The sequence below is a fragment of the Gadus morhua genome, chromosome 12 (genome assembly GCF_902167405.1).
Source record: "Gadus morhua chromosome 12, gadMor3.0, whole genome shotgun sequence".
Classification (NCBI taxonomy): Eukaryota; Metazoa; Chordata; class Actinopteri; order Gadiformes; family Gadidae; genus Gadus; species Gadus morhua.
Genome location: NC_044059.1, coordinates 5,623,039 through 5,691,777, shown reverse-complemented (window position 1 = coordinate 5,691,777; position 68,739 = coordinate 5,623,039). Strand labels below are relative to the sequence as shown.

At 44.2% G+C, this 68,739-nt stretch overlaps 8 protein-coding genes across 16 annotated transcripts in view; 5 read left to right on the top strand and 3 right to left on the bottom strand.

The window, feature by feature from the left end:
* Positions 1-10,017, bottom strand: part of tbc1d23 (TBC1 domain family, member 23) — a 14,432-nt gene extending 4,415 nt beyond the window's left edge. The window contains exons 1-15 of one of the 2 annotated variants that reach the window (XM_030372568.1): positions 9,942-10,017; positions 8,412-8,520; positions 7,202-7,307; positions 6,758-6,962; positions 6,080-6,203; positions 5,407-5,531; positions 4,916-4,962; positions 4,523-4,626; positions 3,962-4,084; positions 3,474-3,566; positions 2,977-3,147; positions 2,778-2,820; positions 2,401-2,507; positions 1,665-1,807; positions 1,298-1,342 (exon numbers count right to left, since the gene is read on the bottom strand). In XM_030372568.1, coding sequence (XP_030228428.1) covers positions 1,298-1,342; positions 1,665-1,807; positions 2,401-2,507; positions 2,778-2,820; positions 2,977-3,147; positions 3,474-3,566; positions 3,962-4,084; positions 4,523-4,626; positions 4,916-4,962; positions 5,407-5,531; positions 6,080-6,203; positions 6,758-6,962; positions 7,202-7,307; positions 8,412-8,520; positions 9,942-9,979 — 1,583 coding nt within the window. In that variant the 5' untranslated portion in view covers positions 9,980-10,017. The remainder of the gene's footprint in view (positions 1-1,297; positions 1,343-1,664; positions 1,808-2,400; positions 2,508-2,777; positions 2,821-2,976; positions 3,148-3,473; positions 3,567-3,961; positions 4,085-4,522; positions 4,627-4,915; positions 4,963-5,406; positions 5,532-6,079; positions 6,204-6,757; positions 6,963-7,201; positions 7,308-8,411; positions 8,521-9,941) is intronic. The other variant, XM_030372569.1, reaches the window with a different exon arrangement.
* A 411-nt stretch (positions 10,018-10,428) lies between these two features.
* On the bottom strand, positions 10,429-21,650 carry tomm70a (translocase of outer mitochondrial membrane 70 homolog A (S. cerevisiae)). Its single transcript, XM_030372731.1, has 12 exons — positions 21,350-21,650; positions 19,913-20,086; positions 19,149-19,275; positions 18,735-18,844; positions 18,427-18,575; positions 16,359-16,566; positions 15,822-15,956; positions 15,316-15,423; positions 13,546-13,662; positions 13,183-13,280; positions 12,813-12,935; positions 10,429-12,288 (listed from the first exon to the last, which is right to left on the bottom strand). The coding sequence occupies exons 1-12, from the start codon at positions 21,590-21,592 to the stop codon at positions 12,135-12,137; spliced, it is 1,746 nt and encodes a 581-aa protein (XP_030228591.1). The 5' UTR covers positions 21,593-21,650; the 3' UTR covers positions 10,429-12,134.
* Positions 21,651-23,581: 1,931 nt separating this feature from the next.
* On the top strand, positions 23,582-27,905 carry lnp1 (leukemia NUP98 fusion partner 1). The gene is made up of 4 exons (XM_030371870.1): positions 23,582-24,139; positions 25,526-25,789; positions 26,544-26,642; positions 27,212-27,905. The coding sequence occupies exons 1-4, from the start codon at positions 23,726-23,728 to the stop codon at positions 27,359-27,361; spliced, it is 927 nt and encodes a 308-aa protein (XP_030227730.1). The 5' UTR covers positions 23,582-23,725; the 3' UTR covers positions 27,362-27,905.
* A 1,199-nt stretch (positions 27,906-29,104) lies between these two features.
* Positions 29,105-34,322, top strand: tmem45a (transmembrane protein 45a). The gene is made up of 6 exons (XM_030372000.1): positions 29,105-29,386; positions 30,959-31,171; positions 31,937-32,149; positions 32,731-32,915; positions 33,183-33,325; positions 33,615-34,322. Exons 2-6 carry the CDS (start codon positions 30,976-30,978, stop codon positions 33,709-33,711), a joined length of 834 nt encoding a protein of 277 aa, XP_030227860.1. The 5' UTR covers positions 29,105-29,386; positions 30,959-30,975; the 3' UTR covers positions 33,712-34,322.
* Positions 34,323-34,415: 93 nt separating this feature from the next.
* Positions 34,416-37,152, top strand: sft2d2a (SFT2 domain containing 2a). The gene is made up of 8 exons (XM_030372001.1): positions 34,416-34,659; positions 34,759-34,848; positions 35,207-35,292; positions 35,408-35,489; positions 35,738-35,773; positions 35,886-35,944; positions 36,563-36,592; positions 36,751-37,152. The coding sequence occupies exons 1-8, from the start codon at positions 34,594-34,596 to the stop codon at positions 36,788-36,790; spliced, it is 489 nt and encodes a 162-aa protein (XP_030227861.1). The 5' UTR covers positions 34,416-34,593; the 3' UTR covers positions 36,791-37,152.
* Positions 37,153-37,423: 271 nt separating this feature from the next.
* Positions 37,424-53,750, top strand: chd1l (chromodomain helicase DNA binding protein 1-like). The gene is made up of 25 exons (XM_030371991.1): positions 37,424-37,621; positions 37,932-38,044; positions 38,326-38,432; positions 38,665-38,776; positions 38,878-38,909; positions 39,447-39,528; positions 39,659-39,821; positions 42,160-42,315; positions 42,984-43,076; positions 43,182-43,278; positions 43,822-43,895; positions 45,030-45,140; positions 45,912-46,026; positions 46,404-46,551; positions 46,726-46,918; positions 47,099-47,262; positions 47,785-47,948; positions 48,192-48,397; positions 48,690-48,788; positions 49,265-49,335; positions 49,817-49,931; positions 50,902-51,010; positions 51,707-51,958; positions 52,779-52,860; positions 53,302-53,750. The coding sequence occupies exons 1-25, from the start codon at positions 37,528-37,530 to the stop codon at positions 53,422-53,424; spliced, it is 3,075 nt and encodes a 1,024-aa protein (XP_030227851.1). The 5' UTR covers positions 37,424-37,527; the 3' UTR covers positions 53,425-53,750.
* A 280-nt stretch (positions 53,751-54,030) lies between these two features.
* traf3ip2l (TRAF3 interacting protein 2-like) lies at positions 54,031-61,866 on the top strand. 8 transcript variants are annotated; one of them, XM_030371997.1, is made up of 11 exons: positions 54,031-54,281; positions 55,195-55,294; positions 55,527-55,628; positions 56,099-56,739; positions 57,021-57,063; positions 57,168-57,229; positions 57,984-58,081; positions 58,326-58,394; positions 58,605-58,721; positions 59,529-59,603; positions 59,899-61,866. In XM_030371997.1, exons 3-11 carry the CDS (start codon positions 55,573-55,575, stop codon positions 60,043-60,045), a joined length of 1,308 nt encoding a protein of 435 aa, XP_030227857.1. In that variant the 5' UTR covers positions 54,031-54,281; positions 55,195-55,294; positions 55,527-55,572; the 3' UTR covers positions 60,046-61,866. The 8 variants fall into 8 exon arrangements, with proteins under 8 accessions (XP_030227857.1, XP_030227855.1, XP_030227854.1 ...); XM_030371995.1 differs by having other exon boundaries at positions 56,096-56,739; XM_030371996.1 differs by having other exon boundaries at positions 54,038-54,281; positions 55,200-55,294; positions 56,096-56,739.
* A 3,142-nt stretch (positions 61,867-65,008) lies between these two features.
* wwc3 (WWC family member 3) overlaps positions 65,009-68,739 on the bottom strand; it is a 35,163-nt gene continuing 31,432 nt past the window's right edge. Inside the window, exons 20-23 of the mRNA XM_030372787.1 lie at positions 68,538-68,630; positions 68,168-68,404; positions 66,434-66,561; positions 65,009-65,197 (exon numbers count right to left, since the gene is read on the bottom strand). Coding sequence (XP_030228647.1) covers positions 65,131-65,197; positions 66,434-66,561; positions 68,168-68,404; positions 68,538-68,630 — 525 coding nt within the window. The 3' untranslated portion in view covers positions 65,009-65,130. The remainder of the gene's footprint in view (positions 65,198-66,433; positions 66,562-68,167; positions 68,405-68,537; positions 68,631-68,739) is intronic.

Below are 68,739 nucleotides of genomic sequence, written 5' to 3'. Positions count from 1 at the left end.
TGCAGGCAGAAAGCGCGGCTCCTTTAAAATGGAAAAGTAAAATCGCAAGAGCGATGTGAGCTGTAAATATTTTGGACAGCGTTGCGGTTTGAGCTATTCGGCGAATTTGCATCTTTTACAGCTTTTGGTGTGAACGTACAATAACGGCTTAACGGGTAAAGACATGCTTAGATGGAGGCCCAAACACACCTTTGCTGAGGTTACCACCAGAAATACTACCATGCTAATCATTCTATTCTGCAATTCTATAGATGCTTTTTTGCGTCCTAGAAAATGATTATAGATTTTTTTGTATAGATTATAGATTAATCTGACAAATGCATAAATAAAGAGAGAAAGCTCTTTTTTTGTAGCTTTCTTTTAAAAAAAGTAAGAAATTCATATTTTAAAACACAATTGACAAGAATTGAACCTTTGTAAGGCAGACATCTCCCAAGACTAGTGAGAAGTTAATCTTTAAACCCAAAACATGGTTAATTCCCGTAAGCGAGACGGACAGCTACAATGTCCAGACAAAGCTGTTAAAGACAAAGAAAAGGTTTAAACAACATGTATACTGTTAAGACCACAAAGAGGTGCATGGCAAGTTATTGTGCAATATCCAGGGCTTTATTGAATGAGTGAAGCGGTCAATTGTGACACAGCCCGGCTTATCACCATTATGACGAATCACGAGATGGAATGCAGAGATCTGCTTCAACCTTCAGGCAACCGGCGGTATTGTTAAAGTTAGACCCAAACTAGCTCAGGCAACCACTACAGTTGAACTCGGATGTTATGATGTACGTTTTGAAAGAGGAAGACGACAACAAACACTAGCTACCGTGCGTAAAATCTACCGTGGATAAGTCACTACCGGATTTCAGAGTGGTTAGTATAAGCATAAGGACAGAGATGGCTTGCGTGTTTTCAAGTATCCACATCTGTGAACCTGTTATGAGAGTGAGGAGTGAGGACAGATGTTGGAACCAAGCATGCGACACCGTGGCACAGTTCATAAAAGGGCCCCCATGTTTTTACCACTAGACGCCACAGGGCCAAAAATCATATCCATTTGTGACATCACAAATGGTGAAGCAAGTCTCTCACTTGTGATGTCACAAGGGCACAGATTTTGAAATGGCTTGTAATGACTTCTCAGCCTGGCACCTAGTGGTAGCGATAGGGGCCCTTTAAGATTATGAAATTGTGGTTGTGTAATGCAGAGGGGAGGGGTGGGCCTGAGGGCCTGTGAGGGGCCCAACAGCCAGTGGTGGACATGCTAGTGAAGTACAGCGCGACGCTTGGCAACTCTTACCGATCTGGGACAGCCTTCTCTGGCCAGGGCAGAGTGAAAGACATTCTAGTGTGGGATAAGGCACATGGTTTGGTCAGGGACTGTGGTCATGGGTCGCTCTAACTGTGTAAAATAATGTGCACAATATGGCCGATAGCTATTAATGATGGCCATTGCGTCTTGTATTGTAAGGAGAAATGTATTTAAGAATGTGGATGCATTGTTGAAGAGCCTGTAAAGACACGATACAGGATGTCCTCCACTTTAAAACATGTTTCAACATGTTGTTTTAAAACAACATGTTTTAAAGTGAAAAAAGAAATGTTGTGAAATTGTAAATATCTAGATCCTTTTTTTAAGGCTCATGGAGAGTAAGGCGGAAGCTCACCTGTCCACAGGTGTGGCGGTGTTCTCGATGAAGCTGATCATCTTCTCCTTGACGTTGACTGACTTGGACTTCAGGGCAAAGGTCATCTTGTTGACCAGAGACTTGACCCCCTTGGCGTCTCCGGGGCCACCCAGCGACTCGCCCTGTGTGACCAGAAGGGGATCATCATGACCTCAGACCTATCTGTCCCCGTCGGTCTGGTGTCTGGGCCCCTTTTGGACCATCAGGTGTCTTGTTGATTAGAAGCTTTCCACTTGTGACTTCCGAAGTCGGAGTGTTCACAGAGATGCGTGACAGATCATCCTAACACTGGGTAGGCGGACTTCCACTTGTGATGGCACCATAGGGTCAGTTTTAAAATAGTTTGTGATGCCGACAAGAAGATGAATATCATGACAAAATCGTGTGCATTCAAGGCTGATAAGCCTTGGCTGATAAAGCCAGAAGGTAATTCCGCCTACCAGTTTGTACCAACACTCTGAAATAGTTTGAATCGGCTGATCAACATCACACCTGGTTGTCAAATAATGACCCTTTATATCTTTCAGCTTTTTTTGTAATATAAGAGGGTCCAATTACATATGCATGTTGCGGTCTGGAACATCAACAACAACAACAACAACTCAGTCTGTTTTGAGTCGATGGAAGAAGAAGTACCCTTTTAAACCAAACAGCAGAGTGTGAGGGAAACCCCTTTAAGCCCTCCCGCTGTTTGACCCAGGGTGCGGGGACTCACGTCGGCTGAGCTGAGGCTGCTGTGGGACCCCGAGGTGCTGACGATCCAGTGGAGGTAGGACGAGTCCAGGCCCTCGATGTTCATGTCCACCAGGTGCTGCTGTAGAGCTGCACCACACACACACACACACACACACACACACACACACACACACACACACACACACACACACACACACACACACACACACACACACACACACACACACACACACACACGTTAAGCATAGCTTTATCAGGATAATATAATAATATATTTATATAGGCTAGGGTCTTAAAAAGTCCTTTATAAACATAAATTAAGACAAAATAATGTATCTTAAAAAAAATAGATAGATAGAAAATACATACAAAAATCTAATCTTTAACTGCACTCACCCATGAATCCGCCTTTTGCGATGCTGACGTATTCCTTGTTTTTCTGCAATAGAAGGTGTTTGATTAGGGAAGGAGGTGACCGGAGATAGCGGACAATGACATAAACGTTGGAGCAATCTACCCAAATGAGCTTGATTTAACGTCGAGTTGCTTAGTTCAAGAATGACCGACGGGTCACGCGTGCAGCAGCGCCTCTGACCTGCAGGAAGTGAGCGAGCACCATGTTCATGTACATGTCCTCCTCCTCGCGCCCGCTGCCCATGAAGCAGAGGTGCTCCCCGCTGGCCACCGAGCCCGACTCCAGGGACTGCTTCTGGGCCTCCAGCAGGGACTTGACCGACAGCGCAAACTCCGACGGGTTCCGCAGCATCTGTGAGGAGCGGCGCGCGAGAGAATGAGGTGGAGAGCACCTTATTTTGCATTCAATTTGAATTTATTTGAGAGGCCGAGAGAGAGAGAGAGAGAGAGAGAGAGAGAGAGAGAGAGAGAGAGAGAGAGAGAGAGAGAGAGAGAGAGAGAGAGAGAGAGAGAGAGAGAGAGAGAGAGAGAGAGAGAGAGAGAGAGAGAGAGAGAGAGAGAGAGAGAGAGAGAGAGAGAGAGAGAGAGAGAGAGAGAGAGAGAGAGAGAGAGAGAGAGAGAGAGAGAGAGAGAGAGAGAGAGAGAGAGAGAGAGAGAGAGAGAGAGAGAGAGACTGACCAGGTCAGAGTCCAGGTGGAAGGCGGTGGACAGGTGTCCGGCGTTGTACTGCTCGGCGGGTCTACAGTCAACCACGAAGAACCGCACGCCGTCCTACGGGAGACACCGGCACCACCGTCAAGAGACCCGGCCAACCCACCCCGGTACACCACCACCTCCGTCAGAGACCCGGTCAACCCACCCCGGTAGTGAACTCTAACTCAACTCTCCCGGGGGGCTAGATCTACTGCAGAGATGTACCTGATATACTTTGTCAGTTACTATTTCATATCTGTTTGTTGTTGTTTTTTTGCATTATTTCTAAGCTTATTTAAGAAAATATAATTCTATTTAATGGTACTGCCGTTCTGGGGCGAGAAGGCGTCGAGTTTTATCCAACACGACTAAGACCGTGAGTTACAGATGCACGCCATTGATGAGCAGGTATTGGGTCGGGCGTCAGACCAGGTGGGACCAGGTGAGAGCAGACGAGACCAGGTGAGACCTACCTGCTGGTGCTGGTTGGCCTGCAGGATCTCCGGGACGGAGACGGGGAGACAGAGGGCCTGGCTCAGGTCCATGTCCTCCTCCTTCAGGGCCACCAGACTGCTGCCAAACAGGTTCTGGTTCTCCTGGGGGGGGGACAGAGCACCTCGGCAGGTCAGACTCGTTCCGCATTTTAGAGAGAATGTGTGAAATGTCAGGGAAGATGTCTCTGAGATATCAAGAGAAGACATAACACATAATCTAAAAGTCATCTTAATAAAATAAGGCTCAAGTACAAAACAAAAAAGATCACAGTATACAGAGATCACTTTTTTATTTGTTGGTTGTGGTACCAAATAAAAATAGATTTCTTTGAATATATGTTGTCATTGCTGTACTCCAATGACCTGTTAAATCCTGGAATAGGTGGATTACTAAAAAGCAACCATCAGATGATCAGAACTAACCTGTTCAAAATAATTTGGGGCGAGAGTACCAGTTCCTTTATTGACGATGTGTGATTGGAATGGGTATTGGTAGTAAAATAACTGGTCTCTGCGGTTTCCTGTGAGTGTGTGGCCTACCTTTCGGAGGGAGAGAGGGGTCTTGCTGTAGTAATACTGGGCCAGAGATATCAGGTCCTCAACGTCCTCTGTCTCAAGGAGAGCTGGAGACTCTTCCAGCATTTCTGCAACACACACACACACACACACACACACACACACACACACACACACACACACACACACACACACACACACACACACACACACACACACACACACACACACACACACACACACACACACACACACACACATTAGCTCCTGTCCCTCGGATGCCAGCTGATCAGGGATCTGCTAATTAGACGGTCAAAGAAAGGTTCATGATGAAAGAGCTCCTCTCTGACATGGTGAGGAATACATAGAGAAGATACACCTCCTCATGTGTGGTGGTGGGTACGTCCAGATACTTACTCATCATCTCTTCTCTGCTGGTGGCTTCCTGTGAGAGGATGGATTCTCTGAGGAACACAACACACACTTCATATACACAGACACATGAACATTCATGAATTATATGAGAGGTCTTTCATTGGAGTTTCAGATTGTACATAAAATCTTGTTCTCGGTGCACGGCTAACATTTATTATTACAACTATTAGTATCAGTTATGGGAGGTCAGGTTAGGGGTAGCTTGGGTAGGTTAGGGCTAAAGTGGTTAGGTCAGGTTAGGGGTAGCTTGGGTAGGTTAGGGCTTAAGTGGTTAGGTCAGGTTAGGGTTAGCGTGGGTAGGTTAGGGCTAAAGTGGTTAGGTCAGGTTAGGGTTAGAGTGGGTAGGTTAGGGCTAAAGTGGTTAGGTCAGGTTAGGGTTAGAGTGGGTAGGTTAGGGCTAAAGTGGTTAGGACAGGCTAGGGTTAGAGTGGCTGGGTCAGGTTAGGGTTAGGTTATGTTGAGAATACACTCACTTGGCGTTGACTAGGATGACAAGCATGAGGAAGAAGACGAGGAAGGGGTCGCCCTGCTGGAGGTAGTTGTCCCACAAGGCCTGGGTCACTGGAGCGAGGCAGTGGCTGGCAAACAGACTGCCCAGCTGAAAACACGCGCACACACACACACACACACACACACACACACACACACACACACACACACACAGGTTGATACAAACCTACACACCCATACACACAAACATATACTAACACTCTCCAGCTATGACCACTGACACACTCTGAGTTAGCAACACACCAGTCCACTTTGATTGAACCTTATTCTGGGCAGAGCCAGGGGATGGACAGGTTGTTGTGGACGGAGCGTGGAGGAGAGAGCATAGAGGACAGAGCATGGAGGACAGAACCTCGAGGATAGGGCCATGAAGAGAGCATGGAGGACAGAGCCTGGAGGACAGAGCCTGGAGGACAGAGCCCGGAGGACAGAGTGTGGGAAACAAAGGGTGGAGGACAGAGCCTAGAGAGCTTTGAAGAGAGAGCATGGAAGACAGAGTGTGGAGGACAGAGCCTAGAGAGCCTGGAGGACAGAGTGTGGAGGAGAAGGCATGGAAGACAGAGCCTCGAAGCTTAGAGAGCAAGGACATATTGTGGAAGAGAGCATGGAGGATAGGCGTGAGGTGGACGTTTGTACCCAGTTGATGGCGTAGGAGTCGGGGGTGATCTTCTTGGTGTCCAGGAAGGAGCAGAGCTCGGGCTCATGGTACTGCAGCAGCAAGCTGCACAGGTGGAAGGGCCGGCCCTTCTGCACACAGTCCCTGCAGGGGGGAGGGGGAGAGACAGAGAGTCAGAACAAAGAACCAGTCTCTGCAGGAAGCTAGACGGGTCCAAACATAGAACACCACAAGAACCAAAATAGAACAAACAAAACCACACAATCACTGGAGGAGGAGAGGGAGCAGAAAGCAAGGTCAAAACAAAAAAAAGTATGTGTGTGCGTTTGTGCGTGTGTGCTTCACAAACACACACACACAAAAAAATAAATCACAGTGAAGAAGACATGGAACCAGTTGATGTTCTCTGCTGATTTGCAGTGTGTGCTGTATATAAACATGTTTACCATGGGCTTACAGAGTCTAATCCAGAATACACACATTCTGTACAATCTGGTGGGAGGGAGAAATACAAGCGGGGATCAGACAGGCGGTCAGACGAGACAGACATACAGAGAGACGAGGAGAAAGAAAAACCAGGCAGACAGAAGCCTTTACAAACAGGCAGCCAGAAAGACAGCCAGACAGATAAAATGTGGAAACGAACGGATCAACAGATGGACATGCAGGGCGAGACAGACCGGCAGCCGACATCTCACCTGGGGATGTATTTGTTCATGATGGCGTAGAAGCAGTTGTACAGGTCGCTGCGCGGGAGCTGCAGGCCCAGCAGGGGCTTGAGGAGGTGGGGCCAGCTCAGCTCCGGTGTGAAGCTGATGTTCCTGGACTTGCAGTAGAAGGTGATGACCGCCTCCACGTCCGACACCAGCTCCGCTCGCTCCTGCCCCGATACGCCCAGCTGGTCTACACACAGGGAACAGGGCGCTGGTTAAAACAGACCCTGCCTCACGCATGGTGTCCACTAGGATGTCTTCCTGTGCCCTTAAACATTAACGCATGTGGAGCAAGGGAGTTGTGTTAGGCGTTAAGGGTTTGTCATCTATAGTGGGCCTCTGAAAAGCCTGTTGAAGCCCATTGTCATTGTACTAGAAAGGGCTATACTAATGACTTTGGCTTGATTTGAGGCGACAGGCCGGACTCACCGATCAGCTGCTGGCTGCGGTTGTGAATGAGCGTCTGCTCGGGGAGGTCAAGGACACCGTCCCAGGGAGAGAGGCTGTCACCCTTCCCAGCCACGTTCAGAGCGATCTGGCCAGGCAGAGAGACAGAGGTGAGGCTAGAGGTCACAGTGCAATGGTCGGAGAGATACACAATAGGGCTAGGGTAGTGAGAGATATAAAAGTTGATCCTTTTCCACTAGGCGTTATTATTGTTTATTAAAAGGCTTTGTTGAATACGTGATTCTGATTGATCAATTAGGGCATTCAGCCATCTGTTATTTCTGTATTGCAGATCGCTGCTACGAATAAAATAGTGTTGCTATGGGAGCTATTTTCAACTTTAAAATTGAACAGACCTTCTCTTGTAAGTAACCGTGTAATAAGCGTGATAATGTACAGAGATCCGGTCTTTATCCCTTAACTAATTAGAAATAATTGACCATGACCACGTTTACCAACTGAAGCAGCTAAACAGCAATATAGGCTTGAGCTTTAATTTAGTCACACAGTAAATTACATGCATTCTTTTACAGTTAGTAAATACAGCGTACCACCCTAAATAAAACAGTGGGCACGTCTGAATGCAAGGACAATGTAAAGACACATTCCTTCTACGGTCCCTAGGTATTTGTCCTGAACAAAGGCTGCCCGTCTTTCCAGTCAGTCTGCAACTCTGCATGTCAAATAGTTTCACTTCCACAAAACCCGGATAGTCATACATGTAACTTTATGCGTCGTAACATTGGAACCGTTTTGCCGGTTTAAAAACTTAAACCAGCAAACTTAAAACGTAAAAAATATCTAATTATTCAAGTAAAAATAAATCATTAATTCATTACCTCAATCAAAGAAAATATGCATCTAATGGAAAAGGTTTAATATTGTATTTATTTTTTAAAACAACCTGCGATCAACTAACCCTACTGCTACTTTCTCAGTAAATGATTTCCAATCTTGACATTTCATCCCACCCCTACTAGTTCTTAAGTTCTACTAATATTTCTTAAGTTCTACTTAAGAAATATAATACTGGTTTAGCAAGACATGCCCTAAATGCTGTTTAACATCTTCAAGTAATTAATGCTATTGAGCATGCCGCCTCTCTTCATAGGATATCTACCTCCTCCACATGGTCATGTCGCAGACACCCTGCTGGCCTTTGACCTCCACAGGGCTGTCAACGACCTCTCACCTTCCACATCTTCGCTCGTTGTTGAGGCGGGATCCCCTCCTCCTCGATCAGGTTCTTCTCCATCTCGATGTCGGATCCAGAGTCCAAGGCCTCGGCCAGATCCTGGTCCCTAAAGCACCACACAAAGTCAACCCCATCTTGGTTATCCCACTTGGGGTCCGAAATGCAGGACATCATGAAGCCGAGCAAAGAATGTTAATCAGTTTTAGAGCATAACAAAGCTGGAGCCACCAGACTATTGTTACTAACAGTTTTAGAACAACACAAAGCTTGAGCAACCAGACAATCGTTACTAACAGCTTTAGAACAACACAAAGCTAGACAACCAGCCCATTGTTAGTAACAGTTTTAAAATATCACAAAGCTGGAGCAACCAGACCAATGTTACGAACACTTCTAGAACATCACAAAGCTGTGGCTACCAGACCATTGTTACTAACAGTTTTAGAACCATACAAAGCTTGAGCAGACCCATTATTTTTATGGTTATAGACACAATGCGCTAGGAAACTATTCACTATCACACAAAAGCAACGTTATATCGCTCACTCAAGTTACACTAGCTATCAATTCCATTAGATATATATGAATGAAAACATATACATAAATATAAACTAAATACAAATCCTACGAAAACTTAATTCTCCAGGAATGTTACTCGTCCGGATAGAGTATCCAACATGTAAAATCTGTAGTAGATAGAAGTACAGGTTCCCCAGACTAAGACTAAATCTAGAAGATGGAGAGACTCCATTTACAACGGGTCTTACTGATAGTAGTATATTGACTGCTGATAAATAATGAATGTCTAATGTATTATTAATGACATGTAATTGTTAAAAAAAACTATTTGTATGGCACAAAAAATACAAACAGACACAGCAGAAGGCACCAACACACCGGGTATAAACCCACCATGTAACACACTGTTATACTAGGAGGATAAGTTAAAACATAGATGGGACGAGTTCCATCATGCAACACACTGTCTTACTAGGAGGATGAGTTAAAACATAGATGGGACGAGTTCCATCATGTAAGGCACTGTTTTATGAGGAGGATAACAAGTCAAACATAGATGTGACTAAACTCATCATGCGGGTAACTTTATTCAGAGGTGAAACTGACACTTAATGTAACATGCTATCTTACTAGGAGGATACAATAAGTTACACAGCCAGTATACGGTATTGAAGGTACATAATAACCACATTTATCCCATGCCGATCAAACCCACAATGGAGACAGGAACTAAACTGCATCCACGGCCAAAAACACTATTATTATGATGTGTTATTGCAAAACAATGAAGGAAAATGATCCAAGATAATTAGCAATTATGAGCTTATGTGGCTAGCTAGCGTTGTGATGTCTGACACGTCAACTCGTATCCAAACACATAAACATACAGCGTCTCCTCACGGTGAACACGAACACATTCGTTGAGGTTGGACACGGCATGAGTGCGACCTGACTACACACATCATTTGAAGTTATTTCTGTTATCATTGTGCCTAAGCATCGACTCACCAAGTGGCGAGCAGAACTTCTTCCACGGCGTCCGCCATCGTTATGTTGTGTTGACGCGCCACGTCACAGCACACGTGACAAGCAGACCCGGATGAGACGTAAAGTGTGTCACGTGATATAGCAGACGATGGGGCTAATTGGTTTAATCAGGGGAAGAAAACGAGTGGTTCTTTGACTATTCTTATTTCTGGACATGTCACTATCTTTCAGTTGTACAAATTTGCAACATTTGCACTATTATCAGTTCCATTGTTAACCTTGCAATACCTTTATTGTAGTTATCCGAGTTGTAAATTGGTTCAAAGATTAAGTCGCCTGTTAGATTCATTATAGGATATGGTTGGTTTTTCAAGGACATCAAGTGTTTCATAAATTGAAAGCTTGATATAAATCAAGAAAGTAAATACCAATTATTTATATAAATACTTTTTTTTAATTAATACACTGCAAATGATACCATTCTAGAGAACTCAGAATAAATGACTGATTTTGTTTTCAAGTAATTATAACTTTATTAGGATTCATATGTTCTTTTACTTTGGTCGTGGTACATCTCAAAGAATAGTGTAAGTTTTCCCAGAACATAGTCAAAATTACTGAAATCTGCAGATGCACATAATTGTCAAAGGCTCACATCCATGTTAAAGATCACTCTGGTTCCTCTAATATTCTGAAGGTTCTTTCACTGACAGCGGCCAAACGTGTGTTCAGAATGGAATGTAGGTTTAATTAGTTGGTGACAGAAGAACTTTCAAATACCATCTTCCATAAGTGCTGGCCAGATTGTTGTTGGGTATTCTATAATTACAAACCAAAGCACTGATCAGTTACTTAGATACAATCATAACAGAAAGTCTAACACTTTGTAATTTGTTCAATATGACTTTGTAGTTATTAACCGGTCGGAATTAAGCCTACCAGCAATAAACCATAGGATGTAAAAATGTATTGTTAATATTCGTTTGTGTGTATGTGTGTCTTTGCCGTCTTAAAAGACCAGTCTGCAGAATAATCAGAAAAAATTAAATAACAAAATATTAAATTGGCTACAGAATCCTGTAGGGATTGGGAAAAAAAATATGTCCCAGTTTGACTGCGGGTATTGAACGGAGACGAGCCCAACTAAACCCAGTTGCCATGACGACTAGTCCAGAATCCTTATGTTGAGGTTTCAAAACATCAGGGCAAGCATTGCATCCACATCACATGCTGTACAAGGCATAGAAAACAAAACTAGGCAATCCCCCCAAAAGAAAATGTAAAAATACAAAAAACATAACACTTAAAGGACCCATTAACATGTTGTAGCTCATGGCTAAACCGTGCGCACTGCCAACAAGTGATTCATTCCAGTATTTATTATAACAAAACAAAAAATCACTCCCATCACACATTGGACTACAGGTCTTTAACTTGCATTCTCTGCTTCGTCATGTTTGAACGTAGGATGAAGCCGGACAACATACACATTAGAAAGCAAAGGTTAGAGAAATTAAACAATTCGGCAAGCCAAATTAAATTAGACAATGCTTTCATTGTATTTTAGGAATACTACTTGTCAAATTGAGGGAGCATGATTCTAATTTAGTTTTGGATTCTACTTTTGGATTGAAAGCAGATCATAAGCACTGGACAGGCCCTTGTGACGGATATACACTGCATGACAGGATAGAGATCATCGGTACGAGAAGATAGAGACTATATGAATGACAGGATAGAGATAATCTGAATGTCGAGAAAGAGAATGTGAATGACAGCATGGAGACAATAAGAATGGCAGGACAGATATAATCTGAATGTCTGATTAATAATCTAAATGAAAGGGAGGTAATCTGAAGGTCAGAACAAAGACCATTTGAATGACAGAATAGAGTTCCCCAGAATGACAGATAATTCCTGGGTTTAGAGATGGACATCAGGGTGCTGCAAGTCTAATTTAAGTCCCAGCTGAAGGCTGGTTAGGTTGAAACAATCTCTAAACCAGGTCTCAGGCAGGGGAGCCCAGGGTCACAAGGGAACCAACCGGCACCAAAAACCTCTCTCCGATTGGATGTAAACACAAGCGGTTCCTAACCCAGAACTTTTTCCATCGTCAACACACTAAAACGTCAACGGTCGCATTTGAATTCATAAACAAAAACCAGGCTCAGCTGCGGGAGGATTGTGATTGACGGTGGGCGTGGGTAACCACGGTTACAGCGTGGGCGGCTTGAGGCCGTACTTCCTGGCGACCTCGGTCTGGGCGTAGGCGGCGTCACACAGGGAGTACAGGTGGGCCATCTCCATCTCAGACTTGGCCAGGTTGATGGCCTTGTTGAACATGTCTATTGCCTTGTCCAGGTTACCCCTGAGGATGGAGGAGGACCATACATGCATGTTAGTTCGACATGGCTCAAATCACTTCAGTTGAAGTCCCTTAAGATAGAGTCTGCTCCAAGTCAGGGTCAATTCTACTCGACTAATTGAATGAAGTTCATGGTCTTTTTAGCATCTATTAAGAATATCTTCAAATATATATATATTTAATACTTGTATTACTCGTTACTTATTTCTATACCTTCTATTGTGCGATGCAAATCTTCTCAGTCTTAAATGTATATTGTAGTCAACAGCATATCATTTAAAAAAAGATCATAAATTTTAGGCAGAAAGATTTTTATATTTCAAGCTCCTTGTTATACACTTTTTGGCAAAGTGTTTTTTCTGTTAATTTAACCTCTGGAGAATGAATGGAGTACACATTCCTTCACTTTAAATACATCTGAACCTTCTCTCCCAATCCTAATAGGTATGAAATCAGGATCTCGGGACAAGCCATTTAATTGGAGAGGCAAGCAGGAAGTAGAGGGGAGCATTGAGGCGTGTTCTGACCTTTGGACCTCAATGGTCCCCATGGTCTCGTAGGCAAAGTCACACTTGTTGTCGATCTCGATGGCCTTGCTGATGAGCTCCAGGCCAAGGTCCACATCCTGTTTCCACTGGAGCTGCAGCAGCCTGAGGTGACAAGGACACAACAGTGGTTAAATTACACGTAATAGCAGAATGATATCAGTTGATAGCAATAAACTGAAGATGTGCAGTTTTGATGAATAATTAATGAACAATGTATTTTTGTTGCATGCATTATTTGTCATTTTCAGCAGTAAATAATTAGATGATTTTTAGTTTTGTAGATCGATTTTGTAATAACTTATTCATGCGTTTTGTTTTGTGGCGCATTAGCTGAAAGTGATCTGCTCACCCCTTGTGGACGTATGTCGTGGCGTTGTCTGGCTCCAGCTCAATGCACTTATCATACATCTCATCTGCTTTACCAAACTGCTGCTGGTCAGTGAGGGCCTGCAGAGAAAACAGAGGACACCATTTCAATTAAACGTAATGTATAGGAGTATATTCGTCATTCAATTAAAAAGTCATATCCTCAGAGACGGACACACACAAACACAGAGCGAGTGACAGAGAGAGACGGAGAGAGACGGAGAGAGACGGAGAGAGACCGAGAGAGACGGAGAGAGACCGAGAGAGTGGACAGGCATCAGTGATCCTCCAGGTTCTACAGTACAGTATACAGTATGCTGAGTGTGCAACGGCGTCGCCGCATTACCTGAGCATAGAGGGCGTAACCCTCGGCACACTTGGGGAAGCGCCGGATGACGTCCTCGAAGCAGTCCATGGCGGTCTGCATCTGGTAGGGGTTGTTCCCTGTGTACTGCTGCCGGTACTGAGAACACAACACCAACACACGCCGGCCAATCAGAGACGAGCCGATGCTCCGTCGGTCAACACAAACTGATCCGTTTCCATCTAGTCAAGCGACTTGGAAGTCGATAAAAGTCTTTGCTATGATGTTTATTTTATCCAAAGCAGCTTTCAGTGTCAGATACATGTCCCTTAGGCACAAGGATGGCTACAGGTTAGGCTGCGGCCATTTGGAATCAAACCCAGTAGCCTTTGGCTGAGAGCCAAACACCCACACCATGGCTGTTTCCCAATGTCAAGGAAGCATGCTCAACGGCCGCCCTTTTAAGGACGCTACGTCATAGAACGCCGACAAGCACTGTTCCAATGTTGAGGACACTCGAAAGCCGCGCCATTTATGCGTCCTTTGTTTTTGAGAATTCCGAGATTTTTCAAGGATGCATCGCTGCATCCTAGACGAGCCAAAACTACCCACAATCCTCTGCGTTCACTGGGCGGGTTCTTGAAAATGGCAGAGCAGTACACGTTCAAACGAAGTGAAGTTATATTAGTTTTCAGAAATATTTTGTGCCGTATTGCTTTTTATAGATTCATCATGTTAATGCAAATAATCAAGCCTAAAGACCTGTGCCACTTTTCAAACGTTTTTGCAACTTAATGATACGTTGCTATATTTTGCATGGACGTAGCTGGTGTTAAACACCACTGTCACCAAGGTCAATTTACTCGCTCACAAGATTACATTATTTATGTATACCTATTTATGTTTGTGTTGAATCGTTTTTTTTAGGGTCAGCCCAGCAAACGGAGGCTTTTGTGCGCCTTAGGGTGGCACACAAACATTTGTTTACCGGTGGAAGGGATAGTGCCACTATCCAATGTTGTAAAATTAATGCACAACCGATCATTTGCAATGTTTGTAATTTTTAATGAACGTATATAATTGTATTTTATATGATATACTTATGTGTTCAAAGCACTGGTAGATTGTAGGCATATATGAATGAATGAATCAGATCAGTTAAATAATATATCCAAATAAATACACGTTTATCATCTCTTTCTTTGTCTTTTCCCCTGCATAATAGTAATCAACCGTACTGTAAATGTGATGCATGAATTAAGTTCTCAGACAATTTCACTTAGTTTTATAAAAATTCAATGGATTTTCCTTTTAATAAAGACAATTCGATCAACCACAACAAAGCTTTTGTGACTTCCCCAAAGAGGCTCCATGCGAAGGAGACATGACCGCATTCATAACAGACAAAAGTCAAATAAATATCGATCAGCTTGACTGCTGCCATGTTTTATTCTTAAGCGCACATGTGTTTACAAGCGGACACGCAGTATTAAAAAGCGGAAGCGGAAGCGCTTCCACACTACCAAGTCGTTCCCAAAGTCCGACGTTACAAACGCTAGGAAGCACTCGAGCTAGCACTCTAGTCTCATCTCCATAGGACGCGACTAGCAAGGACGCGTCCTAGCAAGGCTGCAGCCTTCACTTTGGGAAACAGCCCATAGCTTACATAGAAGAGCGTGTGGGGAAAGAGCATTGGGAAGTTATCCTGTTATATTGAATACTGTTTGAGGCACTGTGATTGTTGTTTTGTGTCACAGCAATTGGGAAAGTAAGTTGCAATCTTTTTGGAAAAAGTGTGAGGTTTTGACTTACGAGAGCGAAGCACTTCTGGGCCTGGGCAAGAGCAGAGTCTGGTCGCAGGAGGATGCACTCGTCGAAGTCTCCTACCGCCTCCTCCACCTGGTCGAGCAGGATCTTCAGCTAACGGCAAGAAGAAACAAACAACTATGAGGAACTACGAACCCAAAGCAAAAGCTCCACTACAATATATACAGTTTAAAACAGTTGATAACACTGTACTCTTCTAAAAACACAAGACTTGATTAAAACCAAATTAGAAATATGTTTGGTTGACTTTAAACTGTCTGAATTTTTACTAATCATTGATCCCCAAAAAAGATACTGAATTAATCACCAAGCACTAATGAGAGCAAAGGTCATTAGAACCTTTTAATATAATTAAAATGTCAAGGCAGAAAATAACATTTCTTGGCAATTGTAATTCTATTCATAGTGTGGAAGTTCATATTCCTCCACAAGGAGGCTATTGTGACAAACCACCCAGACAAGCCAGCACCCAAAACACCAATGACCCTCACCTGTCCCCTGTGGTGGTAGACGTCGGCGTTGTGACTGTCGATCTCGGCGGCCATGTTGAAGTCCTGCGTTGAGAGCATGGGCTGCTGCTGCTGCATGTACATGCTGCCGCGCTTGATCAGCGCGTTGGCCCGCAGCTACGCACGGAGGGAGGAACACCACATGAATCATCCCCAAGCCGCTGACCAACAAGAGACATGATGACAAGGATGTTCTAGGGGTCCTTAAGTTAACCCCATGGGACATAACCTTTATACATTAAACACAGTCGTTTTAATATAGCCAATTCACACCCCAAATCCTTTCAAGCATTCTCAACCAATGGCCATAAATATCTGGAGGCAACAGGAGATATATCATTTCCTTAGGAAAATATGATAATTCCGTACCCATGTCTGTGTCGTCCTCCACCAACGCTCTCCGTTTACAACCACACAGAGGGAATCCCTATCGCCACTAGATCCCCCATGATCCTCCACTCTGTTCTGGCATCGTAAAACCACCACCTGACCTCAGAGGGGGTGGAGGGTTGGAGTTACCTTGACGTTGGCGTCCTGTGTGTTGATGACGCGGTCCAGGTCGGGCTGGGCGGCGTTGGCGTTCCCGATCAGCAGGTAGAAGGTGGCCCTCAGGATCAGTGCCTCCGTGGTGTAGCGGCCTGCCGAGTCGATCTCCTTGGTGCATTCGCTGATGATCTTGTCGTAGTTCTCCTCCTCCATGTACTGCTTGGCCTTCAGGTAGCCAGAGCTAAGGGCAGAGAGAACAAAGATGGACGGTAATGTGTGTTATTTTCAGTAGTCGTGAAGGTAGAAGAGTTTTTAGTTGTATAGAGATTATCCCATCTAGTCATGCAGCGATACATATGAAACCATCATGACGGCAGACACTTTTATCCAAAGGGACTTCACTGACTAAGTAGTTGCAGGTCATAAATGAGCAGGTAGGCATGGGCATCTACCTCAAGAAGGCCTACATACATACTGCGTGCGTTGGGGATTGATTACTTGTCGGCTACACTATCCTGCCCCATTTTGGTTATGGTAATCGTTGGTGAACTAAGCCAACTGTGATGCTATACGGGTCACACAATGGAACTGCTTGGCTAAAGGTCAGATGACAGTATTTTTCTAATGTTGTTGAGCTTTAATAGAACGAGAGTTGTGTTGAAGTTTACTAATAGAACACCCTGCCGCAATGCATCCATATATACTCCACTGCCTTGGTTTCTTAATGAAGAACTGACTTAAGCAGTACACAGGGAAGACACACCAAAAAATATAATCGAGGAGTTTGTGATTACTCCAGCTGGCAAGCCCACGCAAACTGGAATGAATTATTCCTTCAGCTCAGTGAAGTATTACATCCAAACAGTACAGGTACGTGTATGAAATGAATGCAAACTGTAACAACAGCACACGTTAACAGCAACAAATGTCTAGTATTCAGCCATAAATATTCAATTTGGCCCAAATATCTCTAGCTGAAAGATTTGAATTGAGCTTTCCCAGGATAAAAAAGTATTGTGCTTATTCAATCGGTACAAATAAATTATGGAATGGAATAATAGCCATGTCATTTACAATACTGGAATTATGAATTTCATACCACCTTGTACAAACGTGAATACTGAAAAGAGCATTGCAACACAACACTCAGACTACCTAAACTTTATTGCAAATGCACAACAATGTCCTACGGCGAAGCAGCCAGAAAACTGTAAGCTTGCACCACTTATGCCAACCGTCATTACAAACTAGGGATGTGAATAACTCAAAATGTTCATGGTCGGATAATCAGTGGGTGGTATGAACGAATAATCGATTATTCGATGTGTGCCGACATTCACAAAGGCAGCCATGGATCATCGGCAAGAAATCACTTAATAACTTGAACTCAAAAAAACAACTACCTGCCAAGTAGTTCCAGTCAAATTGTCTGTTATGAAAAATGCATTAAACTGCAATCAGAAAACGCGGTTATATGATATAGACCCTATACTATCTATGGTATAAAGGCTGGAACGAATTTCAAATTATAAATATGTGCACTTTATGTTGAAAGTATAGACCGTCGCGAATCCCATTGAAACGAATGACCCGGTGATTCGGTCTTCAAAACGAGAGCTGGTCAATTGTGAAAAATGAATTAAACTAATCAGACAACGCGGTTATATGCTATAGACTCTAGAGTATCTGTTGTATAAAGGCTGGGACGAATTTCGAATTATAAATATGTACAATGCATAACGTTAGCTCTCTGGCTCATAGCTGAGCGGACTAGAATACCTCCCGTTGCCAAGTCGTAGCTAAGGTCCGTCCTATTTACCGGAGGATTCAACAACGTTTCCGTTGCATAAGAACCTTGCGGGTAGGTAATGATTGTTCCAGCTATTAGTCAAACCCTCAGGCGTTACCAGGGAAACAAAGTTATGGCTTGTGAAAAACTTTATATTTGAGTGGGAAAAAATGTTAACGGTCCAAATGTTAAAAATCGATTTAGACCCTCTCGAAACAAATAATCAAATATTTTGACCCATCCCTATTACAAACTACACAGAAACGCAAGTCAAGACGTTGTCCCCACGGCCACCGAGCCATGCTCTCTGACCTTGCGGTGACCTCTGCGGCCTCGCCCTCCTTGTCCTTGTCCTCGTCCTTCTTCTCGCCCTTCTGCAGCGGCTGAGAGATGATGTCATCCGTGAAGGAGCTGAAGTAGGACTTGATGAACTGCGGCGACGGCATCAGTGGCTCACGGTTCTGCGGAAGACCACCAAAATATATTTTAAAACAATCCCTCTGTGTCGGGCTAATGTCTATCTATATTATATTCTCAGGTCTCCCTCCTTTGATTGTCCGTCTCCTCTACGTTATTGGTGCCGCTCGCTCCCTCTCCGATTGGCCGGTGTGGCTCCCTACCTTGTACTTGTCCTTGGCCTTCTCCTTGCCCAGGGACTTGAGCACCTTGTCGGCCAGCAGCATGCTCTGTTGGTTCTGGAAGGACTCCAGGATGCACACAGCTGTCACGTCTGGATGAATCGAAAACAAACACACCATGACCATCATGTCGAGGGCTACAACTAGTCAATCCACTCAATCCCTGGGAGATTTCAGTCCGGGATCAATTAGCATTATCTTAGCCTGAGTGGATTTCAAATCCCCTAAACCAGTGGTGAATCTGTGGGTGTTGGGGCCGTTCAGGGATCACAGCAGAGACCGAGTGGATCGTGTAAAGGCCACAATAAGCATTTTTATTCAGCATTTTGCCCAAAGCAAAAATCAATATGCCGGTTTGGTTAATTTGGTCTTTCACAGGATGGCTTAAACACTCACCCTCCAGACACTCCTTCTTGTTGTCTAGTCTCTCCAGGGCCTTGGCGCGTCTGAACAGAGCCTTGACGTAGCGGGGGTTCATCTCCACCGCCTGGCAGCAGTCCTGCACCACCTCCGTCCACTTCATCTGAAATCATACAATCATACACGCATGGTTCATCTGAAATCATACAATCATACACGCATGGTTCATCTGAAATCATACACGCATGGTTCATCTGAAATCATACACGCATGTTTAATCTGAAATACACACGCTTCCTCGAAAATCATTCACGCATGATTTGTATGAAATCATACACATATTTAAACTCAACTGAAATCTAATAAAGCCTAAACAATACTTAAAAAAAGATTGTGCTTGGTTTCATGTAACTCTAGGCCATAGCTTAGCCATAGACCTTAGCTTACACCTTCGCTAAGCCAAAGCTAAGGTCTTAGGCATCTTAAAAACTGGAGACTAGCATTGGTTGTGCCTTGTGTGGGTTAAAAACCCAGACTGAGAGTTAGTCTAAATAACACAAAGGTTACAATTAGCCACAACACATGTCTAGCCTTGGCTTGCTATCAGCCATTAATGCCTCTGCAACCTTTCTGGATGGGACAACAAGGAACATTAAGACTTCTTTCTATTTCAGGATTTCTAATATTAGTAACCGTTTTCTGATTATGTTCATTTATTTCCAGATGCAGAAAAAGGATCTAGTACCACACAATCCACAGCTTATGTTGGTAGATTTGAGGCCACAATGTGCGAGTCTGACCTGCTGTTCGTAGGCAGCCGCTCTGTTCTGGTAGAAGGTGGACAGGTCCGTTTTCTGCTCAGTTGGGCAGAGGGAGATGGCCTCTGTGTAGCAGTGGATGGCCAGGTCATACTTCCCCGCCTTGAAGTACTTGTTGCCCTTGTTCTTGGCTCCCTGGGCCCGGTCCAGGGGAGTCTAGAGGAGGAAGCGATGAGAAGAGTGTACTTACTTATCTGAGGATACAGAAAAACACATTCATGTTCTTTCCAACCATAGCTTTTTTTCTGTCCGGATCTGACCGAAAAAGGGATATATTATCGGATCTAGAAACATTTTTAATGGACAAAGAATATTTTTGTAGACAAGCCGAAAGTAGGGATTGCTCAAGAAACATTGGGCCCAGCCAACTATAACATATTGACTGTAGGGAGAGGTGAAGAAAGACCAAATTCATTCGTTAGAGTTGGAATTCTTATCTCAAACAAGTTACAAATTACACCATTGGCAAGGTTTGTTAACTCAATAAGCCAAGGTTACTGTTTTACCAATCAGAACAGCTCTTTTGCAGGTTACAAAAGCGTAATAGAGAGAAAAGATTGACGTTTGATGATTTGGAGGTGAAATAACGTTTTTCTCTACCATAATGTTTTGAAAATGTAAATAATATGGGTGAAAATAAGCTAACATTGTATCGGTCATTTGACTTTGGTTCCACTACCACCCTGTCTGTGAAGGGTTAATACTCTTAAGCCACCCATACGACCTGTACCATAATGCACAAATAAAATGAAACGTTTACAATTATTTTAGTATTAGTTTAGATAGACCATCTTAATGAATACAACACAAAGGGAGAGTTTAATGTAAAGTGAAAGTAGTGCCAACGTCGGAGTGAAACAAGATGGTGATCTGTGCTGGTCTGGTGAATGACTGCCATAACGACACTTCAACGTGCCCCCAGGTAGCGCTCCCGACCGCGCCCCCTCCCCGCACACTGGACTCAATATCTAGCCAGCCGCGTTATCCAACTATCAACCAGCCTTGACCATACCTCGTTTCCATACAGACAGTGCCACCACGTTGTGTGGTATCATACTGTCGGTGCGCAATATAATTTATTTCCTGCGTGTGTCGTTGTGCGAGGCACTTCAGGAAATCTACATTTCTAATGAGGCTTCGTAACCTAGCCACCGAGCTATCGACTAGTTTAGCTTTGGTGCTAGCTTACGAGGCTAGCTGACCGCAAATCACCGCATGCGCGTCTGACGCTGGCCGAGGAGTCGTCAGTCCAGCCCGGGTTCGCTCCACGTCCTTGAGACGCGTGTTAACGGCAACCACGTTTTAGTCACCGAAAATTGTCATTCGTGCACAAGCATACACAACATTAGACACTAATACGTACAGTGTCACAGTACATAGACATGCAAGTTTCCCCCTGAAGCAAAGCCCTTCCTTTACCATGTTCTCCAGCTCCCGGTTGGCCCGTGCTTCGCCGTCTTGGCCCTGTACGGGGCTAGCGCTGCCTTCTGGAGTCTTTCGTTCACCATTTCCCTTCCCCTTTCGGTCCTTCTTCGACCGGTTTCTGTTCCAGAGGTAAACGGCCCCTACTCCGAGCACTATTGGGGTCCCGACTAGTAAGGCCAATTGCCAGCGCGGTAGGCCGGCTGCAGACTGTGGTTCCACCGGCTTGGATGCGGCCATGATCCACCGTGACAGCTCCGTGTGTAGCTCTGCTCTTCTTCTGGAGCTCTGCGAGGTCACGGAGGAGTCGGGCTGCTCTTCACGGGATACTGGCGACCACTAGCGGTCACGTCAGGTCCAGTTCTATCCTGATATTATAACGCGTATATACCTATACAAATATGTGATGTATTATGAACTATGAAAACATTAGGAAAATGTACAATTCGATTAAATATGTATGCGTGTGTGTGTGTGTATAGCGTTGTCGTGAACGTTTATATGCAAGTAAACATACATCCTTCAAACCAAGCATAATGTTTAGCGTACATAAAATAAGATGTTATATTTAGATTTAGATGTAACGGTTTTCGAACTGATACAAAATGTATTTGATGTTTATTTTCCATTTATTTATTTGCAGCTGAATATTGTTTTAAAATGATGAAATAAAGACATTGACAATTTGTCATACTGAATTTAGCCACAAGATGTCATGTTCTTGACAGAAACTATTCGGTCAAGAACATAATCTATATTATTTTGAGAGAGAAGTGATTTGAGCAACTACTTTACAGTGGAAGTTGTGGTGGTCTGTCGACTCAGGACAATAAATAACGGTTCAATGATTATATTAAATCAAGGTGTTTCCATACTATAATGGCACAACATTTGTAAATGTAAAACAATATTTACATTGTGATTTATGTGTGAGAATTTAACGGAGCTAAGCCAGGAGTTGTTTTATTATATTATATGTATTTTATATTTCTTGTTATCATGTCATATTGGATGTTGCTCATTGTTGCCAAAGTCTATAAATATACAGTATATATTATCAAACCAGAGAGTTTAAGATGTTAAGAGTTTTAAGATTCCAACATTATTTTCGGTTGAATAAATCCCAACCAGCCTCATTCAGCTAACGACCATCTTCGTTCTAAACATTTGCTAGAAAGGGCAAGTTAACACAGAATTCAGCTTTATTTTTTACAGGCCCTTTGTAGGCCTGTGTATTCATTTATTGATTTCCAGTTATGGACTGTGGTTAGTGCTGTTCCCTCACAGCATGCAGTTGGTTTGAGGCTGTTGGCCTGTGTGTAGTTAGCAATGTTAGCGGTTAGATTGTTCTCCTCCATGTGTTTCCTCTGCTCTTTAAGACTTAATGGGATGAACTGCACAGAGAGTGCTGCTCCAGATATTTCCATACTTGATTCTGGCTGATGAAGCTACAAGTTTAATATCCTATTTGTTTAGCCGCTTTTAAACAAACAGGATCTGGTCCACTGTTTCCTAAAATGTATTCTCCTCCCTACATGGGTTGGGATTCATATCTATCATCAACACACTCTAATTAGATTATTGTATGGCTTTTGTCTCATGGAACATGCAGTCATTTGGCAGATGCGGTCATCCGAAGTGATTTATGTCCATGTCCTTGAGGAGCAGGTAGGGGTTGAGGCATTTTGCTCTAAGGTACACTTGGGGATCAAACCCAATACCCATCAGCTGGGAGTCAAACCACAGATAACACTACACTATCTTATTTTAGCTAGATGGTAAACACCCAATCATTCTGTTCTTTACAAAACGCATCATGACATACAAGACCGAAGCATGGCAGGCCATTTAAGGTTACGTAGATGTAATGATGAAATACAAACACAAAGCCTGTTACATCATGATACATAAGATGGAAAAAAATGGCAGTTTATTTTACAACAGCAGCAGCAGCAGCAACAACAACAACAACAACAACAACAGAATGTATGAGCAGGGGCCGTTTATTGTGAAGAGCAGCAGGGATGAATGGTTGAGTCACTGTAGTGACCCGTTTTTTCACAGGCCCCGGGCTCTTCGATGCCACTGTAGGGACGCCTGCACATAATTATTGACAGGTTTGATGCAGTCAGTGAGTGGAAAGTATGGGAAAATAGAAGCCAGCCACCAACAGGCCCACGGCGCAGTAATGGAAAGATTAAAAGCTCCTCTTCCTACTCCTCCTCCTCCTCCTCGCATCACCCCTCCTCCCACTCTATCTTTGTGTTCTCTGTCCCAGTCCATTTTTACACATCACTCGCTGAATAGATTATTGGCGGGGATTTACTTATTTGAGGCTCACATCAAAACAAAGGCACTGCAGTGTATTTTCAGATGCACTGGGAGACAGAGGGAGCAGGAGGTTATCGAGGGAGAAGAGAACTCATTCCCTCAAGTTACCCGCTGTCGTCTTTACGGTGGACTTTAGACTACAGAGCCTCAGACTCGCTGGGTCCAATCCATAACCGAATCAGCAACACACGCTTCTTCCCACACACACACACACACACACACACACTCACACCTCCATCGCTTGGGCGCTCCAAACAGTCCATAGTGACCATGTCTCTGAGGCTGCTGCCTGCCTTCGCCATGGACAATGACGATGACGACGACGGGAACTTCACCAACTGGATGAGCAGCTACTGGGGCCACGGATCAGAGGGCCACGCCGCCAGGGAGAACAAGAGGAGCTTCAGGAAGACCTCCAGGTCCCAGACAGACCGGCGGGCCTCTCTACCCTGCGTGGTAACGGCACGCTCAATAACTTTGTTATTAACTGTCAAGTTTAACTATCTGACCAACTGACTAGCTAACTGAATAACTAACTGATAATGTACTGTAACTGAAAAAAACAACTCAATCATTGACAACTACATGAATTGCTTACTCACTAATTTACTTTACTGACTGAGTAACTACCTAAAACGGGCTTACAGGCTTACTTCCCAAATGAATAAATAGATCATTTACTAACACTAATTAAATTAACTGCTATGTTTTTTTTCGTTTTTTTCATCTGACCACTTAAAGAACAGTTCAAGGACTTACCATTGAAGTCATGGGATTAGTAATTATAACATTATTATAACATTATAACCCTTATAAGGACGTGGAAATGTATCTGCCTTAATGAATGACTTTCAAACGTTTCGATAATATCAGGCTCTTTTTAGCAGTTGAGCGGTTGACCCCCATGTGGCCCATCGATTTGGCATGTGGATGTGTGACCCCTGCCAAGGTCATGTACTGTATGTCGAAAAACAAGCAAACAAACATCCATACCACAAAACTACACACCATTCCTCTAACAGGACATTTGATGATCCTCAAAATACTTCACTACATAGCCAGCATGTATACTGCTAGACAAGGGAGTTTAGTGTTGTTACTGTTTGTCTAAACAGAGATTGAACCCATGGTTTTAAAACCATCAAACCGACATGCTGTTTAGTCTTGTTGGTTAAAAAAAGCTCTTATGGAAGTCAACTTGCTCACTGTAAAACTATCAATGAGAAAATGATTAATTTAATAAAGATCACAGGATCTTTATTTATGATTAGATAGATAAAATGTGGTTTTATAATCCATCCCCTTTGTAATAGTTGATGCATGCCTATCCAGTGTAACCCTGGTCTATAATGACACACTTTCCTAAGTTCACACTTGCCTGATATAATCAATTTAATATTGATATAATATATTATGGACCAACTTTACTGTACTAATCAACAACATAACAGCTTGGTGCCCCCTTGTGGAGGGTCCCAAAATAAAGAGGAATTCCAAATGTTTGTCAATATCTTTAGATTGACGTTTGCCATGGAAAACCTGTTCAGTCATCCAGTTAGTAAAGTCCACTGGTTATACTGGAAACGGCAACTTGGGATGTCACTAATTAGTCGTTTTTTAAATGACTTGTATTAGCCAATGAACACCAAACCTGTTTGAATAGCGACGATAGCCTTTGAACTAAAATATGCCGACTAACGCAGAAATTCTAATTCTTCGTCTTCTTCTTCTTCTTCTTCTTCTTCTTCTTCTTCTTCTTCTTCTTCTTCTTCTTCTTCTTCTTCTTCTTCTTCTTCTTCTTCTTCTTCCTCTTCTTCTGCTTCTTCTTCGTCTTCCTCTCAGTCCCAGCTAGACGCCGTGAGGCTCTCTAGGCTCCACGCCGGTGCCTTAGGGGCCTCAGCCTCTGTCCACAGCAGCCGACCGGGCGGGGAGAACCGCGACGGGGCCCGGCCCCCCACCAGGGCCCGACGCGCCTCGTCCGACGAAATCAGCCGCGCCCACGTGGTCATCCCTGAGAGCCGAATCCCCACCATACCCACCATCCCGGAGCTCACAGAGTCCTTCGACAAGAGATTCTCTCTGGGGAAGAAGACCCAAGTCTCCCTGGTGAGGATCAGGGAGAGGAAAAGTGAATTTGAAGAATTTGTATGAATTTGACGTCGGTAATACCACGAAGCACTGGGTTATTAGAGTTCTTAAGTTCCACAAGAAAGTCTATTGTTAGGGTATTTGTCTCCGAGCTGAAAAGTTTTGGGTTCGATCCCAAAGGTCAACAGTCTACCTGCTGTAGGCATCCTGAGCAAGACCCTGTTGGATAGAGGCCTCAGCTAAATCACTACATTTGACAAATTCATTCATTTCATATGAACACTTGAAGCAGGGCCGGCGCTGACTGTTTCGGTGCCCTAGGCGATTCGACATTAAATTGCCCTCCCTTCTCCGTTCCATTTGGGAGCATGATTGGTTTCATTTCGCTTATTTTCGTATATTTGATCGCCCTAGGTGATCGCCTAGGTCGCCTATGCCGAGCGCCGGCCCTGGCTTGAAGGGAGATGTACATACAGCAAGCTCACAGCAGATGAGTTTCAGGGGTGTGACCATGGGTTTGCTCACCGTTTAGTCGTAGTGTAGTTCAATCAATCCTCTCTAGTCCTCGTATGAGGACTGCTTCATGGTTCACCCAAAAAATAAATAAAATCGAATAAATTCATCGTATGGAACTCACTGTAGAAATGTGTTTGGTTTTCATTATTTTGTGTCTTTAGGTAGAGATGGACACGCTCCAGCGGTGGTTAGATATTCTAAACATAATGCGAGTGTTTGGTATGACAACGTGAATGGCTGTTTGTGGGTTTTACAGAACGAGTCGGACAGCGTGTGTCTGATCTGTGCGGAGGAGCTTCGTAGCGGCCGAACTGGGGTACTGGAGGTCCACTGCAAGCATCGCTTCCACAGGGAGGTAAAACATCTCCAACTACTCCCACGCATGCTTCACCTCCTCCCCACTTCTATGCTCTGCCTCAGCCAAATACCCTGGTTCAACCACCATCTGGCCCCCCCGAGGATCGCTACGCTTCTAAAACCCATTATGAAACACACCCATTCCCGGTTGAGATACCATCTCAACCTGCCGGCCAGTCTCTTTCAAAATGGTGGAAGCCATGCAGACAGGCCGTTCCAGTCTGTTTGCTTTTATCCATGGGGTAGACCTGGTGCATGACAATCGTGGCATCGTACGTCTCTGGAACTGCATGATGGCGTGGGTCGGAAAGCATGATGACACTGGACAGAAAGCATGACGTCACTGGTCTGAAAGCATGATGTCGCAGAGAGCATGGCGTCACTAAATGTATGTTCTGACATCGTAACGTCGTTGTCCTGAAATCCTAATGTCATTGGTCTCAAAAGCATGATGTCGCCGGTCTGAAAGCATGACGTCACTGATTTAAAAGCATGGTCTAGAGTTTGAAGAAGGTCAAAGGTCAGACAAAGGGCGCTAATGTGTCGTGCGGTTGTTGCTTGGGAAAGGCATCGCGGCACGGGCGCTTGCGCAGCAGCAGCAGCGCAGCGGCGGAATGCGACGCTTGGAGGAGTGCGAAAGAGGAGTGCCGGAGGGCATCCAAGGAGACGGACTGTCTCATGCCCCACCGCCAGTTCTCACTGCGAAGACACCGCTGACCGGTCACGCCGATGACATCACACATCGATGACGTCTGACAGCGCTAGAGCTCGCTGGAACGTGACAGCGCAGTGGAAGAAATATTTGGGCAATGCCCAAATATGGAGATTCCTTTGGAACTTGTCGAGTTATTGGAAACTGCCACACCTGGACAGAGCTAACAACATTTTTTTGCCACAGTAAATGTGACTAATGAAATGACCGTAGAATTATAGAAATTCTCTCAATGACAAGAGACAAATAAAATGAGGAAAATACTGCAAGTGACATCTCTGGTTTAATTTGGTATTTGATTTTTTGGTTTGTTTTATTAGCAATATATAGGTATATATAACAATAGCTAGTAGGAAATTCATATGTTACCATGTTGTCCCAATATTACTCAATAAATGTCAATAAATACAGCGGGATGTCGTACTTCGTTTGAGTTGCAGGTATGTTGTTGTCCTTTTTGCTCAGTCTCAGCATTAAAAACGATATGTTAATGATACAATATATTTTGGTTTATAGTGTTCTGTGTATCATTCAAATCAACCAATAAGCTAATAAAGAAATGTAAAGGAATTTAAACATTTGGTCTGATAGACTAATTATTCTGTAGGGGAATCAATTCTGACATTTTCAATGAACGACAAAACTTTACGAATCATTGCAAGAATCACATTTCTAATCCTTTTGGATCCTAATCTCCTTTGGGTGAAGAATTAATGTTTAACTGCAATGGCAGGTTAACTTAAAATTATATTCCTGATGCTTGTGGTTTGTTGTTTGGACTTATAACAGAACAGAACTGATGATGATCTTTAACAAGTAGAACATCACTATTAGGGCCCACTGAAAAGACAGACTGAATTCACTGTGTTATGAATTCACTTATGTTTGCGGTTGTTGTTTTGCGTTCCTCAAACAGGTGAAGTACTGAGTTAATGAGGGAGTGGCTAGGTGGGGAGTGAAGAAGGAAGTGAGTGAATTAGGTATTAGAGAGAGAAGAAATAAGGAAGTGAGAGAGGGGGTGAATATGGGAGTGATTGAGTGAATAGCATAGTTTGTTACAGAGTGAATAAGGGAGTGAGTGAAGAATGGAGTGAGAGTGGGTAAACAAGGGAGTGAGAGAATGCATAAGGGCCAAAAATGAATCAAAGTCCCTTTTAGTAATGCCCTCCCAGTTGACCTACAGGACCATCTGAAATTCACCATTTATAACCTCACAGATATAACCATTCCTTAAGTATGTGTCATAATCCCAATGTTTATTTGATCATAGCTTGAATAAAACATTTGTCTCAGTGGTTTGCACAAAGCTCTTTACTTATTTCCACCCTTTCCTGTATGTGCTGTGGATCCTGATCTGCAATCATTAATTGCATTTATTACATTTAGATATAAAGACAGAGACTGACCAAATGCAACCAAAAGCCAGTCAAGTTTATCCTCAAATTCAACTTTTAATAGTTTACGTCGACGTTTAATGATTTAAACAACAATCAACTGTGCGTGAGTATCTTGTTTACGGCCTACGTGCTCAGACGCGCGTCCTTTCTCTCTCGACATCGCTTTGAGTGGAGTGGAAAGTAGCGGTTTTAAGTCTCGCTGGGGTGGGACCTATGGGCGGGTCCTATGGGCGGGACTTCGGGGTTTTGGCAGTCGAGGTACAGAATGCACACGTGGAACCCAGCTTGCGCAAGAGTGAAAAGGCTCTAAACCAATGAGGGGAAAAGTAGAAGCGGGTTCAGAATAATCAGCCAATGGGAGCAATGGGAGTTTTTTTTTTTTAACAAACCTCAAACAGTTCAGGGTATTCAGGGTACATTTATCGTGAAACAGCTTTGATTTAGAGGATGCGCTGAGAGTACCAAATCTCGATGGAATAATTGATTTTCAGCATCCGTTTTAAAGTTCGTCACCAAAGGATGTAGGGAGAGAAACGACTGGCGAATAGTAAAATGTAAACCATAGGGTATTTTCTCTCTCTCAGTGCCTTCTACTTGTAGGAACTTTCCGTTTCCACAAACAAACCTTTTTGGGTGAGTCTATTTGAATACCTTTGTCCCCGCTATAAAACGAGTGCGAATTGTTTGGACGTGCCACGTAATGAGAACCTGAAGGCTTTGATTCTGTATCAAATTAATATGCAGTTTTCTTTCTCAGTATCCGAGAAACTCCAATTAAACGACCGTATAAGGGAGCCCTGTATTATCTAATACAATCGCACTGGTCCTTTTTTATTTTTCATATCCAAGAATAACAGATCTACCGATGTTTTTGATCACCAAATGTGGACACTCGCTGTTGTCAAGGCAAATAAACCATCTTGGTGTCAAACAAAATGATATGTTAAGTATTTACTATAAACATAAAAACTGTAATTATACACTAACAGCCACACGCACCTAAGTGTGGTCTGCAATTACGGATTCATGTGTGACCGATTCGTTGGGATAGCCTGTCTTTCTTTTTAAAGAAAGATCTACATCTTATGTGCATTTCAGCACCATTTTAGGTCATTCTGGGGCCAAACAGAAGGGGCCACAGTTAGTACACATACCGACTGTTGGTAAGGAAATCTAGCAGGGCTCTTATCTTGAAGGGCCACTTTAGGTGACACGAGGAGGGGATTGCCATGGCGACCGAAGTGTGGTCCCCTAATTAGAGTGTTCCTCGAACCCGGAGCTATTTATAACACAATAATAAACAATTGGTTTGTATATTGTTTGTGTATTATGAGTGCTTGTTAAAAACCAATCGATTTTTCTACAAAGCATTGATCTATCAAAAACGATGTGAAATATTTGAGGGATAGGCAGGCAGAAGGACAAGACAGACAATTCCACTTGCCCGAGATTTTAGATTTACGGAAATTGAGATTTAAGCATCAGGCCTTTGTGAGACTGGTTATGATACGATGTCTTAAAATATGCATAGGGCCTACTATTTCTTTTTGAATTATCTTTAGTGTTGGCTAAACCCACCTTGTTATAGAGGAACTTAGGTTATGTCCATCACTTTGTTCTTCTTTCTATTATTATTTTGTCTAGGATCGTTTTTTTTCTACCTACGACATATCTTTTAAATAATATCTACTTGAGTTTATATTTAGAACCTTTTCATCTTATTGGCCGAAAGCTGTGGTGCCTCAGGTCAGGCCACACCCCCTTGAGGCCCCTGGTCTTATAGGCCCTCTCATTTATCGTTATGTCTGATTGCTTTTTTACTCTCCCTTTCTCTTCTCTTGTTTTTCACCACCATCGACATTTATTATAAAACACTTTGCCCTTGCAATAAGACCCTACAGACTATTAAAGTTCACACAAAAACAAGTTTCTCTTTAATTATTTGATGTAGGTATGTTTTATGGTCTTTGTCAACCATTTTTATTAAACACAATGTTCTGTTTTATTGGATACACAATAATAACATTATGACCCTCAGTCATTTCTGCTGTAAAATATATGCCTGATGCAAAATTTTTCTCTCACGTTGCAGCAGGCATAACATGCATAACATTACTATTCCCATTGACATGTCCTCTACATAAAGGACGCCTAAGTGAGCTAAGGCAACTCAGGATGGCCTTCAACCTTCCCTTCCTCGTTCAGGGTCATCCCGAGGCATCATGGGAAGCTTCAAGGGCCACGCTCTTCCTGGGAGCTTCTTCCTGATCGGCGGGCTGTGGTGGACCGGGAAGTACTCCTTCTGGTACGCCACCCGCCGTAACAAGTGCCTTGGCTCCACCCGCCTGGCCAGCAGAGCGTCCCAGCGCCGCCTGGAGGTCATGGAGAGCTCCCTCATGCTCCTCTTCTCTGTGGTCGGTAGGTGGACTGGTCTGCATCAAGGGTTAACCAGCTGGTCGATATGCTGTTATGAGCTGTAGCGGTAATGCTACATGCTAATGTTAGTTGTTTTTCTTTATTCTATCACTTCAATCATGGGATGTGTAGTGTGTACGTTAATGTATGTGTAGCATACCTCTTACTACTTTTGTAGTAAGAAGTAGGCTACACAGAGTTATCCACAACCTCTATAGCTGTGTGTCATGGGAGATGGCTGGTTTATTAGCTGTATATATTCAATTTATTTTGGCAGATAAAAAAAGTTAAAGATTTGATAATTTGGTTCAAAGGTGCGCATAAACAAACATACAGACGTTAGTTTTTTACCCATGAGGAAACTACTACTAGTAACCATTTAAGGTCCTTGCATTAATTAAAGGTGCCATATTATACCACCAGTTGTGAGTGTGATTAGCCATTGCAAGTCTTTTGGAAAATCTGCTTCTTCTGACATCACAAGTGGGCGTGTCCACCTAGATGTGTGCTGGATAGATGAGTGTATCAGTCAACCCAGTGGACTGTAGCAAACATTGCTCATCTATCCGTCATACATCTAGACGGAAACGCCCACTTGTGATATCAGAAGAGGCAGATTTAAAAAACGGCTTGTAACGGCTAATCACACTCACACCTGGTGGTATACTATGTCACCTTTAAGAGTTATGCAGAAGCTTGATTTATCATGTGACGCCATTGACCAATGCTGACGCAGAACGACTGAAGACAGAACGTCGCCCTCCTCAGGGATGTTGGCGGAGCAGTTTGCGGCGGGCGGCCCGCACCTCCGACTGTACGACACGTCGGAAAACCAGTGGAAGGACCTGATGAACTGGCAGCACGCCACCATGTACCTGTTCTTCTGGCTGGCCGGCGCCGTCTCGCTGGTCGTTCACGTCACGGAAGCCGTGCCCCTCGCCCTGGACCGGCTGGCGTTGGCTCTCGCCTTCTTCATCGAAGGTACGGGTCCCCATGCTGGAGTCGGTCACATGTTCTACCACTGTCCATATCAGGTAGTTGTACAGGGGCAATGGGGGAGGTTGGTGTAATGCACAGACAGGTTTCCTGCAATGAAAATCTCCTATTAAAATATACATTAATAAATGTATTATTAATCTGTATATTTATCAGGACCATGAATGGAGCCACTGACATATTGTACCACCAGGTGGGAGTGTGATTTGCTGTTACAAGCCGTTTTGAAAATCTGCCTCTTCTGACTTCACAAGTGGGCATGTCCACCTAGATGTATAACGGATAGATGAGCAACGTTTAATACAGTCCACTGGGTAGGCTGGTAGACTGATCAATCCAGCACACATCACAACTGGTGGTATAATATGTCAAGAGCGAGAGAACCGAACGGCTGTGCTGGTCATTTGGCTTTAAGATTAGAACACTCCTCTTCTTATCCTGGGGGTCGCCGATTCGAGCCCCCTGCTGTTTAGGGGCGTGGCGTCAAGTATTTTGCTTTCAATCAGCCTCGTTAAGTTACTTTTACTTTGTAGTAATGGATCTGCTCATCCAAACCGTGTGTCCAGGCTTCCTGTTCCTGTACCACCTGCATGGCAGGGACATGCTGGACGTCCACGTGCACCAGATGCTGCTGTACAGCGTGTTCGGCCAGGCGCTGGTGGTCTTCCTGGAGGTCTTCCACCCGGGGAACATCACCCTGGAGCTGCTCAGGTCGGCTCTCTGTCTCCTCCAGGGGTCCTGGTTCTGGCAGGTAAACCAGGCCTCTGTGTGGCAATGACCCCCTCAAGTGATGTACCATGAATTGATAGACAGGAAAGATGAAGCAGGCTTTCCATTGCACCGAAGTGGATTTTTTTGGTCCAACGGCAATGGCCTCTGTGGGCTACACCTGTGCCATAGACCTCCCCCTACGGCAACTATTCAACATAGAAGTATAATCGGGCCTTTAAAGAGAGAATGAGGCTGTGTTTATGTATGCATTTATTTATTTATGTGTGTCTCTCCTCTTGGATCACAGATTGGCTACGTGCTGTACCCACCCGGGGGTGCTCAGTGGGTCCTGACAGACCATAATAACATGATGTTCGTAACAATGTGCTTCTGCTGGCACCTGGCGGCAAGCATACTCACTGTGAGCGCGATCTACTGCGCCATCACCTGGTGAGAAGTTGCACTGCATGGCAATACACCAAATCCATAACTCAAACTTCAATGGCATAGACCTACAAGGAAGCCTTCCTTTCAATTCAGATCCTAACTCTGAACTTGACCACTCCACAACAAAAGCTTAACTAATATCACGGACCTATCCATCCCTTACTTGTTATTTATTGTAGTTTGTTGTGGCTTTTAGAGTTTTTTTTGTAGTTTATTTAATGTTCTGCATTTTTTTATTCTTTGGGTAACAGTATTTTTTTTTTTTTGTGTTTGCGTTTTGTTTACATGGCAGTGTGGTGCGCTCCAGGTTGAAGAGGACTCCTCCGGTGGAGATGGGACTCCTCAAGCACAGAGACGGAGAGCTGGAGTCGGACGAAGAGGCCATGTGAAGCCCCTTACCTCCAGGGATCCTCCACTCGACATCACTGCCATAGGCACCCAAGTCCCAGCACAGGACGTAGAGATGATAAAGAATAGGGAAGAAATGTTGGCGCTCTGCATCGCTTTCCTGAAATATGTCTCGACCTCTGCCTTATATTCAATAATGTTTATTTAACTGTTGCCTCGCGCCAATTGTATATCATATATTTCCTTGTATGATCATTGTTTGGTTTTTAAGAGACAATACTCGTTTGTGAATCTGCTCGTTTTCCAGTGTCCTCTTGCGCCTGCCTGTTGAGTGTGTTCTGGCCCAAAGTATTTTACATTGTTTACTTCCTTTATATATTAACACTACATTTAATTATATCCACACATTTGACATGAACTTGAAACCAGTGTTATGAATAATGTCGAAATGAGTAGGCCTATTTCCATTCTGTTCTTGTTTTCGACTTTGCATAGATGTTTGATAAACAAATGGAAGCCAAGGAGCAGCTCTTCAGATCCACTTGTGTGTTCATTTGATTGTGATACGGTCAAGAGTGCCTAATCCTGTTGCTATTGTAATTTTGCGTCACAATACATTTTTTTCAAATAAAGTTTTTAATCATCTCCTTAATTGCGTCCACATTTCCCCAAATTATAACTCTAATATAGCGTTGATATTATACAACCTCGGCATTTAAATTAATGTTTTTTAATCAGGGCCAACAGGTGTCACTTTCAGCTGCGTAACTACCTGTGCAGGTAGGCTGCCCTACATCACAAGCAGACCAAGTGACGCGGTTTTGCTGCCCGGCCCACAGATTGACGAGAATAACCCCGTGGAACAGGAAAGAAAACAATAATACGCCGAGAAGTGAGAGCTGCGTGTGAATTGATCTTAAATCATGGACAAATTAAAGTCGGTGTTGAGTGGCGAGGAAGGGCGCACTCAAGACAGAACTATTTTACAGGTAATCGTGACTTTTTCTTTCACCGAGTTGCCCCTGAAGCTACAAACGTAATGGGAAATCTATATTAACATACCGGTATGATCTGAACTCGGAGTTTAGGCTGCCAACGAAGCTTCCACACTCGGCTGGGGCACACGCGTGAAGGGGTTCGTCGGCTGCTTCGTGATCGGCTGTGTGTGTACTTTATTGGTAGGCTACGATTGAGTGTGAATATTACCTCCTGATATGTTTGGTCTTAAACCTAGTTTTGTGAATGCCATGCAACAGGCCTGGCGCTACCAGTTAGACTGGCTTAATGGAATGCTGCAATTGTGTCGCCCTATCCTTCTTGTCCATTAGTCAGTGCAAAATAAGCTAGTTTCCAATAAGACTGCAATATAATAAACCATGCAATCCAATCTACAATACCAGGATACAATCTGTTCTTATACATACTGATATTTCCCAAAAGGTTCAAAATACATAAACATATAAATTCCAGAATTTCCTGTCTGGGATTATTAAGGCTATAGGCCTAATCGTTAACCGAGAACTGTTTATTTTGCAGGGTGTGTGTGTGCTTTTCATCCCGAAGATTGGAATAACTCTTTTTATTGTGTTTTATTCACTTGGAAACGTGTGTTCGCTGTGCAGGTAAGACTACGAAAACCAGGATCATAACTTATTGCCAAGTGTATACATATTTTCCCTACAAACATTATCTAACCACGGTATCAATAGCTGTTGTTATTGTGTTGTGTTTTCACAGCACTATGTTTTTAATGGGACCCGTGAAGCAACTGAAAAGAATGTGCGACAAGACGAGAGCTCTGGCCACCACCATCATGCTGGTAAGTCAAGTGTCTCCAATGCATCATCAGTTTCACAGCACCTTGGCAGCAAATGGTGGGAAATTTAGTCTGTGTTTTGCATTGCATGTTATACCAAACTGGATTTGACACATTTTCTGAAATTATTTCCCACCCTATACATACTGAGTTCTCTAATGATTAAGTGGCTCCATTCATGGTCCTGATAAATATACAGATTAATAATACATTTATTAATGTATATTTTAATGATAAACATATTGCTTCAGACATGTCTGGTGTTGACCCTCTGTGCTGCCTTCTGGGTAAGTCTGAATATTAAGACTATTTTTAAGTTAAATTCAATTAAGCATTGATTGAATCTAAGTCAATGTTTTTTCTATGGCAGGCCTGAAATTCTTAATTTTTTTCTTGCAGTGGAAGAATTTCGGTCTTGCGCTGCTATTTTGCATTTTGCAACTTTTGGCGTTTGCCTGGTAAGCCAAATTATGAGATAATAGACTATGAGTAGCATTGTCTTTTAATGTACAACAATTTTGAAATTGTTGGATTGAAATGTTATTGCTTAAAGGTTGGGTATGGGATTTGCGAAACGCCAGCAGATTTTTAAAACACACAACTCAAATGGTCCTACCCCCTCTCCTTCAACGCGGACTCTGACTCCACCCATTCCAAGTACATGGACTAGCAATCTTGGACGAGCGAACAGATGCACGAGAGCGAGTCATTGGCTAGTTAGCTAGCTCCAGCAGCTACCACAGGATAACAACAAACAGAAGCTTGCTCTGGGTCACGAGCTTTGAGTACGTGCACGAAGGGGTCGCGCGGGAGCGGGGGAGGGGTCGCGGGAGTGCAGGACGACCCTTTGAGTGACGTACTTGCTGTCCAATGCCACTCGGTGGGTCTGGAAATCCTTGGCTGGAGTTTTTCGAGCCCTGCCCGTTCCACAAATGATTGACTCGTTTAATTTTCATGTCAGTACTCCTAACACGGTGGCTGTAGGTGGGTTATGATGAGGATTTCAAGTAATTTTGCAAAAATTGCCAAAAAAGAGAATTCCATACCCAACCTTTAATTTTCCCTCCAATTCTTAGGTATGGATTGTCTTACATCCCATTTATCAGGTTTGTAATCTTTTCAGAACTTATATTTGACATTGTACACTGTCCTAATTACCCTCATACTTTTATACTTGTAACAGCAATATTTTACCAATATGAAGAACATTTATTCCAAGATCAAAGACGTATAATCGGCCACAATTCTGATCTTTGACCCCCAGGGATGCTATGCTGAAGATGATGACCATGTGTATCAAATGAAACCACTGGGGAGAAGTCTTCTAATGTTAATTATGGGATGTTCACGTGATTCAGCTAACTGTTAGTGAGCCTTTTCACTCACGTTTTTGTCAGTGATGTAATTTATGTCCATGTGTACTTTTAACGTTTTAGGATTGCACTTGCTGCACTGAAGGATTAAGATTACTCTCACATTAGATTTAGTAGCAAGCCTGTTACTGTGGCTATGAATAAATATGGTTCTACTTGTTTCAACGTAATGTAAAGATCATTACAATGAAAGGCAGGGATGACTGGGGCTTTCTTTCTTATTCCCATATTATATACATTATGTTTTTAAATTTTTGTATTAAATCATATTTGTTAAATGCATCTTCCCCTACAATTCCTATTTGCGTTTATTTATTTCTGTGTGCCTATATGTCTGGAAAACTGAATAGGACTTTTCATATTTTATCAAATTAATTGTATAAATCCAAATGGGACGGGATTGTGTCAAAGCAGCATTAACTTGACAGAAATCATTCAAACGTTTAGAATAAGGAATAAAGCTACAAAAAAATAATCATTACCTTTCTAGAGCTGAAACCATGGACATAATAAAGGCTGAAACGGTAAAAAAATATTGCAATGACACCAGTATTTGCCTTTTCTGGTCACATGACCAGGAAGTGCCAAGCATAAACTGTTTGGTTGGCGCGGATTCGCGGACTACTAACCTGTACTTCTGAAACTGAACTTGCCTAACTTTTAAAAAAATGTCAAGCTTTGCTCTCAATACAAGAAACAGTGTTCCAGCCAAACGGAAGACTATTGTGGCCCAAAGTGACTTGCAAAAGTGGGGCTTACACGGTTTGTGGCAACATTTATAGTGGTCGATTTGGTGGTGGCAGCGCCTCAAAGCAGCCTAAAACTCAATATTTCCATTAAAAGCCGTCTTTTTGTAATATAATTGAAAGATGTATTATGCATAATCTTTATGAAGGGGTTTGTTTTCTTGGAGCTTAACGATAGATCGACGGCATGCGCAGCAGTTAAATCAATTTACTTAGTTTAATTGACATGATTAGAATGACAGGCATTCCCATAACAATGTCCTGAGATATGAAAGATACGCTGCTCTGCTTCCAGTTTCCCAGAAATAAGGGTTGTTTTATTTCAGGGATACAGCTGAGGTCCTACCAGCTGGACGGGGTGCAGTGGCTGACCCAGTGCCTCCAGAACCAGGAAGGATGTATCCTAGGAGATGAGATGGGTTTAGGGAAAACCTGCCAGGTCTGTGATATTAAAACACACTTATTCACTTCTTACATCGATGGTTGATTTTAATTTTTAGTTAACATTTTAGTCAAGATTATAGTTAACATTTCGAACATCCTTTTATATCTCTGCTTTGATTATTACAACTAGTTGAATGAGATGGGTTTAGAGAAAGCCTGCCAGATCGTAATATAAAATGTTTTACAGAGATTATATTGTTAAATGCTTCTTTGATTCATTAAATAAAATCCTTAAATGGTTGCACCTTTTAAACGCAGTATTTAATGTTCCTTCAGACAATTTCTCTGCTGGTGTACATGAAAGGATGTCTTGGTGTCAATGGCCCCTTTTTGGTCCTCAGTCCGCTGTCTGTCTTGGAGAACTGGAGAACTGAACTAGAAAGGTAAAGTGGTCATCCACTCATCCCACTTCAGGGATGAGTGACCCTTTTTGTGCTTTAAATTGGTTTTATTTTATTTGTTTGTTTTTATAACTAGATAGTTGAATTGTACAGCACTTTGGTCAACTGTTGTTGTTGTTTTTAAAGGGCTCTATAATAACCTTGAACTAGAACTTGAATTTAAGAGATATCTCTGTGCATGTTCATTACAACCGCTGGGGTGTTGTGGCTGCAGCTTCGCTCCTTCTCTCTCCGTGCTTTGCTACAAAGGAGACAAAGAGAAACGGGCCGAGTTGAAGAAAGAGACGAAACACACGCCGTTCAACGTTCTGCTCACGACCTATGAGGTGAGAGTCAATGGATGTAAACACACACAATATCCATAAAGTTATAACACTGCTACCTCTTCCACCTCCATACAACATACAACTTTTGTTTCTGTTCCCAGATATGTCTGAAAGACTTTTCCTTCTTGAAAAGGTTAGTCATTATTCATTTCAAATGTTATCACCAGTGGCGTACCCCCGTGCCCCCATGGTTGAAAAAGTGCCCTCAAGAGTGGCGAATACGAGAGAAAGTGCCTTATTGGCTGCCCTTTACATGTGAAAAAAATGATTGGGTGCCCTCTGGTGCCTCTTCATACAATAAATTAGGATGATGAGCCCTCTAGAACCAGAGAATTCGATAACGTGCCTCAATGAGTGCCCTCTTGATGCCCTCTTAAGCCATCAGTGCCTCCATGGTTGAAAAGAAGTGCCCTCTAGAGTGGTGAATACGAAAGAAAGGGCCATACATGATGCATCATAGCTTTTTGCACGCTGGTTGGGCGTGCTGTTGTGCAGAATGTGCCCTTTTCATTGTTAATCAGGCCCTGGTGGCAGGAGCACCTTTGTGGTAAACAAATGAGGAAAGACACAAACATGTAGGACTCCTCTGATCAGAGAGATGAAGGCCTAACCACACATCCTTCTAGTTGGTTTAGTGTTGGCTAATTATCTCTCATCTCTTGGTCTTCAGTTGGAAATGGAAGGCTCTGGTTGTGGACGAGGCTCACCGACTGAAAAACCAGGATTCCTTGCTCCACAAGACCCTGAGCGAGGTACCACAGCACTTCTTCTTCTTCATCATCCTCCTCCTCCTCCCTCATCATCCTCCTCCGTTTCGTCATCCTCCTCCTTCTCCTCTGAATCAGCTTCTTTCCATCCGAGTCATTCTGCTTGTTCTTCTAGTTCTCGACCGGTTTCCGGGTTCTGCTCACTGGGACTCCGATCCAGAACAACCTCCTGGAGGTCTACTCCCTGATCAGCTTCATCCAGCCCAGCCTGTTCCCCGCCGACCAGGCCAAGGACTTTGTCCAGTACTACGCCGACCTCCAGAACCGACCTGCTCTGGGTAGGAACGATATAACCACCATAACTGTCCCTGACATACAGTACCAGTCAAAAGTTTGGACACACCTTCTCGTTCAGTGGTTTTTATTTTTATTTATTGATTTATTTTCAACATTGCAGATTAATATTGAATGCATCAAAACTACGAAGAAACACGTATGGAATTATGTGGGAAACAAAAAAATGCTCAACAAACCAAAATGTTTTATATTTTACATTCTTCAAAGTAGCCACCTTTTGCTTTGATGACAGGTTTGCACACTCTTGGCATCCTTTTCGATCAGTTTAATGAGGTAGTCACCTGGAATGGTTTTCCAACAGTCTTGAAGGAGTTCCCAGAGGTGCTGAGCACTTGTTGGCTGCTTTGCCTTCACTCTGCGGTCCAACTCATCCCAGACCATCTCTATTGGGTTTAGGTGGGGTGATTGTGGAGGCCAGGTCATCTGCCGCAGCACTCCATCACTCTCCTTCTTGGTCAAATAGCCCTTGCACAGCCTGGAGGTGTGTTGGGGGTCATTGTCCGGTTGAAAAACAAATCCGGGTCCCACTAAGCGCAAACCAGATGGGATGGCATGTCGCTGTAGAATGCTATGGTAGCCATGCTGGTTAAGTGTGCCTTGAATTTTGAATAAATCCCCAACAGTGTCACCAGCGAAGCACCCCCACACCATCACTCCCCCTCCTCCATGGTCCACGGTGGGGACCACACATGAAGAAACCATCCGCTCACCTTTTCTTCGTCTTACAAAGACACGGCGGGTCGAACCAAAAATGTCAAATTTGGACTCATCAGACCAAAGTACAGATTCCCATTGGTTTAAAGTCCACTCATTGTGTTTCTTGGCCCAAGCAAGTCTCTTCTTTTTGTTGTTCTTCCTCAGCAGCGGCTTCTTTGTAACAATTCGACAATGAAGGCCTGATTCACGTAGTCTCCTCTGAACAGTTGACGTGGAGATGTGTGCTACTTGAACGCGGTTTCTGAGGCTGGTATCTCAAATGAACTTTTCCTCAGCAGCAGAGGTTGCTCTTGGTCTTCCTGTCCTGGGGCGGTCCTCATAAGTGCCGGTTTCATTATATCGTTTGATGGTTTTCGCCACTGTACTTATTCAAAGTTCTTGAAATCTTTCGGATTTACTGACCTTCCTGTCTTAACGTAAGGATGGACGGTCGTTTATCTTTACTTAATTGAGTAGTTCTTGCCATAATATGGATTTGAACTGAAGTCGAATAGGCCTTTTCATTGTATAGAATTGTGCACCAAACCTGCCTCTGTACAGCACAACTGATGGTCTCAAACACATAAAAAGGCAAGAAATTCCACAACTTAACTCTTGACAAGGCACACCTCTTAACCATTAAACCATTCCAGGTGACTATCATGAAGCTAATTGAAAGAATGTCAAGAGTGTGCAAAGCTGTCATCAAAGCAAAAGGTTTCTACTTTGAAGAATGTAAAATGTAAAACATACTCTGGTTTGTTGAGCATTTTTTTGCATGTTCCTTCATAGTTTTAATGTCTTTAATATTAATCTGCAATGTAAAAAAAAAAAAAACATTGATTGAGAAGGTGTGTCCAAACTTTGTCTGGTACTGTATCTATACATTTATAAGGGGTGTGACGATATTTCGTGCCATGAAATATCGCGATATTAAATCGTGAAGAAAAAAATGTTTTGCGATGTCTGATTTAAAAAAATAAATATATATATAAATAGTTTATTGCCATTTATGACAAGATGATAAGTCTATACCATGTTACACACATCTTGTTTACAATTTGACAAGAAATGGAAATATAGGGCAAATGGTATTGTTTTGCATATTTTGTAAGTCATACGTTTTGTTCAAAATATCGTTATAATATCGAATCGTAAACCCAATATCATGTATCGTATCAAATGTGAGCTGAGTGAATTGTCACACCCCTAATATTTATTAAACTGAAAACTATTTATGAAGAAAATAATGCATCTTTGATTGCAACTTATAAATAGTTCCCCTTATTTCCAAGAAAACAAAGCTATTCTACTCCCTTCTTACTCTGTGTAGTAGTTGTAATCAAATCTTCCTGTGCGTAGTTATTGATCTACCTCCTGTGTGTAGTTACTGGCACCTGCTTCCTGTGTGTAGTTACTGTCATCTCCCGATAGAGGTCATCTGCATCTTCGGTTTTTGGTAACATACTACTGCCTGTGTGGACTACTAACGGATAACGATCACTTCCTGTCTGTAGTGGCATCCTACTTCCCTTGTCTGAACGAACGGTAATGTACCGCTTCCTGTGTGTAGTAACAGTCTACTTCCTGTGTGTAGTAACGGTCTACTTCCTTTGTGTGTAGCCGCGGAGCTGCAGAGCGTGCTGGAGCCGTTCCTGCTCCGCCGGGTGAAGGCGGAGGTGGCGGCCGACCTGCCCGGGAAGATGGAGCTGCTGGTGTACCACGGCATGTCAGCCCTGCAGAAGAAGTACTACAAGGCCATCCTGACCAAGGACCTGGGTGAGAGAACCGTGCACAAAACACGCTGGAAAACACACCTGTGGGAGATACGTGTATAAGATACCTGGAAAATACACCTGGAAAAACACACCTGTGGGAGATACCTGTAGAAGATACCTGGAAAATACACCTGGAAAACACACCTGTGGGAGATACCTGTAGAAGATACCTGGAAAATACACCTGGAAAACACACCTGTGGGAGATACCTGTAGAAGATACCTGGAAAATACACCTGGAAAACACACCTGTCGGAGATACCTGTATAAGATACCTGGAAAAGACACCTGGAAAACATGCTTGTAAATCACGCATGTAAAATATACCTGTAAAATATACCCGTACGAAATGCCTGTGCAACATACCTGTAAAACATGCATGCTAAATATACCTGTAAACATGTTTAACAGACTTTTACATTGAGTCATTTTAGAGATGCTGTTATGCCAAAAAATACATGATTTGATTGAACACAACAAGCACACAGCATGGATTCAAGGCTGCTTAACCTAATGGAGGTTACATAAAATGGAGCCAAGGCTGTATAACCTAATGGAGGTTACATAGAATGGAGCCAGGGCTGTATAACCAAATGGAGGTTACATAGAATGGAGCCAGGGCTGTATATCCGAATGGAGGAGTCGGGATGACGGCTCTATTCCAATCTAGATGCCTTTGGAAACGAGCAAGGCAACAAGACGAGGCTGATGAACATCCTGATGCAGCTGAGGAAGTGCGTGGACCACCCCTACCTGTTCGACGGTAAGTCAGAGGTCTCGGGGGGACGTGATGCTCCAAGGGCCGTCGCCCTTGGTCACACCCCTGGCGAGTGACACACACATGTTTGTTTAACCGTTGTTGTCTCAGGGGTGGAACCGGAGCCGTTTATCATGGGCGAGCACCTGATCGAAGCCAGCGGGAAGATGTGTCTTCTGGACAGTTTACTGTCCTTCCTCCATAAAGGGTCAGTGGTCGCAATACCGCTAGTCACCACCGGGGATGACGGAGACAGCAGCCGCTAAGTACTAGATTAATTTAGAGTTAACTGTCAAGATGGACATCTGTGTGTAGATCAGTCCCTACAGAAAAATGGGGCGTTTCTTTGTGATTGTTGCGGCCAAAAATCCTTGATTATGCGGCACGTTGGCTTAAAAAATTCGATGAAATATGCGGCATATTTATGCAATTTTATGCGATGAAATTGCAGTATTGCATTATATACCAAACCATTACATAAATGTAGGCATCTCTAACCTAATCTCATACTTAAACCTAAACTACAAATGTATAGATATACAGTAAACGTTAAACATTGAGATTAAATATTTGATGTTAGAAACCCTTTAGTTAGAGCATATATTTTTGGCCATCAGATTACTGCACCATCCCTTTTATAAATGAATGTATTTTATTGGAAATTGAGAATTAGATAGAGAAGTTATCTGATTGGTCAGTCCTCTGCTCAAGTTGATCTGATTGGTCAATCCTCTGCTCACATTGTCTGAAGGGGCCATCGAGTGCTGCTGTTCTCCCAGATGACCAGGATGCTGGATATTCTGCAAGACTACATGGAATACAGAGGTAGGCTACCGGTACAACCCCTGGAAAACCAGAGGGATAGTCAGTAGACACTATTTGTAGTTAAATGCAGAAGAAGAAGAAAGGAGGAAGAAACTGTTAAAAAGATTGCAAGATGTCCCATTTTACCGTTATTATTAAAATTGTAAGCATTTTAATATTTATTAAGGGGGGGGGGGGGGGGGTTTGACTCCCAGCCTAGCCGAAAGGTACTGGCTTTGATCCCCAATGTCTACAGTAGGCATCTTGGCTCAATATTACCCCTAACCTTCTCCTTAATGACCTGTCTCTGTACTGTTTTACCCGTACCTTATCTCTAATCCCTGTCTCTGTACTGTTTTACCCGTACCTTATCTCTAATCCCTGTCTCTGTACTGTCTAACCCCTACCTTCTCCTTAATGACCCGTCTCTGTACTGTCTTACCCGTACCTTATCTCTAATCCCTGTCTATGTACTGTCTAACCCCTACCTTCTCCTTAATGACCCGTCTCTGTACTGTTTTACCCGTACCTTATCCCTAATCCCTGTCTATGTACTGTCTAACCCCTACCTTCTCCTTAATGACCCGTCTCTGTACTGTCTTACCCGTACCTTATCCCTAATCCCTGTCTCTGTACTGTCTAACCCCTACCTTCTCCTTAATGACCCGTCAATGTACTGTCTTACCCGTACCTTATCCCTAATCCCTGTCTCTGTACTGTCTAACCCCTACCTTCTCCTTAATGACCCGTCTCTGTACTGTCTTACCCGTACCTTATCTCTAATCCCTGTCTCTGTACTGTCTAACCCCTACCTTCTCCTTAATGACCTGTCTCTGTACTGTCTTACCCGTACCTTATCCCTAATCCCTGTCTATGTACTGTCCAACCCCTACCTTCTCCTTAATGACCTGTCTCTGTACTGTTTTACCCGTGCCTTATCTCTAATCCCTGTCTCTGTACTGTCTAACCCCTACCTTCTCCCCTAATGAAGTGTCTCTGTATTGACTGTCCAACCCCTACCTGCGCCTTAATGACATGTACCTGACCTCACTGCAAGTCTCTTTGGTAAAGAGTGAATGACAATAAGTAATCTGGCTGCATGTCCTTCCCCCTACCCTCCCTGGCGGACCCTGGGCCTGGCGGGGGACTCTGCAGGGTACAGCTACGAGCGTCTGGATGGGTCGGTGCGTGGAGAGGAGCGAAACCTGGCCATCAAGAACTTCAGCAGCAAAGACGTGTTTGTCTTCATGCTCAGCACCAAAGCAGGTGAGCTCTCCACCGCCGCCACCTAAAGATGGATACCATGACCCTTTATGATTCCTCTGATGGAAACTCCAGTGATACGGCAGGCAAGGGCTTGTCTTCTTCTTGCTGTTGTTTGCGAGTGCAGACACAGGACGTCACATTCAGGTGTACATGGCTAGCAATCATGCCAATTTAAAAAGGTGGTAACTAACAGTCAGGCCGAATTTCATTGGATGATGTTTTTTTGTGTGGATTTGAAAGAACATGAGTTTAACGGAAACAACTCCACTGATTCCAAATGCGACTGGCCCATGTGTTGATACAATATGAAAGACCTGCGATATCAAGCTAGCCCCAGTGTAAAAAAAACCTCTGCTCCTCTCCCCTCCATCTCCCTGCTGTCGCCAGACCGTGCACAGCCTCATGAAGCGAGGCTCTCTAAAACCCCAAACTACTATCCCTTCACTCGTACAATCTGCCTCTTGTTTTTTTCCCAAGTCTCCTCTTTTTTTTCAAATGGCATTTCTCTGGAAACGGTTGAACAAGTTTAAACACTATGCGCTCTGAAGAAACTGCAGAAAAATGCAAAGGGGACAGACATGTTACACCATAACACAAACACTATGTGGCTATGGTGTAATCTGCTCCTTGACGAAAGTTTTATAGCACATCACTCAGTCTCTTGTCTCCGCTGGGGACGTGGGGGTCAATCTGCCAGGCTGACACTGTAGTCTTCATGGACGGCTCCTTAAAGAGTTCTATAGCACTTCACTCACTCTCTTGTCTCCCCAGGGGGTGTGGGGCTGAATCTGACAGCGGCTGACACTGTAGTCTTCATGGATAGTGATTTCAACCCCCAGAATGACTTGCAGGCTGCCGCTCGCTGCCACCGGATTGGCCAGACCAGGTGATGGGCCAGACCAATGATAACCTCTTGTCTGTCTGTCTATCTCTCTACACACATTATAGCTATTTTTGTCTACATTATTGCTATATTTAAAAAAAAATACCTTAATTATAGTGTGTTGTATCTATAAATATCGTACAAGATCGTCGTTGTGGGGAGGATAGTCTTGTGGTTAGGGTCCCAGACCAAAGGTTCCGGGTACGATCCCCAATGTCAACAGGCTAACCCGAAGGCCTGTGTGTGTGTGTGTGTGTGTGTGTGTGTGTGTGTGTGTGTGTGTGTGTGTGTGTGTGTGTGTGTGTGTGTGTGTGTGTGTGTGTGTGTGTGTGTGTGTGTGTGTGTGTGTGTGTGTGTGTGTGTGTGTGTGTGTGTACCAGGCCTGTGAAGGTGATCCGTCTCCTTGGCCGGGACTCGGTGGAGGAGATGGTGTACTCCCGTGCGACGTCCAAGCTGGACCTCACCAAAGCCGTCATCGAGGAGGGGCGCTTCTCCCTGCTGGACCAGGCCTCCGCTGGTGGACTACAGGTCGGTACCTGTCTCTCTCTCTCTCTCCCCGGGGCCTCCACACTCGTAGGACCAAATCTATAGTTCCAGCGGACCATAACCCATATACATTTTCTTAACATTTGTTTTATCTGAGAACCAATGTATTAATTTAGACATTTAAGCTAAATCCCCTTTTCCTGCGTATCCGTCTAGTTGAGTGAGATCTTAAAGTTCGGCGTAGACAAACTGCTGGCGTCTGAAGAGAGCTCCATACAGGATGTGGACCTGGGGAAAATCCTCGGCCATACAAAGAATGGCCAGTGGGTGGCGGAACAAGACCCAGCATCGCCCAGCAGGGGAGAGGAGGAAGATGAAGAGGAGAATGATTCTGAGGACGATGTCCAAAGTAGGTTTTAGAGCTCCCCATGACCACGGATGTATAATAATTATTTTACAGCTGATCATTTCCAAGTGTCATCGATAGTGACTTCGCTAATTTTAACAGAGCACATCTGGTGGACAATTATTTTTTGTGAGGTAACAATTGATCTAAGTCAGAAACTGTACTTTTTTTGAATCCCTGCAGACGGTAAGAAGAAGCCCGACCACATGTACTACTTTGAGGGGAGGGATTACTCCAAGGAACCCAGCACTGAGGACCTGAAGAGCTTCCAACGTCTGCAGGAGGAGCAGCTGGCCGAGCTCACAGATGACAGCGGGGAGGGGCCCTCGCTCAGACACAAAGCCGGGGTGAGGTTGGCCCTCAAATCCCCTTTCTGGGGAGGTTTGGTTCGGTTATGTGGAGACATGTGATGGAGTTGATATGATGGTTATCTGGAGCCCGGAGATGTCATTGTTTCTCTCATGTTAGTTTGTTAGGTTTGTGTATTCTGTGGAAATACGTGAATTTCCCAATCAATCATGTGTGTTGAGACTAAAGAAAGACATAATTAATTCTTAAGTATTGATGTTTTATTGTCCCAAAACGTTTTAAAGAGTCCTCATTTGTCTTGAAAAGAGTTGCGTCTCCTTATATCATAAATAGTTGTGTGTTCTTGGTCAACGCATTACTTTAAAAGAGTAATCTTCTTGGTCCCCAAATGTCTTTAAAAGAGTTGTGTGTTCTTGGTCCCTACGTCTTTAAAAGAGTTGTCTGTTGTGGGTCCCCATGTCTTTAAAAGTGTTGTGTGTTCTTGGTCCCCACATGTCCCATGGTTCCCGGTTTTCAGGGTCCTCTCGTACCTTTAATACTCATGTCCTTTCAATCCCCAGGTGTTGCTGACCGGGCCTCTTGGGGTTTCTACGCGGAAGAGAAAGCCTCTGAGTGCAGCCGACCTGGAGCTCAGGCGACAGAAGAACCAGGAGTCAGCCGCCAAGAGGGCCAAGCTCCAGCAGGACAGGAAGAGGAAACTGGAGGAGCAGAAGCAGAAGAAAAAGTATGGCTGCCCACAAGTCAAGCAGGCCCCTCTTGTTCAATATAGATTGGAACATACCTCCCATACCTTCATGTCTTACTCTACGATAAAAAGGATAAAACCTTCAAAAGTACAAATTTAATTTTATAATATTTCCTGAATTAAGATCATTGAATGATTATTCCTAATTCACTTTATTCCTGAGAAAGTGTTGATTCAGTGAATTGATAATTAACTGATGTTTTGTTTGATTGGTTGGTTCAGGATGGACTGGTGGCAGAGCTCGGGCTACAGGTCTCTGTGCCTTCACTCGGAGGACAGCTGCGAAGACGAGGAGGAAGAGGGGGATGACGTCAGCCTTGCCAGCGAGGGCTCCACAGAGTCGGACCCCACCGCCATCCACTACGTTCTGGGGGACGTCACACACCCTCAGACTGGACCGGAAGACGCCATCATTGTCCACTGTGTTGGTATGAACTGTCCACCTCAAACCGCTACCAAAACGTCATTCAGTCAAAGTGTCTCATGTTTAATGGGTTTGTGTTTTGTTTGTGTATATGTGTCTGTCTTAAAAAGGGTTGTGTGTTGTATAGTTGTTTTGGGCTGTTTAAATGGAGTTGGGTTTCTAATTGGGTTGTTTGTTGTATAAAGACCTGTGTGTTTTAATGAGGTTCTGAATTGTATGCATTTTTATGGTGCATTTGTGTGTATTGAATGTGTTTTTGCGTTTTGACGGTTATGTGTTGTATGTGTGTTGTACAGATGATTCTGGGCGATGGGGACGAGGAGGTCTGTTTACTGCTCTGGAGATGAGGTCTGATGAACCAAGCAAACAATATGAGCTAGCTGGGAGCATGAAAGGTAGGTTGGAGTTTATGAATTATGAGCTTGCTTGTAGCATGAAAGCTAGGCTAGAGCTAACCAATTATGAGCTAGCTAGTCGCATGAACTGTAGGCTAGCCTTTATAAATGATGAACTAGCTGGTAGCATGACAGCTAGGCTGGAGCCAATAAACAATCCAATATAGCTGGTAGCATGAAAGCTAGACTGGAGCTATTCAACAATATCAGCTAGGGGACCGAAGTGAAGGTTTGAAAGCTGAGGTAATCATGTTGCCAAATCCGAGAGCTTTTAGACTTGGTGTGAAAACTTGTGTAGTGTAGGATCTGAGAAGTAGTAGAAGAAGCTTCTTAATTTGTATGTTGAAATGCACGTATGAAAATGTATTGCAAGTCCTACTTGCTGTTTTGAATTTGTAAACATTGTGTATTTTTACACATGTATTTTTAGGTTTAGTCATGCTAGCTGTTTTGAACGTTAACTCTATGCGTTTCAGACTTGGACCTGGGGAATGTGCTTCTCTTCCCCATCGATGACAAACAGTCACGGTTGGATGGTCAGGACCAGGTAAGAGAAAGGCCAGAGGCCAACTCGGATAATCGGATCCCCTGTCCTAGTGCTTTTACTTTGCAGTTGTTCCTTTGTTATCTTGGCGTTCCACGCTTAATACTCGTATACATGTCAAGACAATCCCCTGCTGCTCCTGCCTGCCTAAGCGCTCATGCGCCTTTGAACAGGGTAATAACCTGAAGATGAACTCCAAAGGACCAATGTTTAAAACTATTGTTTGTCCATGACAGTTTTTCACAATGGCACTGAAGAGGCACTGTTCCAACTTCCACAGGGCATGTATGAGCACATATGAGTGTATCAAAGGATGAACACCAATTACGAATGGCTATTAATCATCTACAACCGCCAATTATTTATCAAATAGCTTGGATTGGGGCCAAATTGGTTGGGAAATACAATCGAATGCAGTCAGTTTGCTTGGAGTGCAGCTGTACGTATAGAGGAGTGTACTCACTGAACTCTGTGTTTGTGTTAGGTGGCCCTGATCGTGGCGCAGCAGAGGGACCGATCCAACAACCTGTCTGGGATCCACCTCAGTGCTCTGGAAGGAGGGCTGAAAAAGATTTACTCTGCGGCCCGAAGGAGTAAAGGTCAGCCTGGATGGTCTAGTGACAGCTCGTGTTGAAATGTTCTGTATTTTGCACCTGCTTGTGGCTTACTTTGTAGACCATATGCCTTGTAGCGACCCAATATTTTATTCTGACCTGTGGTGCTATGCTACAAGTTATTCCCTCTCAATGTAAACCCGTTTTCCTGTCTACCGTAAAGCCACAGCTTCTATCCCGTCAAAGCCCAAATTAATTGCTGGCAAAATAGAAGATGCCTTGATTGCTAAATCTGTCAAAAACTCAGGATACAAGGTACTACAGCTTTGCTCTGCATTATCTCCAACTACTCACGGAGGCTTCCTTGATGTTTAACAACTATTTTAAAAATGTTGTTGTGGTTTATGTAAGTATTTGGGTTATGGCGGGCAAAGATGCGTAATAAGACGCAACTTTAACTACAGAGCGGCTAATTTGTGCTAAATATAAACATATAACCCAATTCACCACTCCTGCGGCTTATATAAAATGCAGCTTTAATTTTTTAAAAATACGGTACAGTCATAGCCTGGCTATTGCCAGACCAAGCTCAATCGTGGATTGCACAAGAGGCGGGATCAATGGGCCTAGTTCAAATGATTGTACGCGATTGGCTGCTTTCCGTCGCAACCCTGTCGTCATTGTGTTGAACCAGCCAATAGCGCGCCAGGGGGAAAAGCCAGCGGGAGCCAATTGGTGATTGGCTCCCGCAAAAACATAACGAAACTAGAAAGAAATGTATTGCTCTTCTCCAGAACCTTCTGCAGGGCGAACTCAAACCGCCGGCAGAATGGGCGGGGCTACCCAGTCTAGTACCATCAGTGTCCAGTCCATAAAGGCACAAAGACACCGTGCAACTAAACATATGAAATGTTCTGTATTTGACTGAGGATTTATTCTGAAGAATGGACATCCAGTATAAATCCTCTAGAATCCCATATCAAAGCTCATTCAATGCTGAATTCCCTCCTCCCAGCCAGTGTGCACCTTCCCCGCATTGGTCATTCGACCCGAGGGTTCAACTGGTACGGCACCGAGAGACTGATCAGGAAGTACCTGTCCTCAAAGGGGGTCCCCACCTTCATGTATCCTGTCACGCTTGAGGACCTCACATCTTCCATTACATCCTCCTACATAACTTAATCCTACATGAGATCAGCCTACATAACCTACTCCTATATGACTTCAGCCTACCTAACCTAATCCTACGTAACATCATCCTACATAACTTAATCCTACATGAGATCAGCCTCCATAACCTACTCCTATATGACTTCAGCCTACCTAACCTAATCCTACGTAACATCATCCTACATAACTTAATCCTACATGAGATCAGCCTACATAACCTACTCCTATATGACTTCAGCCTACCTAACCTAATCCTACGTAACATCATCCTACATAACTTAATCCTACATGAGATCAGCCTACATAACCTACTCCTATATGACTTCAGCCTACCTAACCTAATCCTACGTAACATCATCCTACATAACTTAATCCTACATGAGATCAGCCTACATAACCTAATCCTACATGACATCAGCCAGCATGAAATGATCCCTCTACGTCACCCTATATAATTATACATAACCTTGTTCTGCATGACATCAACAAAGAATCATCCTGTAACGCATTATCTATCATAACACACCATCCTACAGCGATGGTGACCAGACATTTTTAACAAATGATCTAAAGTTTATTTCAGCCTACCCTGCCTTAAGACTCAAGTTCACAAAAACGAAGTGTTTCAGCCTTGACTCGGCTGCTGACAGATATTACCACAAGAGGACCCCCAAGAAGACCGCCGTGGCTCCAGCCCTTCCTCCTCAACCCTCCGCCTCCACCAGTGCACCACCTCCCCCGGCAGAGCCCGCCCCCGTCTCCCCGGGCGGGTCAGACACCGGAGCCTCTGGCGCTGGGCCCCGGCGCTCCGCCGTCCTCCCGGACTTCATGAAGGGGGTGTTTGTGTTCTTCTACAACCTGCCCGCCACCGAGAAGAAGAGGCTAGCACGACACCTCATCACATATCCTCACGGCCACGCCCAGAGGGGCTAGCGTTGTCAATCAGTTATCCAATCAGATGAAAACGACTGCTGTGGTTGTAATTGATGGTATGGAAACAAAACTCCCTACTGAATTGTATTCACCAGTAATTGCCCAAACACTTCTTGGGCCCCGTCCACATGGAGCCCAATCGGGCGAAAACGATCCGGTTTCGTTTAATACGGTTCAGGAATATCTCTGTAAAGACTGAGTCATTGCGAAACTGCATCGAGCTGTAGAAACGCTCTAGTAAATATCTAAGGCGCTCTAGTAAATATTTGATGCGCTCCAAAAGTGGAGCGCATCAAGCCTGCGCGCATACAGCCTGTGCGCTGTGTACAAAGTCAATCACGGGGAGATTCAACCTTTTCAATTGAGCAGAAATACTTTTTAATGTACATTTAGTAATTTAATTTATCAAAGGGCTTTATTTAAAGCTACAAAAAGAATACAAATAACAAACTAAATAAAAAAACTCGCAACTCTGACGTCCCCCAGCTGGTGGGGGGCTAATGACGTCATCGTTTGCGTTTCCGGCGTCCACACGAATCCTAACACGCAAACCTCATAGGTCCCGATAGATTTGAAACCACCTCTGACGGTGGTTTCAGAAATGTGCGGTTTCGGGCACCGGATTCGCCGACTCCGTCTGGACGGTCGGCCGAAACGCACAAGACTTATGCGGTTTCACCAAAAACTCTGCTTTGTGTGGACGGGGCCTTAAACTAAAGTAATCACGTGCAAATGCACAAAGTATGCAGCTTGTGTTGTATTTGCTGTGTCTCCTTAATAACTGTGTACTTATGATGGAGACGAGGAGGACGTCATGAGTCCTACGGTCACACACGTCGTCGCTGAAGCCACCAACACATTCCACTCAAAGGTAGGTTTGTAAATTACAGGTGGGCAGGCTCGTTAATCAGAAACATGTTAATCACAGGTAAGCAGGCCTGTCAGACACTGGTAGCAAGCGGTCTTAAAGCCCAGGTAGGCGTGTGGTTAAACAGGTGGGTCGGTCTCTCCCTTGTTCACATGACCTTTTATTCTGTCATTCGTATAATGTCAAGTGTTGATCTTTTGACTTCCCAGAGCGCTGTGTTAAGTGCAGTGTGTTAAAGGCGACATATTATACCACCAGGTGTGAGTGTGATAAGCCGTTTGAATATCTGCCTCTACTGACATCGTAAGTGGGCGTGTCTACCTAGATGTGTGCTGGACAGATGAGCAACATTTTCTACAGTCCACTTGGTAGGCTGGTAGACTGATCTATCCAGCACACATCTATCATTTTGTCACCTTTAACACAATGAATGTTGATCACCAGGAGCTCCAGGACATGCTGCTGCAGTACCCCCAGGCTGTGGCCACAAAGACGGCCTGGCTAGACACCTGCTACTCCAGACAGACCCGAGTAGATGCCACGCCCTTCCTGCACGCCTTCAGATGACAGTGGTCCACTATGAGCATGCTGGAGGGAATAGTACATGTTTTATTATCCTATAGTCTCACTCAGTACAAGTGAGAGTACATGATGTATGATATTTATGAGTTTTCTATATTATGTTCCCATTTCATTGAATGTCTTCAAAGTCAGTTCTGATGGGTTGAATAATTGTAAAAGAAATGCATTTGAATGTCTTCATCGGGAGTTCTTCATTGTCAGTTGGCTGTAAGGTGTTGAATCATCATAAAATGCAATTCAAGGTCTTCATATTAATCAATCGAATCCATTAAAACTGTCATGTTATGTTAATAAATGAACATAATAAGTAATCATTGCATTGACTTACTGATATCTACAATGTGCCAACGTTGACTTATACATTACATGATAATTCTCTTAAAAGTTACTTAAAAATCATCCCAGTGTAAAACTTTTAAAAGCTGAAATGAACTCCGAAAAATATATATGCGTAGGCCTTCATCGACTAAATTGTTAACCCACATTAAGTATAGTATGTTTTGGAACGTGCACTGAACGCCAGCGAAACCCAATACGTATTCCGTCGGCAGGCTGGTGTAGTAGCAGGCTATATTTACCATATAGGACGGACGGAGGGGTGGAGCTACAACTCAACTGGGCGTGCAAAGTTAATGTTGTGTGACATAAGCGCCGCTTCTCCAAATTCTACACTTTGAATTGATCTGGAAGCAACTGATAAAATGAAAGACTGAATTTTGGCAGCAAGGCGAATCAGGACTCACGTTTTTTCTGGTTCGACTCTACTTGGAATCACCTGCTCTCTGATGAGGCGATACAGCGCGTCGTAGCCTACCTGTTGGACCCACGTAGGAAGTCAAGAGGTAAAGGCGCCGATGACTATTGTGCCGATCAAGTTGTTTATGAGATACATCGTTTCTCTTGTGATAAACTATTTTACTCTTTGGGATGTGCGTTAACCTACTTCTAGTTCGGTTAATAGCCTTATGCTTAATGCATTTATGAAAACCGTATGCGCCTATTAATGCAGGGCTGATGATACATCATATGAGGCGGCAGGGACCTGGCAGTGGTGAAATTTGTGAAATGTTGACAAAGTTTTTCATATCGTGATTGTGATCCAGGTTGCGTGTCTGCAGAGGTGGGGGATTTCTGTTCCTCCGTTTGCACTTTTAAGCGAGAAGTTGGCGAGAAGATGAGATACAGGATGTCAACAAATTAGGCTACGTTTGAAACTGAATTCAAAGAAACATCAGTCACAACGTTGTTTCTTTGAAATTTGGAAACGGCGTTGAACTTTTAAAAGTGAAGAATTTGCACCAAATTGTCTTAGACTGAATTGCGGTCATATTATAGGTTACAGGCTTTACCTGTTGGTTGGTCTGAACTCTCAGGGAGGGGGAGGGCTGGGAGCTGTCACCATGTCACCCATTATCACAGCTCATCTTCGTTCTTATAGTGCTTGGTCTTCCATAATTTCCACTTCTCTCGTCATGTGCTCGCCAATGAACGTTGAATGCATACATTTCAAACCGTACTTCAATGGCTCCACACCAATCCTGCAATTACAAGACAACGCGTGAATTCAACCGAAATCTCTTGCCTTTACCTATAGAACCATTTAAGGCTCATTAATAGGCTCCCATTGATGCGCATATTTTACGTGCTTATATAATAAAGGTAGCGGACACCTTCCACATGTGTGTTCCTGTTGCTAAATTAGAACAAATATTATTTTGCTGTAAAGTTCATTTTCATATCGACCCTTCTGGCCAGTAAAGGGTTTTGCTGATTGACCTGGACACACATGGATGTTCGACGGGAAATCCCTGATTATGTTGCCTTCACCTGTCTGTCCCACCTCATCACCCAATAGGTAAATATTAAACACAGTAGCTCTACACATATAGACAACACATTTAAATTAAGCGTGTACATTTCTAAGCTTTGCTTAGCCTATTTAACAATTCTTCATTAAGGCTTATTATTAGGCCCCAATGATTTATGATCATTGTTCCATGTAAATAACTTTCCGAATAAAAGAGGTTTATTACGAATCTAATTCCACGATTGTGTGCTCATTATCTTTTACACGATTTGCCCTGAAGGTAATTCAAGATACCAGTTTTCTCGGCACCTGCACGGTCGAGTGCAATGCTTCACTTTCCATTTAAAAGTGTTATCGACCATAAAATAGAAGGTCATGCATGGTATGTACTTTTACTTGGTATTTAAAAAATTCCTTTCAACAGCAGCCATTTTGACATGTCGGGTACACACAGGTTTGATAACATTGACTAGGAATCTGTTCCATTTCGGTAGCCATTTAGGTGTGGCTCACTCAATAAACGGGACTATTCTAAATATAAATTATGCCTTCGTACCTTGCTATGACAGGTAAAAATGGGGGCTATGAAAAGAGCTTATTCGAAATGATCTGTATATATATGTATGTATGTATGTATGTATGTATGTATGTATGTATGTATGTATGTATGTATGTATGTATGTATGTATGTATGTATGTATGTATGTATGTATGTATGTATATGGGGGGTGGGAAAGTTGTTATCGCCTGAAAAAGAGAGACAACGACCTTATTCACCCTGCGACTTGAATCAACATGGCTGCTTGCTCAACAAAGGCCTGTTGTGTTGACCCCCCCTGACCTTTACAGTAGCACCAGACGCCCCAACACACCGCAGGAGGACGACGAGACCATGAGCCAGCTCCAGAGTGAGGGCGGGACCGCCCCGGGCCCCGCCTCCCGCCCCTCCCACGCGCATCACGGCAACGGGTGCGACAGCGACCCCAAACACCCCGCCCACCACCCCGCCCACTTCCTGTCGGAGATGTACTGCAGCTCCTACCCGCCGGCCCACCACCCGCACCAGCCTCACCCCCACCACCCCACGCCGTTCCCCAGCCGCGCGCCGGACAGCTCCTGGGGGCCCGGTACCCACCCCAGCTACGCCAGCAGCGGCTGGAGTGGCGCCGGGTTCCCGGGTCGCCCGGCCAACTCCTGTCTCAGCGGCAAAGATTTCTCCCGCCAGTCGGGGGAGAGCGCTTTGTACCCGGCGGACAATAGCTCCTCGCTGCCGGGCCGCTACAGCCCCAGCATGGGCAGCCTGGAGCAGCCGTACTCGCTGCACTCCAACCATCCCTCGCCGGAGCTCTACCACCACACCATGTCCCCCTACTACTGCCAGCCGCCGGGGCCCGCCTGCTGGGCACAGTGCCCCCCAGAGGCCTTCAAGAGGGGGCCCGCCTTCGCCCACCAGATGCCCATGCTGGTACCCCACCTGCCCTACGCGCCCTTCTGTGAGTGTGCTTCTGTCCACGTCGTCGTAGAGCAGGCCTTCTCAGCACCCTGTCATCTTTGGACCCAAAAAGCATTGGGGATCCTTTCTTTCGCTCAATGGTTTTTCTGAGGGCTTCTGTGTGTTGTAAGACTGCGACCCACCTCCAACTGGATCGCGACCCCTTTGGGTTCCAGAACCCATTTTTTAAGGTCTTTAGATGTAGGCACTGACTGTGGTGAATTGATGCGTCATTTGTCGACCCAGCATTAACACACACGTTTCTCCTTTTGATTGGATAAGATCCGAATGACACCAGAGCTCGAGGAGTTGGTGGCATGGACCAGTAAGCTTTGAAATATCAATTATATACAATACACATTCAATCATTAACATTCATTAAGCAAACCCTTTACAAAAGCTTTTTATCTGGTCATTTCCACTTTCCAGTCCCAATGACCCAGCTAAAAAGGAGAATACATCCAATAGCAGCCAATTATCCCCAGAACAGAGTAAGTATGCGCTACGAGACAGGCGGTTAGCGATCGCTTTCATGGGGGGTAAGAATTCAATAATCAATACTATGAGTAAAGACGGCAGCTTCTCTGCACACCCTCGTAATGTCTGCACATGACCTGGATTCAGCAATTTCCGCTGAAATCGTGAAACTTAAAGGGGACCTATTATGCTTTTTCGACTCTTATGACCTAAACGTTGTTCTAATGATTGATAGTCATGTTTAACCATGCACAAAAAACGATGTAGATTTTCAGGAAACTCTTCCTCTCATCTGGGCGCTTTCAGCATTCTCTGTCAACGCTCGGTTTCGTCCTTCTCCGCCCCCTCGCCCCCCTCCTGCCAACCCAACTCTGTTGTGATTGGTTACCTTCCTTGAAGCGCGCGCGCGGGCAGATTTGACCAGGCATATGGGGGCGTTGCAGGAGTGCCTCTACGTAGATGATTTCCCGGAAATGTGAACAAGTGAATGCCAAACGTTGTCCCGAGTGTTTAGCACTCTGCACAGCCACCCCAGACTGTCAGCAAGGAATACGTCGAAATGCATGTACGTCATTTTTTGACACTTTAGTATGGTTAAACATGACTATCAATCATTATAACAACGTTTATAGGTCATAAAAGTCGAAAAAGCATAATAGGTCCACTTTAATGACTTCATTTCATAACATTATATGTGATAAGATTTGTTTATTGGTACTTAACAATTGCCCTGCTGAAAGAGATAGTTAATTGGTGTTTCCAAAACAGGGAAGGTGTTTGTAACATACGAAGCTGACAATGAAGAACACGTCAACAAGGTCATCAACTTTGTTGCCCTATTGCGACACAACGGCTTTGACACACACGTGCGTACATGCTTTTGTATTTGTTATTATAAATGGAAATAGAAACACTCTCTTTGGTACCCATCATCCCAGCTCCCATGTGGTTGAGTCACATAGAAAATGGCACTCTTTTTCCATTCATTTCAAGTACTCTTGGGATATGGGCTATAACTCAAATTAAATACCATTCGTGGGGCAGTTTTATTTTTCCTGTTCCTGAGCCTCTCATGATATTTTCTAAATGCTGTTGCTGGATTGGTCCCAGATCGACATGTTCGAGCAGCAGTTCAGGAGCATCAGCAAGATAGACTTCATGGAGCGCTATCTGAGCGAGGTACGTCCGCATGCTGCACATCAGCAGCTCAACCAGTTCGCCCCGTGCAAAAAAAACAGATGAAAGCTAAACCCATGAAGGGATAAGCGTTGATTTACTGTTTGAAATCCACAGTAAATCTGATTGTGTATGTATGTGTGTATGTGAGTATAATTCATAAACTGTGCCTTTTATTATAAGCATACTCTCCTCCCCTCCTTCATCACACAGAAGGAATATCTGATCATCATCATCATCAGTCCAAAGTACTACGACACGGTCAGTGCCTCTCCGTTTGGCCTGGAGAATGACGAGAGGACCCTCAACACGGTCTACATCCACAAGCAGGTAGGCCAACCGAACGACAGGCCTTCCGCAATTCCGCAAAATTGTTTATCTGTTTTCATTCCCCCCCCCCCCCCCCCCAACCTTTTTTACAATACTTTTAAAGCCACGCCACTATTGTTTTTGAACAATGGTCCCACAGCTCAGATGAACAGCAGTGGCTGTTTAAACACTACTAAGCAAAAAAAAATACACTCAACTTATCTTATAATAACTAGGGATGGGCGTGAGGAATCGATTACTCGAGTACTCCTCGTTACAAATGAACTCGGTTGATGGACAGGCAAACTCGCTGAGTACTTTTTTGTTCATTTGCTGCTGTTTTATTTGCAGCTTTAAATTATTTGCAATGGTTAGGATTGATTGAGAATAAGCATTACATGTTCGGTTGATAATATTGCCGTTCATCATTAGGCCTATTCCTGCTGCAGATGCGTTGCATTCTAAAAATAGATTTGATTAAACGAGTACTCGATTGATCCTCGATGAATTCCTTCGATCACTCGAGTTTGGAATTTACTACTCGTGCCCATCCCTAATAATAACGGATGGTTCCAGGCCATGATTCTGACTCTTGATCAACTTTGTCACGCATTTGTCATGAATACTACCTAGAATACTGATAAGATTGTAGCACTGTTTTAAGGAACAGTAACAGTGCTAACATGGCATTGATCAAGATGTTGATGATCATATGAGACATATAACCACATTAAAAACAAATAAAATAAAAGGATTAGTTTCCCAGCCTTTTAATGCATTTTCACCTTCAGGTAATACAATTTAAATAATACTTCTTTTTTTTATCAGTTGCAGAATGAATTCATCCAAAATGGCAGCAAGAATTTTAGATTCATTCCCATCATTTTCCCAGGGGGCAGAAAGGTAATTGCAGCATTCTTGATTTAAATCAATAAATGGTGTATTTGTATTGCCATGGATGCAACTTTATATATCCTGCCATTTAATGGATTCTAAATGGTGTCTCAACCTACTTGCATTCTATAATAGTAATTTCCTCTTTAGTGAAACCGTAAACAGTGTAAAACAGGATATTTTATTAGCTTACATCGCTATTTTTTTATGTGTTACTGTATAAATACTCCCTCACTACATTGATATGAATGGGTTGAACCCATGGAAAATCAAACTAATCTCCACATTTGTTCCCCCAATGCAGTGCCACGTTCCCACCTGGCTGCAGAACACTCACGTGTTCAGCTGGCCTCGCGACCTGGACGACATCATCCGGCGGCTGATGAGAGTGGAGAAGTACAATCCCCCCGGCCTTGGGCCGCTGCCCACCATCATCTCCAGACCCATCTAGACCTACCCTCACCTCCAGATCTACCGTCACCTCCAGACCTACCCTCACCTCCAGACCTACCCTCACCTCCAGATCTACCGTCACCTCCAGACCTACCGTCACCTCCAGATCTACCGTCACCTCCAGATCTACCGTCACCTCCAGACCTACCCTCACCTCCAGACCTACCCTCACCTCCAGACCTACCCTCACCTCCAGACCTACCCTCACCTCCAGACTTACCCTCACCTCCAGACTTACCCTCACCTCCAGACCTACCCTCACCTCCAGACCTCCAGACCCATCTAGACCTACCCTCACCTCCAGACCTACCGTCACCTCCAGACCCATCCAGACCTACCATCTCCTCCAGACCTACCGTTACCTCCAGACCCATCCAGACCTACCGTCACCTCCAGACCCATCCAGACCTACCGTCACCTCCAGACCTACCGTCACCTCCAGACCCATCCAGACCTACCGTCACCTCCAGACCTACCGTCACCTCCAGACCCATCCAGACCTACCGTCACCTCGAGACCTACCGTCACCTCCAGACCCATCCAGACCTACCGTCTCCTCCAGACCCATCCAGACCTACCGTCGACTCCAGACCCATCCAGACCTACCGTCTCCTCCAGACCTACCGTTACCTCTAGACCCACCGTCACCTCCAGACCCATCTAGACCTACCGTCACCTCCAGACCCATCCAGACCTACCGTCACCTCCAGACCTACCGTCACCTCGAGACCTACCATCACCTCCAGACCCATCTAGACCCACCGTCACCTCCAGTCCTACCCTCACCTCCAGACCTACCGTCACCTCCAGACCCATCCAGACCTACCGTCACCTCCAGACCCATCCAGACCTACCGTCACCTCAAGACCCATCCAGACCTACCGTCACCTCCAGACCCATCCAGACCTACCGTCACCTCCAGAGCTACCCTCACCTCCAGACCTACCCTCACCTCCAGACCTACCGTCACCTCCAGACCCATCCAGAGCTACCCTCACCTCCAGACTAGGGCTGGGTGATTAATGGAATTTTGATCGCGATTTCGATTTTAGCGTCAAACGATCACAAAATTAACATAATCGAGTTTTTCGTTTATTTTTATTTAACGTTTTATAAAAAGGGCAGAACAGCTGTATACATATCGGTATATTATTTTAGATTGGAACATTTTCTTTTTGACCATTTTGTGTTTTTTTTAAGGCGAAATTTCAAAGTTCTGTTACAAAGCTTTTTTTGGGAGAGAAATCCAGAATAAATGCATGTTTTCAAACTCAAAAATAATCGTTTCAATAATAGTGATTTCAATATTGCCCAAATTAATCGTGATTATGATTTTTCCCATAATCAAGCAGCCCTAAACTAGAGCCATCTAGACCTACCATCACCTTCAGACCTACCGTCACCTCCAGACCCATCCAGACCTACCGTCACCTCCAGACCCATCTAGACCTACCATCACCTCCAGACCTACCGTCACCTCCAGACCCACCGTCATCTCCAGACCCATCCAGACCTACCGTCACCTCGAGACCTACCGTCACCTCCAGACCCATCCAGACCTACCGTCACCTTGAGACCTACCGTCACCTCCAGACCCATCTAGACCTACCATCACCTCCAGACCTACCGTCAGCTCCAGACCCATCCAGACCTACCGTCACCTCGAGACCTACCGTCACCTCCAGACCCATCTAGACCTACCATCACCTCCAGACCCATCCAGACCTACCGTCACCTCCAGACCTACCGTCACCTCCAGACCCACCGTCATCTCCAGACCCATTCAGACCTACCGTCACCTCCAGACCTACCGTCACCTCGAGACCTACCATCACCTCCAGACCCATCTAGACCCACCGTCACCTCCAGTCCTACCCTCACCTCCAGACCTACCGTCACCTCCAGACCCACCCAGACCTACCGTCACCTCCAGACCCATCCAGACCTACCGTCACCTCCAGACCCATCCAGACCTACCGTCACCTCCAGACCCATCCAGACCTACCGTCACCTCCAGAGCTACCCTCACCTCCAGACCTACCCTCACCTCCAGACCTACCGTCACCTCCAGACCCATCCAGAGCTACCCTCACCTCCAGACTAGGGCTGGGTGATTAATGGAATTTTGATCGCGATTTCGATTTTAGCGTCAAACGATCACAAAATTAACATAATCGAGTTTTTCGTTTATTTTTATTTAACGTTTTATAAAAAGGGCAGAACAGCTGTATACATATCGGTATATTATTTTAGATTGGAACATTTTCTTTTTGACCATTTTGTGTTTTTTTTAAGGCGAAATTTCAAAGTTCTGTTACAAAGCTTTTTTTGGGAGAGAAATCCAGAATAAATGCATGTTTTCAAACTCAAAAATAATCGTTTCAATAATAGTGATTTCAATATTGCCCAAATTAATCGTGATTATGATTTTTCCCATAATCAAGCAGCCCTAAACTAGAGCCATCTAGACCTACCATCACCTTCAGACCTACCGTCACCTCCAGACCCATCCAGACCTACCGTCACCTCGAGACCTACCGTCACCTCCAGACCCATCTAGACCTACCATCACCTCCAGACCTACCGTCACCTCCAGACCCACCGTCATCTCCAGACCCATCCAGACCTACCGTCACCTCGAGACCTACCGTCACCTCGAGACTTACCGTCACCTCCAGACCCATCTAGACCTACCATCACCTCCAGACCTACCGTCAGCTCCAGACCCATCCAGACCTACCGTCACCTCGAGACCTACCGTCACCTCCAGACCCATCTAGACCTACCATCACCTCCAGACCCATCCAGACCTACCGTCACCTCCAGACCCACCGTCATCTCCAGACCCATTCAGACCTACCGTCACCTCCAGACCTACCGTCACCTCCAGACCCATCTAGACCTACCATCACCTCCAGACCCATCTAGACCTACCGTCACCTCCCGGCCCATCTAGACCTACCATCAACTCCAGACCCATCTAGACCTACCGTCACCTCCCGGCCCATCTCTAGACCTACGTCACCTCCAGACCCATTCAAATCTACCCTCACCTCCAGACCCATCTAGACCTAACGTCACCTCCCGGCCCATCTCTAGACCTACGTCACCTCCAGACCCATCTAAACCTACCGTCACCTCCAGACCCATCTAGACCTACCATCACCTCCAGGCCCATCTCTAGCCCTACCTCCAGTCTCCATACCTATGTCAACTCTTTACCAAAGTATAAGACAAGGTTCAACAGTTATTTGTGAGCCAGGCAACCTGAAGAACTTCTTTGTGTTTGACATTCGCCATACCTCTGCCCTTGGGTTGTTTGGTCTGCTACTGGTTGAGCAGGGATCCCTTCTGCTCTCAGGCTTTGAAATGTGAACTTATTGTAGTTTCTAATATGCTGGGAAATGAGCTTGTTTGCCGCGTGAGTGCTAGCATGGCCAAACATGATAATGAACGCTGTTTGAGCAGTTAAGATTCATCCTCAGTTTATATATATTTTTAACCATTATATTTTTACCATTACTTTGTATGAAAAAAATCAGTTTAAGAAGTTTATATAAAGTTTGTTTGCTAAACAGGAATACTGTTTCGGTTTCCAACTGGTTATGTTTACCGTCACATTTAAAGATGTAAATTTACTATTTTACAGATTATTAATCACTGTGCAGCTTCCTCCCTTTTGAAACACTAGATTGCATTGTGTAAAGACAGGATCATAAGCAAAAATGTTCATAGCTGTACATTACACCGACAGCCATAAACCCATTAGAAGGCTGGCTGGGAAGCAGCAGCTCTCATGACAGGCCAGGACCTGAAACGGGTTGGCCTATGCACATTTTTGTGTAGATTTCTTTTGGCCTTAAAGCACATTGAAAAAAACAAACAAAGTTGCCTTGGAGATGTTTCTACAGAAAAAGATTGAAATCTCTCCACTTCTAGTAACTTGCTGGTGGTGGCTTTTCTTCAGCGGCTTCAAACAGGATGCCGAGCAGAAACATTTTGGCTGACAAAGCTCATTTGAGGTAGGCCGGCACAGCTCCAAGTAGGTCAACAGGGCCTGTATGCACTGCTTCAGTTTGACACACAGAATTAAAGAGGAAACCAAGCACTCGAGTTTAATAGGTTTATCTTCACAAGAGGTGAACACTGCAGACGCAAATCTTAGTACAGTGTTTCATATATATTTTTATATATATCTGTATGTTGAAAGTACATGAAAATAATTTTAATAACAAAAGGACAAATGACATCTGTAATAAGTGGATTACAAAGTGACAATGTATGTAAATACCTCTTCCGAATTAGATATCAGAAAACAAATAAACGAAGAGAAAAAAAAAAAAATCGGACAATAAGATCCATTTTTTTGTATGTAAAAACACTGAAGTGCTATTTGTTCAAAGCTAAAAAATAAAATAAAATACACTTAAAAAGCAGGAAGCGTTTTAATTTCCTTCAAGGAAAAGTACTATAAAATAAGTTACAGTACAGCATATGGTTCCCGTCTCCCGGCTGGGAGAGCAGAGAGACAACAGACAGAAGTAAAAGGTACTGTTGTCCCCGGACAGAGACACGGGCAAACAGGCTGCTGTCAATACTGTGTGTGGGTATGTTTGAATTTGATCTACATGTTTGTCTGTGCATGATGCCTGTATGTATTCGATACGCGTGTGTGAGGGTTGTTGATAAGTATGGCCACACACAAACGCTTAGAAAAAAAAAAAAAAAGAGGAAAAAAAGGCTGAAACATTTGAATCTGCCAGTACATTTCCTGTGTGTGTGTATATGAGAGAGAGAGAGAGAGAGAGAGAGAGAGAGAGAGAGAGAGAGAGAGAGAGAGAGAGAGAGAGAGAGAGAGAGAGAGAGAGAGAGAGAGAGAGAGAGAGAGAGAGAGAGAGAGAGAGAGAGAGAGAGAGAGAGAGAGAGAGAGAGAGAGAGAGAGAGAGAGAGAGAGAGAGAGAGAGAGAGAGAGAGAGAGAGAGAGAGAGAGAGAGAGAGAGAGAGAGAGAGACTACACGGTGTACTTCATGGGTTTATAAAAACTGACGAATACTTCATATTAAGTCACATGGTGCACAGCCGCTTAGACGTCATCCGCTGGCAGTGTAGGAACGTGGAACCTCGGTCTGGTGAAGAAGGCCATCTTCTCCCTGGGAAAACGAAAGGCAAACTTGCAGTTTTATCCTCCATTTTAAAAATCACGTCCATCACGTGCCTTATGCAATGACACTATATATCATATCAAAATGTCACATCAACCAGCTTAAAAACACGTGGGAAATATATATCCCTCGTGGCTTGAAACACATCATTGAAAGCTATGTGAATATCAAACATAAGATAATATCCATCTTATGAATCTGCCATTTTAAGGCACATTCTTTTGGACAATCATTAGCTGTTTTGTGAAATGTTAACTATGGTGACGACAGCATTAGACAATAATATTGAATTATGAATTATTTTCTAGACAAACAAATTTTTTTTTGCACACAAATTCTAGTTTGTGTGCAAAGGACTTCAGTGGGTAACTATTTACATGAAGCTACCTAGCCCCGGGCGAGAGTCCATGGGATTAGCAACGCGGCAAATTACTATCCCTCTAGAAATGTAAATAAAGGTTCTTAATCCCTTGAGTTTTATTAAACTATCCCTCTTCAACCAAGCCAATCGACTCTCAAGCTCTACTTCCAGTCACACCTGAAGTACACTAAATCCTTTCCAAGAGCAGCGTAGTGTAAACGCAAACTTAAAGATCATTCCTCCGGCCCAGTTATTACACAGACTAAGTGTAAGTTCAAGTGAGAGCTGGCTATCGATACTGCTTTTGGGAGTAGGGTGACACCGAGCCAGGGTTCTAGGTCAAACCCCCAACCTGCAGAGTCGAGCTGCAGGCAAAATGAAGCAAAGATACCCTGATCCCTAACGATGCGTGTCTCACAAAAATAATAAATCACATTAAGTTAGATAAAAGTATTTCCACAACGGCAACACAGTTCAGGATTTAATGTATTTGCGTCATGTCTCGTCACATGGTAAGGCTAGCATTCCCAAATGTCGAAGGGTATCCCAGAATGACTCAAGCATTGGTTAAGGGCAGGAAGGTAAACACAGTACAGTTTAAGCCCTGTGTCTTAACAGAGACAGGCTATGATGGACATCTCTACAGGTGCATAAGCAAAACTGCATCATGGGTATTATATCCGTATTGCATGCCTACAGATGCATCAGCACAACTGCATCATGGGTATTATATCTGAATTGCATGCTAAGCTGGGCTCCTGCAGTTTTAAGGGTGAGGAGTCAGGACGTTTAGGGGTCAGGAATGAGGGTGAGGAGTGAGTGTTAGGGGTTAGGGAATAGGGTTAGGATTGAGGAGCACCGACCTGAACGTATGAACGGGGAGCGGCTCCTTCTGGCCTTGTCCTCTCATCTGAAGCACCTCCTTGGACGCCTTCCTCAGCCTCCTCTCTGCCGCCTCCTCCTGCCGCTGCTCCTGCTGGCTTTGGTTTGCCTGTGGAGCAATGGGATCTCCTCAGAACCTCCTATACCATTGACTAAAAACACACAGCAACTCCTCCTCTACAGTAAACAAAGAGCACCTCCTCTGGCATTAAAAGCATAGCACCCCCTCCTCCACCAGTAAACAAACAGCACCTCCTCTACTAGTCAACACACAGCACCTCCTTCTCTACTAGTAAACAAACAGCACCTCCTCTACTAGTCAACACACAGCACCTCCTTCTCTACTAGTAAACAAACAGCACCTCCTCTACCAGTAAACAAACAGCACCTCCTCCACTAGTCAACACACAGCACCTCCTCCTCCACCAGTAAACAAACAGCACCTCCTCCACTAGTCAACACACAGCACCTCCTTCTCTACCAGTAAACACACAGCACCTCCTCTACCAGTAAACACACAGCACCTCCTCCTATACCAGTAAACACCACTACCTCCTCTACCAGTAAACAAACAGCAACTCCTCTGCCAGTAAACACACATCAACTCCTCTTCTACCAGAAAACACACAGCCCCTCCTCTGGCCTAAGCGTTTAAAATGAAAGAAGATGAGGTATACTTTCGTTTTAACTTGGCTTAACACAAAAAGTTAGTTGATTGTCTCCAAACACAAATACTTGGCACTATTTTTGGCGCTGTAATTATTAGCCTATCTATGATTCAGCGCTAACCGGTAAGCCTCCCCGTAGACTAACCAGCCAGGAGCAGCTGATAATATAATTGCGTGTTTGAAGACCAACTGCAATCTTGTTGCGTTGTTACTGGCGCTCATTTTGAATAAGGGACTTTTCGCAACACATTGGAAATATTTTGGTAATCAAAAGCCCATCATATTATTAGGAGCTAAGCAACTCTGCAAGTCAATGGATGGTCATGATGGAAAGCCATTGCTGACCCAGCCAACCCCCCTCTCAGACTCACAATGGTTCATTTGGAATTCAACCACTCGTCTGATTCTGGGTAAGGCAGGCAGAGGCCAATTCCCAGGTATCACGGCATTTCCCTTAATGGTGACATATTATACCACCAGGTCTAAGTGTGATAAGACTTCTGACATCACAAGTGGGCGTGTCCGCCTAGATGTATGACGGATAGATGAGCAACGTTTGCTACAGTCCACTGGGTAGGCTGGTAGGCTGATCTATCCAGCACACCACTAAGTGGACACACCAACTTATTATGTCAGAAGAGACAGATTTTCAAAACGGCTTGCAACGTCTAATAACTCACACCTGGTGGTATAATATGTCACCTTTAATCACAAGTGTAATAATGCAGCTTTAATACAAATGACAGTGCAGCTTTAATACAAGCGACATAGTGCAGCTTTAATACAAGCGACATAGTGCAGCTTTAATACAAGCGACATAGTGCAGCTTTAATACAAGCGACATAGTGCAGCTTTAATACAAGCGACATAGTGCAGCTTTAATACAAGCGACATAGTGCAGCTTTAATACAAGCGACATAGTGCAGCTTTAATACAAGCGACATAGTGCTGCTTTAATACAAGCGACATAGTGCTGCTTTAATACAAGCGACACAGTGCAGCTTTAATACAAGCGACATGGTGCAGCTTTAAAGGGTAGGTGCTGACCTGTCTCTGGGCTTCGCGCAGCAGGCAGCGGAAGCGCTGGTCTCTGAGGGCCCAGTGGGGGACCTCGGGGGCCGGGCCGGGGTGGGGCTCCTCCAGCCGGACCTTCAGCTCCCTCAGGGCGCTGAGCTCCTCGCCCAGCTGCCGCTGCCGCGTCCTGCAGGCCTGGAGGTCCAGCTCCAGGTCCAGGGAGGTGCGCGTGGGCTGCTCCGCCAGGGAGGAGCGGTACGACTGCTGCTGCTGCACGCACACGCACACACACACACACACACACGCAAATTTGAAGTTGAAAAAGAGACCTGAGACGAGGCCATCGCTGTACCTTGATCAAAGGCCGAAGAGGTTCTAGAGGGTTCCGGAGGCGTGTCTGTACCTGCTTGTAGCGCAGGGTTCGCCTCTCCAACGTGTTCCTGACGAACGGGGACTTCTTTGGTAGCGTGGAGCTGTCGCTGTCACTGCGATACAGCTGAAGAGGGAGATATTATTCACGCAGTTCTTATTGTATGCATGCATAAGTGTGTGTGCGTGTGTGAGTGCGTTTGCTCCAGTCTGTGTGTTTGTGTGTGCGGTCCGGT

Excerpts from the sequence above, each read along its gene's own strand:
- tomm70a (XM_030372731.1), bottom strand. The coding sequence starts at position 21,592 with ATGGCCGCATCCAAGCCGGTGGAACCACAGTCTGCAGCCGGCCTACCG. Across the intron at positions 20,087-21,349 it reads ACCGGGAGCTGGAGAACATG|ACTCCCCTGGACCGGGCCCA; the intron begins GTAAAGGAAGGG and ends TTCCTCCTCTAG. Across the intron at positions 13,663-15,315 it reads CCCAGAAGTGCTTCGCTCTC|TACCGGCAGCAGTACACAGG; the intron begins GTAAGTCAAAAC and ends TTGTGTTCTCAG.
- lnp1 (XM_030371870.1), top strand. The coding sequence starts at position 23,726 with ATGCACTGGGAGACAGAGGGAGCAGGAGGTTATCGAGGGAGAAGAGAA. Across the intron at positions 25,790-26,543 it reads AGAAGACCCAAGTCTCCCTG|AACGAGTCGGACAGCGTGTG; the intron begins GTGAGGATCAGG and ends TGGGTTTTACAG. Across the intron at positions 26,643-27,211 it reads AGCATCGCTTCCACAGGGAG|GCATCGCGGCACGGGCGCTT; the intron begins GTAAAACATCTC and ends TGCTTGGGAAAG.
- tmem45a (XM_030372000.1), top strand. The coding sequence starts at position 30,976 with ATGGGAAGCTTCAAGGGCCACGCTCTTCCTGGGAGCTTCTTCCTGATC. Across the intron at positions 32,150-32,730 it reads TCTCGCCTTCTTCATCGAAG|GCTTCCTGTTCCTGTACCAC; the intron begins GTACGGGTCCCC and ends CCGTGTGTCCAG. Across the intron at positions 32,916-33,182 it reads AGGGGTCCTGGTTCTGGCAG|ATTGGCTACGTGCTGTACCC; the intron begins GTAAACCAGGCC and ends CTTGGATCACAG.
- sft2d2a (XM_030372001.1), top strand. The coding sequence starts at position 34,594 with ATGGACAAATTAAAGTCGGTGTTGAGTGGCGAGGAAGGGCGCACTCAA. Across the intron at positions 35,293-35,407 it reads AACGTGTGTTCGCTGTGCAG|CACTATGTTTTTAATGGGAC; the intron begins GTAAGACTACGA and ends GTGTTTTCACAG. Across the intron at positions 36,593-36,750 it reads TCTTACATCCCATTTATCAG|GGATGCTATGCTGAAGATGA; the intron begins GTTTGTAATCTT and ends TTTGACCCCCAG.
- chd1l (XM_030371991.1), top strand. The coding sequence starts at position 37,528 with ATGTCAAGCTTTGCTCTCAATACAAGAAACAGTGTTCCAGCCAAACGG. Across the intron at positions 39,529-39,658 it reads TCCACAAGACCCTGAGCGAG|TTCTCGACCGGTTTCCGGGT; the intron begins GTACCACAGCAC and ends TTGTTCTTCTAG. Across the intron at positions 46,919-47,098 it reads TTCTGAGGACGATGTCCAAA|ACGGTAAGAAGAAGCCCGAC; the intron begins GTAGGTTTTAGA and ends GAATCCCTGCAG.
- traf3ip2l (XM_030371992.1), top strand. The coding sequence starts at position 55,230 with ATGTTCGACGGGAAATCCCTGATTATGTTGCCTTCACCTGTCTGTCCC. Across the intron at positions 58,395-58,604 it reads TGGAGCGCTATCTGAGCGAG|AAGGAATATCTGATCATCAT; the intron begins GTACGTCCGCAT and ends TTCATCACACAG. Across the intron at positions 58,722-59,528 it reads CGGTCTACATCCACAAGCAG|TTGCAGAATGAATTCATCCA; the intron begins GTAGGCCAACCG and ends TTTTTTTATCAG.